At 55.6% G+C, this 70,023-nt stretch overlaps 1 protein-coding gene across 3 annotated transcripts; it reads right to left on the bottom strand.

Annotated features, from left to right (window-relative positions):
* Positions 1-15,864: 15,864 nt before the first annotated feature.
* CEP170B (centrosomal protein 170B) lies at positions 15,865-47,527 on the bottom strand. 3 transcript variants are annotated; one of them, XM_025392712.1, is made up of 19 exons: positions 47,329-47,513; positions 44,234-44,365; positions 36,421-36,510; positions 34,250-34,328; positions 33,734-33,792; positions 31,810-31,948; positions 29,386-29,490; positions 28,710-29,183; positions 27,669-28,387; positions 27,159-27,332; positions 26,572-26,662; positions 24,712-26,415; positions 22,936-23,074; positions 19,499-19,658; positions 18,964-19,107; positions 18,779-18,867; positions 18,236-18,329; positions 18,026-18,077; positions 15,865-17,903 (listed from the first exon to the last, which is right to left on the bottom strand). In XM_025392712.1, exons 2-19 carry the CDS (start codon positions 44,336-44,338, stop codon positions 17,656-17,658), a joined length of 4,665 nt encoding a protein of 1,554 aa, XP_025248497.1. In that variant the 5' UTR covers positions 44,339-44,365; positions 47,329-47,513; the 3' UTR covers positions 15,865-17,655. The 3 variants fall into 3 exon arrangements, with proteins under 3 accessions (XP_025248497.1, XP_025248496.1, XP_025248499.1); XM_025392711.1 differs by having other exon boundaries at positions 22,936-23,179; positions 47,329-47,502; XM_025392714.1 differs by lacking the exon at positions 44,234-44,365 and having other exon boundaries at positions 22,936-23,179; positions 47,329-47,527.
* Positions 47,528-70,023: the final 22,496 nt, after the last annotated feature.

The raw sequence follows: 70,023 nt of genomic DNA, 5'->3' as shown, positions 1-70,023 counted from the left end.
TTTTCACATTGAGGTGTTGTATACACCTGAACCGACTGTTTTGAAAGACTGGAAGCAGGGATCTATTTCACTTCTCTTCCTTGTGGGTATTTAGGACTATTCCCTCTTCCTCCAACGGATGTGTCGGGACAGCTCTGACGAACTCAAGTCGCCACATGTGCCGGTCTTTGTCCCGGTTCTCTTTCCCATTCCATCCATCCGTTTATCTCTGTGCTGTGCTGCTCTATATTCATTCTCATGTTTTTGTTCTGAGGTGTGGGGCCTGATAAGCAAGTCTCTCCCTTCTTTAGAAGCACCATGTGCTGTTGGGGCAACTATTGAGATGACAATCTGGTTTTTCTCCTTTAATATGTGAATGGAGTAACTTAGAAATTTTCTAAAATTAAATTAACCTTGGATTCCTGGCATAATCCCAATTGAACCAAAATATCATACACAGTTTGATCCTTGGACAACACAGGTTTGACTTGCATGGGTCCACTTACATGCAAACTTTTTTCTGCCTCTGCCTTTCCTAACATAGCACGACCAAGCCCTCCTCATCCTCCTCCTCTTCAGCCTACCCATTGTGAACGCAATGAGAATGGAGAGTTTTAGGATGATTCACTTCCACTTGATGACGTGTAAATATATTTTCTCTTTCTTTCTTTCTTTTTTTTTTTTTGAGAGGGAGTCTGGCTCTGTTGCCCAGGCTGGAGTGCAGTGGCCGGATCTCAGCTCACTGCAAGCCCCGCCTCCCGGGTTCACGCCATTCTCCTGCCTCAGCCTCCCGAGTAGCTGGGACTACAGGCGCCCGCCACCTCGCCCGGCTAATTTTTTTTTGTATTTTAGTAGAGACGGGGTTTCACCGTGTTAGCCAGGATGGTCTCGATCTCCTGAACTCGTGATCCGCCCGTCTCGGCCTCCCAAAGTGCTGGGATTACAGGCTTGAGCCACCGCGCCCGGCCATATTTTCTCTTTCTTATGATTTTCTTAATAATATTTTCTTTCTTCTAGCTTACTTTATCGTAAGAATACAGCATATAATACAGATAACGTATAAAATATGTGTTAATCGAATGTTTATGTTATCTGTAAGGCTTCCGGTCAACAGTCGGCTATTAGTCATCCAGTTTGGTGGGAGTCAAAAGTTACACATGGATGTTTGACGGTGTGTTGGGGCTGCAGTGGCCAACGGTACTTTTTCCACATTCTGAGATTGGATAGGGCAATATTTTGTGCAGGATTTTTCATCTGTGCCCAAGAGTGTGCCTTTTCTTCCTCGGTACACACTAGTCCTGTCTTTGTGTTAGATTATGAGAGAGTCCTACAGGGAACTGGGTCACGTGCCCACTTTTCCCTACATTTTGAAGTTTGTAAAAATGGGATAAAATAGGCTTTTTAATTTTGGCAGAACATGTAAAACTGTCTTAGATTTTTGACATCTTTGTGGGAAGATTTTAACTTCCTAATTTCTTTTAGGATTATAGGACTCTTCGGGCTTTCTGTTTCTCTATGAATCAAACTTGGCGAATAATAGTTTTCTAGAAATGGTCCATTTTGTGTGATTTTCCAAGTTGCCTTGCTAGGAGGTTGCTCATGTCGCCCTCGGCTGCATTGTAGAGCAGCCCTCCTCTCATTTCTCAGTAGGGTTTTGTGCCTGTTGCCGGTCTTTCCCTTCAGAGATCTTGTGACCATTTTATTAATTTTTTCAATAAATCAAATTTATATATGTTAGTTCTGTTTTTAGTTCTAATTTAGTGTTAGGTATTTTTGGTTCTAATTTTGTTTTGTTTTTCATTTATTTATGTTTTACCTTTATCTTCATCCTTCTACTATCTTAGTATATTCCTATTGTCAGTTTTAGACTTCCTTCAGTTGGATGCTTAACATTTTTGTTTGTTTGTTTGTTTGTTTGTTTGTTTGTTTTTGAGATGGAGTCTCGCTCTGTGGCCCAGGCTGGAGTGTAGTGGCACGATCTTGGCTCACTGCAGCCTTTGCCTCCTGGGTCAAGCAATTCTCCTGCCTCAGCCTCCCGAGTAGTTGGGATTACAGGCGCGCGCCACCATGCCCGGCTAATTGTTGTGCTTTAGTAGAGACGGGATTTCACCGTGTTGGCCAGGCTGGTGTCGAACTCCTGACTTCAGGTGATCCGCCCACCTCGGCCTCCCAAAGTGCTGGGATTACAGGCATGAGACACCATGCCCGGCTGGATGCTTAACTTTTTAATGTTCAGTTGCTCTTCTTTACTAATGTAAGTGTGTAAGGAATAAATTATCATTTAGTTCTAAATATTTTATGCTTTCTTTCATTCATGAATGATTTAGAAATCTGATGTAAGGTTTCAAATGTATTTTAACACTCTTCCTCAGTGAGTGATTGAGAGTTGAATTATGTTTGGCTTAGAGAGCGAAGTCATATGACACTGGGTTTTGAAGTGCGTTGAGCCCGGTCTTACATCTAAGCGTGTGCTCATTGCTGTAAGTGCTCTACACACACCTGAGCAAAATGTGTCCTCTCCAACGGTCACGCCTAGCTATGGCTTTAAATCCAGCTCGCAAATCATGCTGTTGGAATCTTATTCACCTTTTATTAATGTTTTGTCTGCTTGACCTGGCAGTCACTGAGAGAGTTGTGTTGAAATTTTCTTTTTTGATAGAATTATCAATTTCTACTTGCAGTCTTGTTCATTTTTTCCCCATACTTATGGCTGTTTCAGGTACATACATGTTTTGAATCTTTATATCCTCTGAACAATACTATTCATCATTATATACTGGCCTTCTTTTCAATAATTATGGTTTTTGTCTTAAAATATATATTTTTGAAAATCAATTTAGCACCGGGCATGGTGGCTCACGCCTGTAATCCCAGCACTTTGGGAGGCCAAGGCAGGTGGATCACCTGAGGTTGGGAGCTCGAGGCCAGCCTGACCAACACGGAGAAACCCCCATCTCTACTAAAAATACAAAATTAGCCAAGTGTGGTGCTGCATCCTTGTAATCCCAGCTACTCGGGAGGCTGAGGCAGGAGAATTTCTTGAACCTGGGAGGCAGAGGTTGCGGAGAGCCGAGATTGCACCATTGCACTCCAGCCTGGGCAACAAGAGCAAAACTCCGTTTCAAAAAAAAAAAAAGACAAAAAAAGAAAAAGAGAGAATATTAGTTTAGCCACACCAGCTTTCTTTTTATTGATACTTGCCTGACCATAGCACTTGTAATATTATTATTTTAAACTCCATAAATTAAATGTTTATAATGATGATATATTTATCTAACTACAATAATTATACATTTGTCTAACTAGATATTATTTATCTAGTGAGAGTGTGTTTAGAATTATCCACTCTTAATGATTTCCTTTTTAAAAAATTTTTATTTATTTATTTATTTATTTATTTATTTTTTTTTTTAATTTTTTTTATTTTTTTTTGAGACGGAGTCTTGCTCTGTCACCCAGGCTGGAGTGCAGTGGCCGGATCTCGGCTCACTGCAAGCTCCGCCTCCCGGGTTCACGCCATTCTCCTGCCTCAGCCTCCCGAGTAGCTGGGACTACAGGCACCCGCCACCTCGCCCGGCTAGTTTTTTGTAATTTTTAGTAGAGACGGGGTTTCACCGTGTTAGCCAGGATGGTCTCGATCTTCTGACCTCGTGATCTGCCCGTCTCGGCCTCTCAAAGTGCTGGGATTACAGGCTTGAGCCACCGCGCCCGGCCTTATTTTTATTTTTTTGAGACGGAGTCTCACTCTGTAGCCCAAGCTGGAGTGCAGTGGTGCAGTTTGGCTCATTGTAGTCGCTGCCTCCTGGGCTCAAGCAATTCTCATGCCTCAGCCTCCTGAGTAGCTGGGACTACAGGCACACACCACCATGCCTAGCTAATTTTTTGTATTTTAGTAGGGGTGGGGCTTCACCATGTTGCCCAGGGTGGTCTTGAACTCCTGAGCTGAGGTGATCCACCTCCTTGGCCTCCCAAAGTGCTAGGATTACAGGCATAAGTCACCATGCCCAGACACTTTTAGCAATTTCTTTATTCACTATTCCTTCTTTTATTTCAGCCTCTCCCTCTGTGATCATTGTCCTTCTTCCTGAAATAGATCCTTTAAAAGCTACTTGAATAGTAGTTTAGCTGGGTATAAAATTTGGGGTTCTCAATTGTTTTCCTTGAGTTGAGGTGTGTTGGTAAACTCTTAGTTGTTATGTAACATAAAAATATTTCTAATTTTCCTTTATTATTGAAAGATCATTTTTCTGGGTATAGAATTACAGATGGACAGTTCTTTTCTCTGGAAACTTTGAGGTCTTTAGTGTCCCATTGTTGTTAAGAAAACCACCACCATTCTTTTTTGTTTTGGAGACAGAGTCTCACTCTGTCACCCAGGCTGGAGTGCAAATGGCGTGATCTTGGGTCATTGCAACTTCCACCTCCCAGGTTCAAGTGATTCTTCCATCTCAGCCTCCCAAATAGCTGGGATTACAGGTGCACACTACCACACCCAGCTAATTTTTGTATTTTTACTAGAGACGGGGTTTTGCCATGTTGGCTAGGCTGGTCTCAAACTCCTGACCTCAGGTGATCCACCCACCTCTGCCTCCCAAAGTGCTGGGATTACAGGTGTGAGCCACCATGCCTGGCCAACACCATTCTTTTATAGAGAATCTTTCTTTACTATTGTGGCTGTTGTAAACAGATTTTATTATCTACAGTATTCCTCAGTGTTACTGTGACGTAACTATGTAGTTTTACTTTCATTTATTCTGTTTGGCATACCTTATGTTTTTGTATCTTCTGTGGATACATGTTGTATTCATTTCTGGGGTTGCTGTAGTGAAGTATCACAAACTGAGTAGTTTATACAGCAGAAATGTATTGTCTCACAGTTCCAGAGGCTGGAAGTCCAAACTCAAGGTGTCAGCAAGGTTAATCCCTTCTGAGGCTATGAGGGAGGATCCTGTGCCTCTCTCATTAATTCTGGTAGCCCCAGGTGTTCTTTAGCTTATAGATGAAATTCTCCCTGTGTCTTCATGCCTTCCGTCTGTACATGTCTGTCTCTGCATCCAAATTTCCCCTTTCCATAAGGTGTCAGTCACACTGGATTAGGGTTGTCAATAAAAAGAGTCAAATTCTGTAAAATATTTGAAGGGATTTATTCTGAGCCAAATATGAGTGACTAATGGCCTGTGACACAGCCCCAGCAGATCCTGAGACATGTTTCCAAGGTGGTTGGGCTACAGCTTGGTTTTATACATTTTAGGGAGGCATAAGACATCAATCAATACATGTAAGATGTACATTGTTGATCTGGAAAGGTGGGACAACTTGAAGTGGGGGCTTCCAGGTCAGAGATGGATTCAAGGATTTTCTGGTTGCCAGTTGGTTGAGTTATCTAGGCCAGGCTCACGCCTATAATCCCAGCACTTTTGGAGGCCAAGATGGGAGGAACACCTGAGGTTAGGAGTTCGAGACCAGCTTGGCCAACATGATGAAACCCCGTTTCTACTAAAAATACAAAAATTAGCCAGGCATGGTGGCATATGCCTGTACTCACAGCTACTCCAGAGGCTGAGGTGGGAGAATTGCTGGAACCTGGGAGGTGGAGGTTGCAGTGGGCCGAGATCACACCACTTGCACTCCAGACTGGGCAACAGAGCAAGACTCCGTCTCAAAAAAAAAAAGGAAAAAAAAAAGAGTTATCTAAAGACCTGGAATCAATAGAAGGGAGTGTCTAGGCTAAGACGATGGGTTGTAGAGACCAAGGTTCTTACTATGCAGATGAAGCCTTCCAGGTAGCAGACTTCAGAGAGAATGGATTGCCGATGTTTCTTATCAGACTTCAAGAGTCTGTTCTATCAGTCTTAATTTTAATCTTTCTGTTTGAATGTTAATGCTGGTCACTGTGCCAGAATTCCAAAGGGAAGAGGGCATAATGAAGCATCTGACCCCTAATTTCCATCACGGCCTGAGCTAGTCTTTTAGGTTAACTTTGGAATGCCCTTGGCTGAGGGGAGGATCCATCAGTCAGCTGGGAGCTTAGATTTTTATTTTTGGTTTACAGGATCTACCCCAATTACTTCATCTTACCTTGATCATCTGTAAACGCCCTATTTCCAAATAAGGCCACATTCACAGGTACTGGGTATCAGGACTTCAACATCTTTTGGGAGACAACTTAACCCGTGGCATGTGTCTTTCCCAATTCTGGAAAATTCTGGCATGATCTCTTTGAATATTTCCTCTGTCTCATCCTTGCTACTCCCTCATTCAGAATCTCCAGATAGATGTATGTTATATGTTGCCATGTAATCTTCTATGTCTATTAACATGTCTTTCACATGTTCTATTCCCACCATGTTCCTGTGTATTGCATTATGGGTAATTTCTTCTCATCTTTCTTATAGTTGACTAATTCTTGTTTTAACTGTGTCTAATCTGCTGTTTAACTCTTTCATTGAGGTTTTGAAAGATCTTTATTTTCAATCACTATAGTTTTCCATATGATGCTTTTCTGACTCTGGCTGTATTCCATGCCATTTTGCTCCTTTCGCATCTTCCAGTACTATGTCCATCTGTCATTTTTTGCTGGTGTTGCTGCTTGATAACTTTTGGGCTGGGTGCGGTGGCTCACGCCTGTAATCCCAGCACTTTGGGAGGCCAAGGCGGGCAGATCACGAGGTCAGGAGATCGAGACCATCCTGGCTAACACGGTGAAACCCTGTCTCTACTAAAAATACAAAAAATTAGCTGGGTGTGGTGGTGCACACCAGTGGTCCCAGCTACTTGGGAGACTGAGGCAGGAGAATGGCATGAACCTGGGAGGTGGAGCTTGCGTTGAGCCGAGATTGCACCACTGCACTCCAGCCTGGGGCAACAGCGTGAGACTCCGTCTCAAAATTTAAAAATAAAAACTTTTGATGTGAGCTCATATTTGCCAGGCTCTGCTGCATGGGAGCATTGAGGGCCCTGGATTGGAGATGCTTGCCTTTCTGCTTCTGCAGGGGTCACTATCAACCCACAAAACTTTGAATGAATTTCTCTAATTCTTTATTTAGAGATTCTAACTTTTTTTTTTTTTTTTTTTTTTTTTTTTGAGACAGGGTCTCACTCTGTCACCCAGACTGGAGTGCAATGGCATGATCACGGCTCACTGCAGCCTCAACCTCCCAGGCTCAAGTGATCCTCCTGTCTCAGCCTCCTGTGTAGCTGGGACCATGGGTGTGCATCACCACAGCCAGGTAATTTTTATATTTTTTGGTAGAGGCAGGGTTTCATCATGTCACCCCGGCTGGTCTCAAACTCCTGGGCTCAAGCAATCTGCCTGCTTCAGCCTCCCAAAGTGCTGGGATCACAGGTGTGAGCCACTGCACCTGGCCTACTTAGAGATTCTTTAATGGTCCGCAGTAACGTGAATGCCAACCCTGAGACCACCTGAAACAAGGGGAGACTGAAGCGAGATACACCCAGGTGGGCTGAGGTCTCACTTTCATCTCTTTACCTGTAGCTTGGTAAGACACTGGTTCAGCAGTTCCAAATGAGGCTAATGAGATAACAAGTTGATATCAAGTCCTGAGATCCAGAAGCTGCCCTTGATAATGAGGCCAGGCAGCACCTGCTGTTCCAGGGTCACCTAGACGTTCACTTCTCCCTTTCCCTTTGAGAGTGCAGAACTCAGGGCTGTGGTCCTTCTCCCTACTTTAATCATGTTATCTTAGGGGAGGAATGGTAGGACCAGATGCAGACGAGGAGACAGAACAGGAAATCTTAAAGGTTTTGTTATACTTCCTGGGAACCTACCATACAGCTGACAGAAAAAAACCCATTATCTTTCTATGCTGTTAGTGGCTACCTTTATATTTGTAACATGATACTTGACTTTCAGAAGTCTAGACTTCATCTCTCCACCCTTTTGAACAGCAAAAAGGGCTTAGAATGTTTTACTCCAACTGCTTCCTTAGGGATTCTGGCTTTTATTCCTTAGTATTTTAGTTTTTCCTTTAGGTGTAAACTTTCATAGTCATTATACCTTTTTAACATTCAATGATTATTTAGATTTGCCACATATTTACCAATTTCTCTACTCATCATTTCTTCTTGCATACCCCACTTCCTTCTGAATTCCAAATTAAAGGGTTTTTTCTTCCTAAAGTTTATTATCCTTAAGTGATTCTTTCATCATGGTTCTAACAGTGGTAAATCAGGTTACCTGGTAATTTCAGGTTTTATTGTCTGAAAATAGCTATTCCTCCTTCACTTTTTTATTTTTATTTTTATTTTTATTTTTTTTTAGGAAACAAGGTCTTACTCTGTCGCCCAAGTTGTAGTGTTGGAGTGTGGTACTGCTGCTTGATAACTTTTGGGCTGGGTGTGGTGTGATCCTGGCTCAGCACAGCCTTGACCTCCAAGCTCAAGCCATCCTTCCACCTCAGCCTCCTGAGCGGCTGGGACTACAGACACAGCTAATTTTTTTATTCTTTGTAGAGACGAGGTCTCACTATGTTGCCCAGGCTGGTCTGGAACTCCTGGGCTCAAGCGATCCTCCCATCTTGGCCTCCCAAAATGCTGGGATTATAGGCATGTGTCACTGTGCCCTGCTCCCTCCTTCACTCTTGAATAATACTTAAGTTGGGTATTGGCTGTTATATTCTTACAATTTGAGGATATTGACTTCTGAACCATAATGTGACTATGGAGAAATATGCACAAACCTAACTGTTGTTCCTTTGAAAACAGTTTCTCTTATCTCTGTTTGCTTTTAAGGTTTTCTCTTTGTCTTTGGAATTCTGCAGTTTCAACATGATGTATCCAGGTTAGGTTTATTCTTATACATTCTGCTTGGGACTTGTGCAGCTTAAACTTAAGGATTTATGCTTTTGGTTATTTCTGTAAAGATCTCAGTCATTATCTCTTTGAATATCGACTGCTCCTATTTCTTTATCCTCATGCTGTGAAACTCATTAAATATATTTTCATTCTATTTTCCATGTCTCATAATCTCCTTTGACATTTTACATGTCTTCATCCCATTCCTGCATCTGCCTAATTTCTAATGATCAACCTTCCCATTTGCAAGTTGTTTCTTCAGCTCTGTTAATTAGTTGGTCAACTTTCCCTGAGGTTTCAATTTTTCACTATAGAATTTTCCTTCTGACCCACAGCCAGGGGATAGATAAGTTTCCTTGCCTGTTCACTGGAGCCACAAGTCAAGTTTATCTGGCCCCTTTCTCTGCCCTTTCAATACACATCTCTGAGCAGGATTCTCAATTTCATCTCTCCCCTCTCCCAGCATAAGGCCTCATCCCCTGACTTGGTGGCTGGAACATCTTGGGTGCTTAACCAGTAGGGCTATTTCTGGGCCCATAAACGTCCCAGAGATACTGCAGTGTCAGCTCCCGGCCCATCCTGGCTCGCAGTTCCCACCTGCAGTGTCAGCTCCCCGCCCATCCTGGCTCGCAGTGCCCACTCCATTTCTGGCATATGGGGATTTCCCTTTCTTGCCTATAATGATGTCTAATTTTGATTTTACTTTTAGCTAACAATTCTAGCTGTTTCAAGGGGTAGAGATTAAGCAGTGAGGGTGAGGGGCTGAGAAGTTGGGAGAGGATGATTGCTAAGAGGCAGGAAAGACATACATGATAGATTTTGGTAAACTCACAAGTCTCAGGAGATATACATTGGCTCTCAGGCCTGCCAGGACCACCAGGATTAGGGTGGAAATTACTCAGAGAATAGAGGATCTGAGAAGAGAGCCGGACTTCCTGTGCTGGTTTCCCTCTTGAGGCAGTGGCTAATTCTCACCTGACATGAGAGTCACGTTTGGCTCAGCTAAGAGACTGAGCATTGAGTGGTTGAAGAGTTCAGTGAAACTTCACTGTATTGTGGCTCGGGGGACGCAAAATTGAGCCCAGGACTTCCTTCAAAGGAGGAGGGTGCTGCTAAACTCTCCTGGCTTGCAGTTGAGACCCCAGAGGGGTGTGCCCTAGAAGCACGACAAAGAGGTAAATCAGAAGGCAAACAAGAAGTGGAACAAGTCTTACCATGTCTACAGCCTGTCCTAGACAGCTCAGGCCCGACTTGACTGGTGATCTGTCCCTGCTCTGTGGCAGAGGACAGGGTGGGTCCTCTCTGATGGCCACAATGTCATCCAGAGATTGTACTTTTTTTCCCCAGTCACAGTGTGTCGTTTTAAGTCAAGAGTCACCAGATACATTAAAAAATATATAGACCCAAGTGTAAAAGCAGGGGATGAAACTGTTGGAACTTTGAAATGACTCTGATGACTGTGCTCTGAGAAATAAGTGACGAGATGGAAATTTTCACTAGAGAAATGAAATCTTGAAAAAATCAAATAGAAACTCTAGAACTAAGGATAAAATAACCAAAGTAAAGAGTGTGCGCCGGACGCAGTGGCTCAAGCCTGTAATCCCAGCACTTTGGGAGGCCGAGACGGGCGGATCACAAGGTCAGGAGATCGAGACCATCCTGGCTAACCCGGTGAAACCCCGTCTCCACTAAAAAATACAAAAAACTAGCCGGGCGAGGTGGCGGGCACCTGTAGTCCCAGCTACTCGGGAGGCTGAGGCAGGAGAATGGTGTAAACCCGGGAGGCGGAGCTTGCAGTGAGCTGAGATCCGGCCACTGCACTCCAGCCTGGGCGACAGAGTGAGACGCCGTCTCAAAAAAAAAAAAAAAAAAAAAGAAAAAAAAAGAGTGTGACAGATGGGTTAACAGACTATTAGTGGACAGAACTGAAGAGAGGATTAACGAGCACGAATTGAGGTCAGCAGCCAACAGACGACTGAAGCACACAGAAAAAAATGCACGGAAAATAGCATCAGAGACACACAGGATGCAGTCAACAGGCCTACCACATCTGTCACTCGAATCCCAGAGGGGAGACTGCAAATGGCGCAGAACAATATCTGAAGAGAAAATGAATGCAACTTTTCCAAAACCAATGAAAGACATACCAACTGCATGTGCAAGAAGTACTACACATTTCACAATAAAGAAATACAAACATACTCCTAAGCACATTGTAGTAAAGCCACTGAAAACTCAGTAACTAGGAGAAAATCAGTAACAGGAGGTGGGGCACAGTGGCTCACGCCTGTAATCCCAACACTTTGGGAGGCCAAGACAGGAGGACCCTGTCTCTAGAAAAATAAAAATAAAGTAAACAAATAACAGCCAGGAAAAAACAAGATGCCACCTTCAAAGAGGCAACAGTGAGGCTCTTGACTTCTCCACGTAAGCACTGAAGGCTGGAAGACAATGGAACAACATTCTCTAAGCACCAAGAGAAAATAATACCAACTTGGGGTGCTATTTCAAGCGAAAGGGAAAGGCAAAATAAAAACATTTTCGGACACCCTCCCCAGTGAATTGAGAGAATTCCTCACAGCAAACATGCACTAATAAACAAGACAGATCACAATGGAGGCCTTTGGAAAATGGTCCTGGATGGAAACATGGAAATGCAGGAGGGAAAGAACGAGAGAGCAGCAGAGAAGAAACACGCTGGTGCGTTTCGATGCACGCCGGCTGCAGAAAATAAGATGATTTATTGTGTGGTTTAACACATGTGCAGAATTGAAATGCCTGAGAATGACAGCACAAAAAGTGGGAGAGAGGCCAATGGATTTGAAGCATCAGAAGGGCAGAGCGCGGTGGCTCACACTCGTAATCCCAGCACTTTGGGAGGCCAAGGCGGGTGGATCGTTTGAGGTCAGGAATTCAAGACTAGCCTGACCAACATGGTGAAACCCCGTCTCTACTAAAAATGAAAAAAAATTAGCTGGGCATGGTGGCACGTGCCTGTACTCCCAGCTCCTTGGGAGACTGAGGCAGGAGAATGGCGTGAACTCGGGAGGCAGAGGTTCCAGTGAGCCGAGTTCGCACCACTGCACTCCAGCCTGGGCGACAGAGCAAGACTCTGTCTCAATAAATAAATAAATAAAGCGTTAGAATATCTTTACATTGTCCAGGAAGTGATGAAAGTACACATTTACATTAGGCCCTGATAAGTGAAGGATGAATTTTATAATTGTAAATGATTTTATAATTGTAATTGTATAATTGCCAGAAAGTAGTAAAAGAACAATTCATATTAGACCATAATTAGTGGAAGATTAATTTTATAATTGTTTGAGTAATTGCTACTAGTACAATAAAAGTATGACTAACAAGCAAATTGGAGGATGTAAAATAAAAAATTTTAATTAATCCTAAAAAAGGAAAAAAAGGGAGAAAAAAGAACAAATAGCAGATGTAATATAGCAGATTTAATCCTAAGCACATTGATAAATATAATAGGTGTATACTAAAAATACTCCAATTAAAAGAAATATTGTCAGACTGAATATTTTAAAACAAGCCCCACAAGAAATTTCGTTAAAAGGATAGAAATTCTTTGAAGTGAGTTGGTTTAAATAAATAAAGGATGGAAAAGATAAATCATGATAACATTAACTAGAATAAAAGCTGGCATGACTATAATAATATGAAACAAAATGGACTTCAGATAAAAAAATAACTACAGAAGACTTCATAATGATAAAACGGCTCATCGACCAGTAAGTTAATAATTCTAAATTGCATGCACCTACTAGCATAGCTTTGAAATACATAAAGAAAAACTTAAAGGCTGGGCGCAGTGGCTCACATCTGTAATCCCAGCACTTTGGGAGGCCAAGGCAGCAGATCACTTGCGGTCAGGGGTTTGAGACCAGCCTGACCAACATGGCGAAACCCCCGTTTCTACTAAAAATACAAAAATTAGCCAGGTGTGATGGCGCGTGCCTGTAATCCCAGCTACTCGGGAGGCTGAGGCAGGAGAATCGCTTGAACCCGGGAGGAGAAGGTTGCAGTGAGCCAAGATCACACCACTGCACTCAGCGAGACTCCATCTCCAAAAAAAAAAAGAAAGGGCCGGGCGCGGTGGCTCAAGCCTGTAATCCCAGCACTTTGGGAGGCCGAGACGGGCGGATCACGAGGTCAGGAGATCGAGACCATCCTGGCTAACACGGTGAAACCCCGTCTCTACTAAAAATACAAAAACTTAGCCGGGCGTGGCGGCGGGCGCCTGTAGTCCCAGCTACTCGGGAGGCTGAGGCAGGAGAATGGCGTGAACCCGGGAGGCGGAGCTTGCAGTGAGCTGAGATCCGGCCACTGCACTCCAGCCTGGGTGACAGAGCGAGACTCCGTCTCAAAAAAAAAAAAAAAAAAGAAAGAAAAGAAAAGAAAAGAAAGAAGGAAAGAAATTCCCTTATAATTGATAGCTTAAGGAAGAACTTAAAATTACGCCACAGGCCACTCCTGCTTCTGGCCATGAGCGACAGGAGTACAGGATGGGTTCACCTTCTCACCTGGACCAGTGAGAAAACCAGACACGAGCTTTGCTGCAGGAGGGAAGGCAGGGCAGTCGGGCTCACCTCATTTCTTTCCTTTCTTGGCATCACGGTCCTGTGCTGCCTGCTGTCCAGTGTCTGAAAACTGCCATTTCACGTATTTTGTCATTTTCTCACTGTTCAAGGTGAGAAGGCAAATCCATCCTGTACCCGTTACTCACGGCCAAAAGCAGAAATGGCCTGTGGCATGATTTCAAGTTCTTCTTCAAGCTAAATCATGACAACCTTCTCAGTAAAATTTTATTTTAAGCAGAATTTTATATTTGAGAGTAAAAACAGTTTACTATATTTTTTGGTCATGATTTGACTGGCCATCATTTCTTTGAATTTTTCTGAAAAATTTATCTGAAAAAGAAACCATTAATTTTTGCATGGAAAAGGTGTGGGCTTCATTCTGTCTAACGGTTTCTTATATTTGTCACTAGCAAGATTAATTGGACACAAACCACATGTGTGCTTCACTCACTCCTGCAAATGACCCAAGACCCAAAGCAGGCCCTGAGCCACCGAGCGCCCCGTGTCCCACAGGGATCTCTCTCCTCAGTTCCAGTTCCTGACTGCATTCTCCAACTGTCACCTGAGCGGCTCACCCACTGACCCCACGTCTGGACCACTTGGGCCAGGAGCTGGGCATGTTCTTGGCCCTCTCTGCCCCTCCACCAGGGATGCAGCCTCTTCAGGTTCCAGCCTCTCCACGCGGCCCATCTGCCCTCCACCGCCTCCTCCCGCAGCCCCTGTGCCCTTACTCCCAGTCAAAGCCCTCCTCTCTCTGACCAGGCAAGAAACGAGAGAAGCTCGCACTCCTTAGGGGAGGTCCTGGAACGTTGAGCCTACCAAAACAAATCTCTGCCCACTGGCCCCCTGGGCCCAGCCCCACCCTAAGGCCAGCGCCCCCCTGCACCTTCTGCAGCCGTGAGCCCCGGGGTGTATGTTCAGGCTGACTTTCCAGTGGGCCCTGGGTCTCTGGGAAAGCCCGTTGAAGGGCCCCGCTCAGAAGGCCCTCAGGGGTCTGCTGCCCAGACTAAGGTCTCAGTGACTGGGCCAGCAGTGACCACCTCAAATGTGGCCCTGGGAGTGGCACTGAGATGGTTCAGATGGCAAGGCAAGGCGTGGAGGCCCCGAGTGGCCGCATGAGGCCTGTGGAGCCCCGTCCTCAAGTTCTTGGTGGGCCGCTCGGCTCAGCCATCCCCTTGCAAACTCAGATGCGTCCCCAAGGACAGGTGAGGGTGGCATCATAAAGGCAGTCCACCCAGGAACATCTGGCGATCTACAACCATCACAGGGAGTGGAAGGAGGAGGGGCTCGGAGCAGCTGGACAGCTGGGCTGCGGAGGTAAAAAGCCCGCCCTGCTACTCCTGCCAGGGTCTCAAGGTCAGCCTCACTGAGGACCTGAGCCGCTGCCGGGTAGCCTGGCAGCCCGACAGCACATCAGTGCCGTGGGGCCCGCCCTGTGGCTGAAGGTGGACAGCGACCTCCGACACCTCCAGTGACCCGGGTGTGATGGGTGCCAGTGACGTGACGCAATGACGGGCAGTGGGTGTCCTCCAAAGCCGTAGCAGGGAGAAGGAACTGCGGCAGGAGGTGGCGCTCACCGCACGGCGGCTGTGTGCCTGCTCACTGCCTATTTTTTTTTTTTTTTTTGAGACGGAGTCTCGCTCCGTCGCCCAGGCTGGAGTGCAGTGGCCGGATCTCAGCTCACTGCAAGCTCCGCCTCCCGGGTTCACGCCATTCTCCTGCCTCAGCCTCCCGAGTAGCTGGGACTACAGGCGCCCGCCACATCGCCCGGCTAGTTTTTTGTATTTTTTTTTTTTGTAGAGACGGGGTTTCACCGTGTTAGCCAGGATGGTCTCGATCTCCTGACCTCGTTATCCGCCCGTCTCGGCCTCCCAAAGTGCTGGGATTACAGGCTTGAGCCACCGCGCCCGGCCTCACTGCCTATTTTTATGCAGGATGAGCGAAGTTTTAAACAGCGCTCTCGGCCGGGCGCAGTGGCTGGGCTCACGCCTGTAATCCCAGCACTTTGGGAGGCCGAGGCGGGCGGATCACGGTCAGGAGATAGAGACCATCCTGGCTAACACGGTGAAACCCCATCTCTACTAAAAAATACAAAAAATTGGCCGGGCGCGTGGCGGGCGCCTGTAGTCCCAGCTACTCAGGAGGCTGAGGCAGGAGAACAGCGTGGACCCGGGAAGCGGAGCTTGTGGTGAGCCGAGATCGCGCCACTGCACTCTAGCCTGGGAGACAGTGAGATTCCGTCTCAAAACAAAACAAAAAAACAGTGCTCTTGGATGCTGTCTCACTGAAGAGTTTTCATAAATTAGCTCTTCCGTTTCTTAGGAGTAAACATTTGGAAATGCTGCTTTCTAGCCCAGGCCGCCCCCTGGTGGCAGCATCTCTGAATTGCAGCCTCCCCTGGTCTGTCCTACATGCAGGCCCCACCCATCCCAAACACCATGGATAGAGAAGCAAGGCCAAGGTGACAGGCTCCAGCGTGCTGCCATGTGATAGAAGAATGATTTATTAGAACAAATTCCATGACAAATCATATAAAATAACCATTTTCCGAAAGACAGCCACAAGACCACCTGAGAACGAATGTACAGTGAACCCTCCGAGAAGCCTGGCAAACAAGGACAATTCCCAGGCAAAGGCTGGAGGGGGAGGAACAAAGGAGCTCAGCGTGGGGAGGAGCAGGAACTTGTGAATTCAAAACATTGCACTGCCACTGCTGAGGGGTGGGAAGGAGCCGTGGATGAAGAGTGACCACTTCATGTCCAGGGGCAGGCGGGGTGGGCAACTGAGGCATGCAGGGGTGGGCAGCAGCCCGGTGGGCCGGACTAGCACCTCCTCCATATAGACAGCAGGCTCTTGGGGCGGGGACCAGGGGGAGACACCTGCCCCCCCGCCCCCCCCCACACGTAAACATCAGGTGGGCCGCAGGGCTCAGAGGCACAGAACCCGTACACCCAACCCCAGATCAGCTAAAAGTAAACAGGGGACACAAACCACCCACTTCCAGCCTCCAGCCCCCAGCGCCGCTCCCCCAGCAGCTGGCCCTGTCCACGTCCGACTCTCGTACCAATGCCAGGTGGGGTATGGAGCTCACCTACGCCAGTCTGGTCCAGGTGGGACACCCCCCACGTCCATCCCCACCAACCACGGCCAATGGGCTCTTTGGCTTAGAGGCTCTGGCAACACGGGCTGCCCCAGCAGGGGCCACGGCAGAGGGGCCAAGCTCTGCTCACCTGCCATGTTCCCAGCTGAAAGAATCCTGAGAAAACAACAGTTCCTGGGCCCGTCCCTGCCCCCATGCCCACTTGAGGCCTGATGGCATGAAACCAAAGGGGAGGGCGTGTGGTGCAGGCCAAGCTGCGAGCTTCCGGAAACCCGGCTTCCAGTCACTTTGGTTGTGCACTCACCCCCGCCTGAAGGGCTGCCACGCACCCGGCTGTGCCCAGGCCCTTGGAAGCCCAAGTACAGAGGCCCATAGCCCCTCACGGGGACATGCCCCACAGTCCTCACGGTGCAGCATGGAGGCGCCTGGACTAGCCGAGTGCATGGGAGTGGGGGGGTATCTGTACCTGTGTGCATGGCTCAGCTCTCAACCAGCCCCCGGTCCACACCCAGGAGGGCTCCACGGGACAGCCCCAAGCTCAATGGGTTTGGCAACTGTGTTGGCACCAAAGGCTGGAAGCAGTGGGGCTCCTGCCTATAAAAGGCCTGGGGCCAGGTGGAAGCCACCAGGGCAAGTGCCCTGCCATCTTAGATAGTCCCAGGACAGGTGAGCCTGCCCCAGCTCCATGTCTGGCACCAAATGACCCCACAGTCGACCTCTCTTCCTCTGCATGGCCACAGGCCAGTACAAAGGGGTATGGCAGGTTAGTGCCTGGTGGAGCCAGTCAGGCCTGGAGGGGGCACCTGCAATGGCACCAACAACTCTTTCCTTTAAAGCTAAAGACAAAAATAACAGTGATGAAGAGGAGGTGGGGTAATGCCCTTGAGGGCTTGACCTTGGCAGCAGCCTGGGCAGGAGCTAGGCCAGAGACCTGTAGGGGGTGGGGCGGGGGTGGGGGTAGCCACAGGGCTGGACAGGGTGAGTAGGGTGCTGGCTGGGAGCTGACGAGGGAGCAAGGGCGTGGGAGGCACCCGCCCACGGGGATATGGCACATGTGGGGGTCTTCAGGGAGAACCACCTGCGGCCAGGCAGGCGGGCGTGCGGCGGACGGGAGGCAGAGACGCACACGCACAGGGAAGCCAGCCTGGCCAGGTCCGGGGCCTAGATCAGGAACCTCTCGGCATCAGGGAGGAAGGTGGGGTCCGGGAGGCTGGGAGGCCCACAGCTGACCCGCTGTGGGAAACTCCTCAGCGGCAGGGCTGGCAGCAGGGCCTCAGCTGAGGCGGGCGAGGGTGGGCTCTGGGCAGCCACACGGCCCTTCCCCAGCCCCGGCTGTGCAGAGCTGGCCAAGCTCCTGTTTCCTGTGAGCAGGTCCAGGCTCCCACTGGGGTCCACGATGGCATTGATAACTGGAGGTGGGGAGGGAGGGTCAGGCTGCGGATCCAGTTCACCTCCTGCCACCCTGTGAGTCAGGGTTCCCCACAAGGCCCTGCCAGCCTCCCTCACTGTCCTGGGCTTGGGCCACACTCACCTTCCAGCTGCTTCTGCACCCGCCTCAGTTCCTTCAGGATGGAGCTGATTTCCTGGAAACATGGCAGGAAGGGAGGTGGAGTCAACTTCTGAGGGGCCGCAGCCCCGCCCCGGGGCTCTGGGTACAGGAGCTGGGACAAGGTTTAGGGCCAGCCGGGCAAAGTCAGGCTGGCTGGGGGCGGGCCCAGGGGCACCGGGCCCCGGCGCTCACCTTGTTAGACGTCTTCAGGATGGGCACCTCGTTCTCAGCGTTGATCCTGGCTTCCAGGTCCTCCCAGGCTCTCCCTGTGTTCTGAAAGAGGATCCTGTCCGAGGCAGGGGAGGCAGAAATGGGGGGACAAGGACAGGGATGACAGAGCTGAGGCACAATTCTCCAGACCTCCTCTGCTATGGTGAAGTTCATCCCACCCCACCTGGGCCTAAGGGGAAAACTGAGGCCTGATGCATGACCTGGGCTAACGGGCACCAAATTCCCATCTGTGTGTCTAACACTGGGCGGTGGGGAGGGCTGGGCCCAGGATGAGGGCTAGGAGAGATGGGGAGGAAGGGCCACCCTGGAGGCGCTGGCTCCTCTGAGTTCAGGGTCTGCCTGCTGGGAGCCGCATACACGTGCACACAGGAGGGCTGGCTGCACGGGTGCACACGAGTGTACCCATAAAACCACTGCCCTTGAGGGATTCAGCCAGGCCTGAGTCTCAGCTCATGCAGCTCTGTTGGTGTCTGGGCATCCACCTCAGCTGGGAAGCTGACTCACTTCATCTTCTCGGCAAGGTGCTCCGTGTTCTCACGGATGGCCTGCGACAGCTGGGACACCGGGTTCAGCATCAGGTTATCAAAGATCACCTACAAGAGCCCGGCATCAGCATGGCCCCTGCCCTTGAGGAGCCCTGCCCTTGCTCCCCCCGACACCCAGCTCCGTGGCGGCAGTGGGCACCATGCCTCCTCTCGGTTCCGAGGCCGTGTCTTGTTGGCCAGGGCGTCCTCACAGCTGTCGTTCATGTTCTGGTCAAAGTCCCGAGAGTTCAGTGAGCCAGGAGGCACCTTCTGGAAGTTGAGGCTGGCCTCAGGGATGCGCTGCACCAGCTGCAAAAGGGAGGGCCACCACCGTGGGCCCCGGGCAGAGGCTCCTGCCAGGCTGTGGCCAGCTGCACCTCCCTGCTCCGGCCCGGCAGGTGGACACAGCACACCCACCTTCCATCTGTGCAGGGTCCCTCCTGTGTCCCTGCCCCGCCATGAAGGCAGCTGGGCTGGGGATGACGGCACAGTCAAGCCTGACTCAAGCGCCATGAGCTCCCCAGACCTTGAGCTCTCCAGTGGCCGTTTGGGGCGCTGACCCAGGGGGACACGCTCCAGCTCACCAAGGGGGCATGCGCAGCAGGGCCTCAGCCGAGGCATGCAAAGGGCTGTGGGGACCTGGACTGACCTTCCTCGAGGGTGGCTCTGGCACAGGGGCCTCAGAAAGCCTGGGGCTCACCTCCTCCCGGGCAGAGATGGTCGAGGCGGGGGTGCTGGGCATGGTGCTGAGGGAGGCGCTGTGGGCAGGCCCCAAGGAGCCCAGTGTGTCACCGTCCCCAGCCACATCATGGATCTCCCGGGCTAGGATGGCCACGTCCTTCACCAGCGTCTGGCTCAGCCTGCAGCCGGCAGGAAAGACGGCAGGTTCTGCACAGAGGAAGTCGGGGCAGCAGGGGCCAGACAGGCCTCAAAGTCCCTCCCAACTCCCAGGCAGCTGCCGGCCAGAGGTGGGGCCTGGGGGAGGTGCTCCCCAGCCTGGCCCCAAACACTGGCCTAGCCACTGGTTACACAGGCACTGGCCATGGCCCTACAGGGAGGCCCAACTCCCCTCAGCCACAAGGAGGGATGGTGAGGGGCTGGGATGGAATCTGAAAAGAAGGGTGCACAGAGACCCCTGCTGGTTCTGGGGCAGGCCACACCTCCTCCCTCTCTGGTCCCCCAGGGCCAGCGTCACAGCTGCGGGGCCCAAATGGGATGGATGGGACTCAGCCATAGAACATGTGGGTGCCACGGGCGTCCAGCTCTGCAGGCAGAGAAACTGAGGCAAGGAAGGGAGTGGGCTAAGGTCACAGCAACTAGAGCCTGGCACTCCTCACACTGAGGGTAGGGGCTGGGCAGAGGGTGGGGCAGGCAGATCCAGAGAGGCAGGGGACCCCTTGCAGGTCAGTGAGGCCAGTGGCAGCTCAGCCTAGCCCCCTGCTCAAGCCTTGCCAGCTCAGTCCCCCTAAGATGTGCCGAGGGGGCACAGGCCTCCACCCTGCCGAGGTAACAGACACTTCCCAGCGAGGACAGGGGCCTGCGGGGGCCTGAGCAGCTCCCTGCCCGCTGCTGGAGCACACAGCCTTGTCGCCTCTCCTGCCGGCCCCTTAAGCACCTGGGCCACCAGCAAGTCCTGCCCCACTTAGGCCTTCAGCCCAGGCCTTGGGGACCCAGGGTCCCTGTCACTGTCAACCACCCATCCTCATGGGGACAGGCCCTACCCCAAGCCTCCTTGGCCCCCACACTGGCAGTCACCCAAGGAACAGACCACCCTGAGGACCCTCCCCCTCCCCTTGCCAGATGCTGGCACGACCAGAGAAACAGCCCCAGCGCCCTCTGCCCAGATGGCCTTGCGCAGTCCACTGGCTGCCCTGGCCTCACTCAGGACTGGGTCCACCCTTCCACATCAAAACAAAACATGGAAGCCATCCCTATACCTCCGGGTGACACCAACTGGCACGTGCCCCTGGCCCTCGGGCCTCTGCCCAGCACTCTCTGGCCTCCTGCCCCTGGCACATCCCATGCTCCAGCTCACCCACTGTGGAAGGCAGAGAACTCCAGAAACTCACATGGGCCCCCCATGTCCCCTTCTGCTCTCAGGCCTGGAAACCCCCTTCTCACCCAGGTGCAGTGTCTCTGTCCAGAGCCCCAACCCTATGCCCACTTCCTCAGCTGATGGCAGCCTTCTTCCCTACACTCCTATCAACACCTCAAGCATCCCAAGAGCCCTGTCCCCAGTCCCCATCCTTCCAAGCCCCCCAGGTCCTCCCCACCACCTTCATGCTGCTCACAGCCTCAGGTGCCTGCGCCTCCAACCCAGTGTGGGCCACTCTCTAAGGGCTGCCTGCTCCTGGCCACCTCCTTCCAGGTGCCTCATGGGCTTCAAGCTCAGCATCCTCCACAACAAACACTTGCCATCCCCCTGGTCCTGGGACCTCCCCTGCCTGCCCCACAGCCTTTCAGGGCCTGCCTTTGCAGTACTGACCACTGCTTGGCAAAGACCACTCTCACTCCCACCCAACTCCCTACCCCATCCTCCCCAGTGCCTGGCCTGGACAGGGCCCTGTTACTGAATGACCACATGAAGGAGTTCATTTCTAATAAAAACCATTGAGGAGGCCCTCCACCTCCTGGGAAGATCTGCATCTACCCACCCACTCATCCATTCATCCATCTACCCACTCATCCATCCATCCATCCATCCACTCACTCATCCATCCACCCATCCATCTACTCATCCATCCATCCATCCACTCACTCATCCATCCATCCACCCACTCACTCGTCCATCCTTCCACCCACTCACTCATCCATCTACCTATCCATCCACTCACTCATCCATCCATCCACCCACTCATCCATCCATCCATCCACCCACTCACTCATCCATCCATCCATCCACCTACGCACTCATCCATCCGTCAATCCACCCACTCATCCATCCATCCATCTATCCATCCACTCACCCACCTATCCACCCACCCACTCATCCATCCATCCATCCACCCACTCACTCATCCACCACCCATCCATCCATCCATCCATCCACTCACTCATCCATCCATCCACCCACTCACTCATCCATCCATCCACCCACTCACTCATCCATCCACCCACTCACTCATTCATCCATCCATCCACCTACCCACCTACCCACCCATCCACCCACCCAGCAACCTATCCATCTACCCACCCACCCACCCATCCATCCATCCACCCACCCACCCTCCTATCCATTCATCCTTCCATCTATCCACCCACCAACCTCTCCCATCCATCCACCTATTTATCAACCCACCCATCGACCCATCCATCCATGCATCCCCCAACCTCTCCTATCCATCCACCTATTCATCTACCCACCCATCTACCTACCCACCCATCCACCCACCCACCCACCAACCTCTCCCGTCCATCCACCTATTTATCAACCCACCCATCGACCCATCCATCCATCCACCCCCCAACCTCTCCTATCCATCCACCTATTCATCTACCCACCCATCTATCTACCTACCCATCCACCCACCCACCCACCAACCTCTCCCATCCATCCATCTATCCACCTATTCATCTACCCACCCATCTACCCATCCATTAACCCACCCAGCCACCCACCAACCTTTCCATCCATCCTTCCATCCATCCATCCAACCTCCACCCATCCATTCATTCATCCACTTATTCATCCATGCAGCTATCAACCTGCCCATCCATCCATCCATCCAACCACTTACCCACCCAGCCATCTACCCACACAGAAATCTATCCATCTACCCACCCACCCACCATCCTATCCATCCATCCACCCACCTACCCACCCACCTACCCACCCAGCCATCCAGCAACCTATCCATCTACCCACCCACCCGCCCATTCATCCATCCACCTGCCCATCCATCCATCTACCCACTCACCCACCCACCCTCCTATCCATCCATCCATCCATCCATCCATCCATCCATCCATCCATCCATCCATCCATCCATCCAGCTAGCCAGCCAACTGCCGTACCATCTATCCACTCAAGAAGGGAGCTCCCAGCCTGGTCCCTGCCCTCAGGGTGCTCTCACTCGAGAAAAGGCACCAGCACTCAGTGGATTGACCCAGGGGATATACTCTGAATGGGTTGCTCACCTGGCGATCTCTGCAATCTCTGCCGTCTGCACGATGAAACCATAAGGGTCAGGTTCCTCCTCATCATCGTCCGTGTCCCGGGGACCGGGGACCCGGGAACGAGCCCGACTGGAGCTGCCAGCCCTCGGGGTCTGAGTGGCTGTTGAGGTGTGGGAGCGTGTGTGTTTGGGGGAGCCGTGGCGGGAGCCGTACTCCTCCTCAGAGGTGGACGTGTAATCCGAGCCCTGCTGCCGGCGCCGCGTGTCTTGGTGAGTGAATTGGTTTCAGAAGCAAGAACAGAACAAAGCAGCACTCAGCACCCTGTGGCAGTCCCAGGGTCCCTGTGGGCGAGGGCTCAGTGCTGCAGGGCTGGGGAGCGTCAAGGCTGGTGCCCCAACCCAGTAGCCCTTCATTGAAACATCAACAGCTGCTGAGCTCCAGGGGCCACAAGGCCCCCACCAGCCCAGGGGCACATGCAGGGAAGGCAGCCTGGTGCTCCCAGGCCAGTGGCTGCGACCCGGGAGCAGTCTGCACCTGATTAGGTGGGAAACCCCCTTACAGGTGGTGGGAAAGCAGTGCCTGGCAGACGCCAAAACAGAGTAAACCTCCCCACCAGGACTTGCTCTGGCCCAGGCTGGACCAGACAGACAGGCAAGGACCAGTCAGAGCCCGAGCAAGGCCACTGCAGCCCCTCCCTGGTGCCTGCTTCAGTTTGTCAGGCCCAGTGCTTCAGGTTCCACCCCTGCTGGGCGGAGTCCTAGCCTCCTCACCAGCCCTGCTCTGAGAGCCCGGCAGCAGCTGCGCACCTGCACCATAGGTGGGGATGATGGCCAGCCGCATGCTTGGATCAAACATTACCAGTGCACCACGTGGGGTAGGGATGGCAGGCTCCACAAAGCAGGGGTGACCCTCGGCCCCAGCCCACCCCTTCCTCCAGCAAACCCTGCCTCAGCCTCCAGCCACGCGCAGGGCCTGCCCGGTGCAGCCAGCAGTTGGGGCGGGGCCATGGGAGGACCCTGGGAGTTGGGGAAGAGGCTCCACTGGGATCATGGGTGGGTAGGTGGGAGCACAGGGCAGAAGGCAGTAGCAGCAACACCTTGGCCTCAAACCAATCCACTCGCAGGACAGCTCAGCTCCCTCGGCGGGCGGGGTGGGCCCCGCTCTGCAGACGCGGATGTCTGGCCACCCCAGGTAGGAGGCCAGCTCTGGTGGCCACAGAGGACCATCCCTGCTTGCTGTGCCCATGGACATCTGGGGGGCAGGGCTCTGCTCACAGCCCTCCCTCCCTCCCTGGCCATGGGGCCTGCGGACTCAGAAAGGTGTTAGAGCAGCTACCAGCAGGGGGCACAGGTGTACCTGGCACCCTTCACTGAGCCACAGTACTGCGGCAGAGATCCACAGGAGTGCCCTCCCCAGGCCTAGGGCCCCAGGCCCATGGGCAGATGGCGTGGGGACCGCAAGGCACCAGGGGCCTGAGCCAGGAGTACAGAAGAGCGGGGAGGGCCAGCCTGGGCTTCGGGGCCCTGAGGCCCACCCTGGGGGACGGAAGGCCCCCACCACGCCAGAGATGGTTAGGGTGTTCAACCCACATCAGGGCACTGCGGGCCCTGCCCTCAGCCATGCACATGTGTGTGTGTACGTGAGTCCAGCAACACATCGACCCCAGCTTTGGGAACAAAGGCTCCTCTCATGCCAGGACCAGGGGCCCACAGCCAACACTCAGCTGGCATCCAGGATGCTGCAGACCTACTGGCAGCTCTGCCTTGGCCCTGGCCTCCCACCTGCCCTGGCACTCACTGGAGGTGTATCGAGCGCTGCCCGAGCGGGCTCTGCTGAAGGGCTGGCGGGGACCCGTGCTGGTGGCTGTGGTGGCAGCCTTCCTGGCGACAGCCCGTGCTTCGGCCATGGTGGGCTTGCGGCTGGCACAGCACAACTCCACACTGCGGCCAGAGAAGCTGGTGCGGGCAGGGGCTGCCTCGGGGTCACTAGTCCCTGTGAAGGAGCCGGCCCGCTTCCGGGGCATGGCCAGGATGTCCAAGCGCGACAGCTTCTTGGCCTGCTCAGCAGCTGGCCGGCCCACAGGCTCAGGGTTGCCCAGGGATCCCCGCTCACCATCTGCGGCCTCAGTGTCTGAAGCATCCCCCAGCCGGGCCCGCCTCAGCCGGGAGGCCCGTGTGGGGCGAGGGGTGGACAGGCTGTTGGAGCGGGTCAAGGCCTGCGGCCCCTTCTGGGAGCTGGCTGAGCTGCGGCTCTGCTCCTCCCGGGCAGCGGGGGATGGCGGTGGGGCTGCTGGTTTCCGGCGAGACCCAAGCCGTCCTGCCCCGGTGGCCTCAGGGGTTTCATGGTTGGAGGCCATCACCTCTGAGCTGGGTGGGTGGGCGAGGACAGGGCTACGCTCCTCACTGGGCCAGTCCAGGGACCCTCGGGGCCTGTGGCCACGCCTTATGGCTGAGCGCCGTACTGGCTCTCCACGGCCCATGTCCGTCGGGCCAAGTGGGTGACGCTGTCTCTCTGAGGGCTGCTCACGGGCACTGCTCAGGGTGGTGCCTCCTGGGTCCTGTGCAGCTGGCGGGGATGGCGACATCTCCTTCTGTGCCCGCAGGGGCTGCGGGGTTGTGGGGCTGGGTCCGCTCTTGCCACTGCGCAGGCTGACCGTGCTGGCAGTGTCCACGTCCGAGTCCCCAGACATGGCGTCCTCCGGCGGCCTTGGAGTGCTGCCCCCCTCACACTCGGCGTCCACAGAATTGGAGAGGAGTCGGGCCTCCAGGGCCGCCAGGGCCGTCTCTGTCTCCTTCAAGATCAGGTGGGTGTCCTGGGAGTGGAAGTCCATGCGTGCGGCCCTGGTAGCAGCCAGGTCCTGTAGAAGTGGGTGGCTGGAGATGTTGGGGGGCTTGCCAGGCGCTGGGGGACCACTGGCTGGCTCCTTAGTGAAGCTCTCTTGCCGGAGGAAGGGTGGGGCAGGGCCATCGGGTTCTGGGGACCGTCCAGGCCGTAGCTGGATGACCATTCTCCCATTGGCACTGACATAGATGCCATCCCGTGCTGGGGGGCTGGGCTGGGCTGCCTGCCCTAAGCCCTCCCCATCCCCTGGAGCCGTAAGTGGTTTCCTAGGTAACACAGCATCCCCATCCTGGTCCCCAATGAAGAAAGAGGTGGGAGTTGACTCCCCAGGGGCCCTTGGTGAGCACCGACCCCTGCTCCATGTGGGCCCCTCCTGGGGGCTCCTGCGTCTGCTGTCCCGTGGCTCCACCCCTGGCTCAGGGCCCCGGCCCCCGTCCGAACCACTGGCATCGCTGAGGCTGTCAGGGTCCAACTCCTCCTGGCCGAAGAGGTGGCCGGGCTGCTCACTGCCCAGCTCCGGTGGCCCAGGCCCACTCCTCCTGCTACTCTCCGGGCCCGCAGGGCTGTCGGCCCTCTCACTGGGCAGCTGAGGGAGCCGTCGCCGCGTGCGCACAGGCAGGGACCCCTCCGGCTCCCCGCCTCTACGTTCCAGGCCATCTTCTGTGGAGCACAAAGGCAGCTGCTTACAGGGCTGCTGGTCTGCAGGCCCTCCATGCACAGCCTCCATGCACAGGAAGAGGCAGCCTGTGTCCGTGGTCAGTGGCCTGAGCCCCCCGGCCTGGCCCCTGACTCCCCTGCAGCACTGGAGCCACTTACCTGTGAGGCCCGGGTCTGAGTAGCTGTCAGCCAGGCTGGCCCAGCGGGACACCCACTTCTGACCCCCAGGGGAGCCCGGCAGCGGGAGGCCCTGTGGAGAGGAGGGTGGGAGTGTTTCCACGTGCAAGCCCAACGGTGAGGAGCAGGGGGTGCCAGGGAACAGGAGGGGCATCCAGAGCAGCCACCACCAGCCCCACGCATGCACGCCACCCTGGGCCTGCCGCTCGAGCGAGCACATGCCCCCGCAAAGGCAGCCAGGGGTCCCAGTTGCCTCGCCTGGACTTGCTCCAACATGACCCCTGCCGGCCCGGCCCAGGCAGCCCCACAGAACTCAGTTCCAGGTTGGCAGAGCAGCCGTGGCCCTGTCCTGACCTCGGAGCCCGTTTTGCCCAGACCTCAAATCAACACTGGGTCTGACACCTGGCCCCGATCCCTCCTTGTGGAAGCCCCTGTTCACCCTCCAGGTGAGCGTGCCCCTCAGGAAAGTCCAGTCTCGCCTCATGAGGGGTCTACTGTCCCCAGGCCCGGCTTGGACGCTGCCCTCTCCCTGCCCAGCCCCTCCTTGGGGTGGCCATCTGTGCTTGTACCTGGTGCTCCGCCTGGGGAGCCGCACCCAGTGGCCGGGAGGCAAACTCCTGCAGGAGCGCCATCCGCTGGGCCACGCCCCCATCACCAGACTCATCTCTGTCCCCTCTGATGACTGGGCGAAAGGTGGCCGAAGATGCCCTGGAGAGTTCAGGGGACTCCAACACCCCAAAGACCTGCCAAGAGGAAATGGTCCCAGGCACTGAGGGCCAGAGAAGCCCACTTCCCAACCCTCCACTGACACCGGCCACCCCCAAGCCATGGGGAGAGCAGGGACCTGGTTGGCCAGAGTGGTTGGTGGCCAGGACATACAGCCTGGCTATCAGCGGGACATGCGGATGGGATATAGACCCAGCCCTGAGAAGGTGAGGGCAGGGCTGTGGGCAGCACCCCAGGCTCCCTCTTGCCCAGCTGGGCCAGAGGCAGGAGCCAGGGCTGGGTTGGAGCAGGACAACGTCCACCCACCTCCACCCTGGTCCCCATGAGGGCTCTCATTCGCCGCCGGGCCGCACCTGGTCGATCATCTTTCGGGCCTCCTCCACTTCCGTGTCCTGTGCCTCGGTCTCGATGGTGTATGTCCCTGCGTCACTGAGGCTGTCGTCCTCCTCCTGTTTCCGTGCCTTGGTCAGTTGGGGGTCGGTGGGGGCGGGCGGTGGGGTCGGGGGGCCCACAGGGCTGGTCCCACGGGGTGTCAGGGGAGCGGGCAGCACGGGAGGAACCTTCTCGGGGCTGGGCCTGGCGGCCGGGGAGCTCTCCCGCAGACACTGGGCCATGAAGTCCTGGGCCAGGCGGGAACGGCGCCCCACGCTTCCAAAGGGGCGGGCAGGGGTTCGGGAGGCAGGTGAGGGGCTGCCCAGCCGTTCCTCTGTCTTCTCCCGCTTCAGCGAGCCGGCCCTCTGTGGCCCCGAGCTGCGGCCCCCCGCCTGGACTGGGGCTGGGACACTGGGGCGGTCCCTATCGGCCGGTGTCGGGCCACGGCGCTTGTCGGCCTTGGGGTCCCCAGACGGGGTGTGCGTGAAGGATTGGGAGCGCTTCTTTCGGGGCGTGTCCTCGTCGAAGAACTCGATGACAAAGGCCTGCTGGTTATGTAGTAGCTCCTGGGGGTCCCGCTTGATCTGCCTCTGCAGCCGCACCTGCTCCCCGCTGGCCTCCAAGGGCACCCCGGTGGCTGAGGCCGCCTTGGCCAGGGGGTCCTCTGAGTCACTCTGTGTGCCATCCTCGTGCTTGTGGCCTGGGGGGGACAGGGGACCCCACCTTGTCAGGCCAAGAGAAAGGAAACAGCTGTGGATCTCAGACAGCCTCATCACCCCACGCCTGAGCTGAGTTGACAGAGCACCCTAGCCCTCAGGGCGCCCCCACACAGGGCAGAGAAGTACAACGGGAAGACACAGGACCAGACCCCTGATCAGGCAGGTGGCTCTTGGGCAATTAATTGAAAAACGGGAAGTCAACCCAGCTGAATGGGCCCCTCTGCATGGCAACGGTGCAGACCCAGCCAACGCCTGGTCCCCTGCCTGTCCCGGGACTGGCACGGCCGCCAGCTGGGCACTCACCCTTCAGGGTGCGGGTGTGGACAGGCAGGTCGCTCTTGGTGCTGTGGCGGTCATCCCCAGGGCCAACCCGGTGCAGCAGGCTCGGGTCATTCTGCACCAGCCAGTCGGCCACCTTGGTCTCAGCTGACACCATCTCGCCAGGTGTGGCCTCCTTGCCTGGGGGCCGCCGCTGGCGAAGGGAAAACTTGGTGATATGGTCCTTGATCTTCATCTTGCCGGGGCTGCAGTCATCAAACTCGATGGTGAAGGACGCGTGGCTCTGCACCACAGGGGCCGCTCCGACCCCACCTGCCTCTGCATCCTTCGTGGGCATCTCGTGTGCCGACACGTCGGGGGTCTGCGACGGCTGTGGGGTCTCCTTCGTGGGAATCTCGAAGTAGCTGGGCTCCCGCCGGAACGAGCAGCCCTGAGGCTCAGCGGGGGCGCGGAAGCCGTGGAGCTCCCCGTCTTGCTGCACTGGCCCCTTGGGACGCTCTGGTGTGGGAAGATGTCTTCAGACCCGGCCTCGGGGCAGCCACCTGCTACCACCCTCCTCAGCCAGGACCATCAACTCCACCCAAGATGGGGAGAGAGGCCCCATGTCCCCTGGAGTGGGCTCCTCAAACCCAGGCCATCCCCTTCACACACCACCCTCTGGGAGCCCTCAGGGTCTCACCAGCCTGGCCCCAGGACCAACCTGGGTAGGGCTCTCCCTGGCGCTGGGCGTCAGGCAGTGTGCTACCATCGTCCTCACCCCACCAGGAGGGCTGCCCGTACAGGGGCGTGCGGTAAGAGGCTGCCTCTGTGGAGGGAGCAAGAGTTCAGACCCTGTGTTGCTGGGGCCCCTAGTGTGAAAAGCAGAGAACTGGCACCCCAGGATAGGCTGGACTCTGGGGCAGGCCCCAGCATCGCCTCCCAGCTTGGCCTTGTGGCAGCCCAGGGCCCTACCTCTGTGGGGAATGTTGACTACCTAGAGTTCCGAGGTGGCTCACTGGCCCCTCCCTGCCTGGCCCCACCCTCCCCCACAAGTGCTTAAAGGCTCCCTGCCTGCCTGGCCCCTCCTCCCTGCCTGGCCCCTCCTGCCTGCCTGGCCCCTCCTCCCTACCTGGCCCCTCCTTCCTCCCCTCCGTGTGCTCAAAGGCTCATCCCCTGGGGCATGGTGGGCGCCCCCTCCAACACCATCCTGCAACCATGCCCTAGCCTTCGACCCCAGAGCCCATTGAACAGAGAGGACAGGAGGCCAGGGGGAGCCCACACCTGGGTCCAGCCACCTCCAAGGCTTGGTAAATAGTTCAGGCCACAAATGGGTGGCCCTGGGAGTGGGCAGCCACTGCAGTCTACATGGTCCCTGTGGCGTTTTAGTTTGTTTGCCTTAACAACCAGAGTGAAATTGTATATTTCAGATGGAATCTGACTTCTGACTCCCTCTGCAAAGCTGGCAGCCCAGCCCTTCCCGATGGCAGCAGTGAACAGAAGCAGCGTCCAGTGCCCTCAGGTCAGGGCGCTGGCCCTCATGCCCACAGTCTCCTTCCTGGGCCCTCCACTCAAGCTCTTTCTATACTTGCTGGAGCCCAGGGGGCCTCTGCATCATGGCCACCAGCTGCTTACACTGCTGGGTGGACAGAGAGTTGGAGGCCGGTCACCTGTCAGGAACCATGTGCACACTGCGCTGGGGATGCAGGGCCCCTGAGAGGTGTCACACATGCCTTATCCCTCCCTGGGAACTCACCCTTGACCCAGGGTCATGCCCAGGGGCTGCTGAGGCAGGGGCATCTGCTACCAGGCATCTCCCCTCTGCTGCCGGCCCTGAACCCCTCCTTGGTCCCCAAAATGTGCTGCCCTCACTCTAACGGAGCCAAGGAGCCAGGCTGCCCAGCTGGCTGCACCTGTCACAACCTCCAGGACGGCTCCGCACCACTGTCACCAGCTGCGTGTGTTTCACAGCCTGGACACCGACAGGTGCCCGGGGGAGCTTGGATGGCTTTCTGGAAAGCTTCCCAGTCCCCAGCGGTCTTCCATTCTGGGCGGGCCTGCATCCCAACCAGACGCCGGCAGCTGCGGCTGTACAACACAGATGTGTGGGCTGACGGCGGAACACGGCAGACATGGGGCCAAAGCTGGGGGCAGCAGGGTGACCCTTCCTGGACCAAGGTGGGAGCAGGAGAAAGGGCGCCCGGATACACCCCTGTCTAACCAGAACTCAAGTCATACACTGGGGCCTCAGGCTTGGATCCCCCACCCCGACCCCTCCGCACACGACCAGGCACTTTCTCACTCTCAGCTCCTTCCCCTCCCCTTGTGCCCACCGGACCGATGCAGACCCTGACCCTCGTGCAGCTGCCTTCCTCCCAGACTTCTGCCCACCCGCTGCACCGACTGCCGAAGGCACATATCAGGTCTCGTCAGAAACCACCAACCCCTGAGCCCTGCTGGCTCGGTCCGCAGAATCGAGTCCAAATGCCTGATATTAGGGAACATAGCCGCACCCCCCCATCCCCTGCCTGTCACCACGAGGGACACAGGGTGCCCAGCTGGTGGTCCACCAACCCCACAAGAACTGTGGGCCCAAGGGGTGCAGGCATGCACAGGTAGGTGTGCACAGGGGTGAGCAGTGTGGGTATGCATGGATAGCTGTGTGTGTGGGGTGAGAGGTGAGGGATGTGGATGTGCACTGGTAGATGTGTATACAGGGGTGGGGGTGTGAGTGCACAGGGGTGAGCAGTATGGGCGTGCATGGATAGACCTGTGTACAGCAGTGAGGGGTATGGGCATGTATGGGTAGGTATGCACAGGGGTGAGTGGTGTGGGTGTGCATGAGTAGGGTGTGTATAACAAAGAGGGGTGCAGGCGTGCATGGGTAGGTGTGTACAGGAGTGAGCGGTGCAGGCATGCACAGATAGGTGTGTGCAATGGGTAAGGAATGTGGGTGTGCAAGGGTAGGTGTGCACAATGGGTGAGGGGTGTGTGTGTACAGGGGTATGTGTGTGCAATGGATGAGGGTATGGGTGTGCACGGCATATGCATGCACAGGGGTGAGGAGGGCAGGGAGGCAGGTGCAGGGCAGAGGGCCTGGCAGTAGCCCTGTGTGCGCGTAAAACTGCTCCACACTGCCTGGGCCTACCTGTTCCTGGTCTCCGGTCCCCCTTCTCCGGCCTGGGGTTCGGGGCCTCGCAGTACGGTGTGTGTTCCGGCAGCGCCTCGCTCCTCTTGGGTACCAAGCCCTTCACGCTTACCTGCAGCTGGCTGGTGTACTTCTCGTGCTGTGGGCAGGCCAGGCGGGGTGAGGTACTGGGCCCAGCCTCAGGAGGACCCCACAGGGGTGGACCCAGCCTCTCCTCTCCATCCACAGGGCCCAGCTATGACTTTGCATGTCACAAGCTCTCCCTAACGCTCCCTAAAAGAGCAGACAGAGCCTCAGCCTGCCCAGGTCACACAGCTCGGGTCCAGCTCAAGCCTGGGGAGGGGCAGCTTCCAGGGGAAGCAGGGGCTTGCTTGGGTGGGGCAGGGCAGAGCAGGCCGCAATCATCAGAGTGGGGGCCATCGGGTGGGCAGCAGGGCCACTTGTGCCATCAGACAGAACCTGGCTCCCTTAGGCCCTGCCCCTTGCAGGCTGGGGGACTCCATGCTGCTCAGAGATCATCCGAGGAGTGGGCTAAGCGCCCTGGCCCCACAGGGCTCCTGGGGTGCTCTGAGCCCAGCCCTGAATCTGTGCTCCATAACTCCCACACAAACAAGTGAGGGCGAGGAGACGCCCCTCCCACCTAGGACCCTCGCGCCCCCACAGGGGCCCTGGCCGTGCGTCTCCCCAGCACATGGGGGAAAGGGCACTCAAGGATGCCCACCCTTGAAGGCTGCCACCATCAGCCTCCAGCACCCTTCCTTCCTGCCTCTGGCCACCCCCCGATGGTGGTCTCATCAATATGCCGTGGGCAGCTTTTACCTCCCAAGGGGCTCCGACAGGGCGCCTGGCCAGGGTGGGCTGCGCGGGAGGAGACTGGAGAGACTGACAGGAACTCGGGGGGCCTTGGTCATGCAGCGTAAAACCCTTACAAACCCTCAGCCTAAGACCTTCAGATTTCAGCCTGGGAGACCTCAGATCCCCTCACCCTGAGAAGCAATAAATCCTCTCAGCCTGAAGTGACCCCAAATCCTGCCACCTTGAAGGACTCAAATCCGCTAACCTGGAGGGCACTTAATCCCCTGGGCATGAGACCCCAAAGCACCTCCTCAGCTTCAGAGACCTCAAATCCCTTCACCCAGAGGAACGCCAAATCCTCTAACACGTAGATCCTCAAATCCCCCGAGCCTAAGGAGCCCTAAATATCTCACTCACAGACAGACCAAATTTCCCCAGCCTCAGAGACCCTAAACACTGTATAGAGACTCTTAATCCCTTCAGCTTCAAAGACTCCAAATAACTGTAACGTCAGAGAATCTAAAGCCCCTTATGAGATCCCAAAGCTCCTTAACCTGAGAGACACTCCCGAAAAGATGCTGGGGGGCTCAGGGGCTCTATACCCTCCTGGCCCTCTGAACGGGGCCCTCTGCTCCCAGGGAGGCTCCTGGCCCCCGCCTCAGCCCCCCTGTACTCTCCTGCAGGGTGATCCCAGCAGCTTCCTGGGCTCTGGCCACCCAGCTCACCCGATGAGCCGTTTGTTCTGTGAGCCAGAGCTAAACCCGCCGGCACCCAACGCTGCAGCTCACAAAGCCCAGGAACTGCAGCAGGCTGACCATGCAGCCCGAATCCTCCCAGGCCCCTCCCAGAGCCCTGATCCTGCTGCATCCACAACAGTGGCGCCTGCATCCCAGTGCCCCCGCCATCTGTCACTGCAGCAGGCTGGGGGTAATGACTACCTTCCCACCTGCCAGACTGGGCCATCTGGCAGGGCAGGACAGGCTGGCCTGACTCATGGCACCCACAGCCTGAACAGGGCGCCCCAAAGGCCTGGGGAGTGTTTGCTGGGGAGATGGCAGTGGGAGCATGGTAGGGAGGATGGGGGGCTGAGCCCTCGTGGCTGAGTCCCCCAGGCTCGGCCAGCACTAACCTTGAGCGCCTCCTCCGGGACTCGGTGCTGCACACGCTCCAGCACATACATGTTGGAATGTGGACACATGTTAAGGCGGACACGCAGCAGAAGAGCCAGGAGCCCAGCGCGGAAGTCCACGCCCAGCAACAGGTGTGCCAGCTCAAGGGCCCATCGAGGCAGGCAGAGGAGGGGCCTCTTTCTTCCCGGGGAGGCACAGCCATGCCCACCCATTTGCTCAGACAGTCCCAAGGTCGGGCCAGGACTCGGGGCCCCAGACCCCACATGACCTCAGGCTGGGTGGGTGAGCAAGCAGCAGGTGCTGGTGGCCAGGGTGGCCACGGGGGGCCGGGCTGCAGGGACTAGTATTCCCTGGGGTGCCCCGTCAGCAGAGGGAGCCCAGCCCTAGGGTCATCCTCCATGCTCTGTAACCCAGCGGCCCGAGCGGTGACAGCCCTGCTTCTGGAGTAACAGAGCGACCGCGGCCCTGGGGACTGAGGAGAAGCCCAGGAGGAGGGGCACTCAGGGGCAGGATATCGTAGCCGAAGCGGATGACGTCATTGAGCTTCAGCGTGACGTACTTCTGGTCCGGGATGCGCATGTCATTCACAAATGTCTGCAGGAAAACAGGTGGCAGGGTGGTGGGGCGGAGTGGGTGGGTGGCTGTGGGCAGGGCCGTGGGGGCACCAACGCTCTGGAGCCCACGGTGAGTGATGGCCTGTGCAGAAGCCCGTCCTGAAATCCCCTCCCCAACTCTAGGATGGCTGCTGGAGACACCTCAGGCCACTAACTGCCCTGTTGGCAGCCCTGAGGGCCAGGCCCCAGGATTCCTGCCTGAGAGTGCAGCCTGGAAGCTAGAAGCCTGGATCTCCCTCAAGGGGTTCGGGCTCACCTCCTCCTGAACCCTGTCCTGTGCACAGGGCAGCAGCCCCACCTCAGCCCGCCCAACACATGGGCTCCACGGTGCCAGAGGGAGCTGCTGCTGTCTTGAAGAAAGGAAGCACTGAGGCCTGGGGCCGGGCTCAGCCCCTCCCTGGCAACATGAGACCTCCCGAGGGGACGGGGTCCAGAAGGGGCATAAAGGAGGGAGCTACTGCCCCTGTCCCCTCTGAAAGGGGCTGAGGTGGCTGGGGGCGGGTGACTTGGATGTCATCTCTGCTGAGGAGTGACCCCCTGGAGGGGTTTCCAGCCTGGACACCTCCCCGCTGCTCCCCTAGCCTCAGACCCCCTGGGCCTCAATGCCTCCTGCTGGACACCTTCCAGGCCCTCTGAGCCCCACCTGCCCCGGGCCTTCCCTGGAGGGCTCACCACTAGGCCCCTCTCCACCATAAATTCCACAGCCACCAGCCAGGGCACCCAGGCACTGGGGCCCACCCACCACTGCAGGGACCGTGATGGAACCCTCCAGAACAGAAGTCTTTGAGCATCTTTGTGAAGTGGACTCCAAGAGATGCTTCCTCCCACACAGCCTCGCCCTGGCCCTAGCTCCCACCTTGGCCCTATAATGCCCTTGGGAACAGAAGAGGCAGGCCTGCCCTGTGGTGCCCCTTAGCCAAGGGTCTGACGCCCCCCTCCAGGCTGCCTACTGGCAGGGGTGTCGATGCGCCAGTCCCACAAGCAGGTGGGAGGCAGGTCTGTGGGCATCACAGGCCTCAGAGGTAGCCAGCCATGCAGGGTCCAGGAGCACGGACCGGGCTGGTGCCATGCAACCCGGGCCAACAGCCCCGGGGACCCTCTCAAAGCCCATGCAGGTGACGCAGCCCACACAGGCAGAAGAGTGGCCACTGCTGGGCAGTCATTCAGGGACAGCCACTTCATCAGACAGGCATGCTGCGGGAGGAGGGAGCTCAGGACAGACCGCAGCAGCCTGAGACCCCCTGGCCGGAGCTCCTTGAGGGGCTGCTGAGGGGCTGCTAGGGCCCCCCAGCTCAGGACTGCAGAGCGCAGTAAAAAAAAAACCTCCCAGGACACATTGGAGTCCGCCAAGCTCAGCAACAGACAGAGACATCCAGACAGTGACCTTGGGGACAGATACACGCCCCACAGAGAGGGGCCTCCATCCTTCCTGCCTACTTCTACCCCATATCCCATTCCTTTCACCTGACCCCCACCCTGCTCTTGCAGCCAGGGGTTCCCTCCTGGTTACCTTCCTGCCCCTGCCACCCCCAACTTACAGAAGAAAGGATCACATGGCCCCACCCATACCCAGACTGGGTACCCAAGCATAGCTCCTTCCATCTCAGGGGCCCCATTTCCCAGCCCAATGCTTCCCTCCCCATCTGCAGAGCCCACTCTCCCTGTGAGAGCAGCCTGACCCTTGTGGGGCCTGAGTCCCCGCCAGGGGGAAACTTCTGGGGAGGCCTGGGGGCCTCTGCAGGTGGGGGTGGGGCCCGATCTGGGAGAGGGGCCAGATTTTGGAGAGGGGCCAGGGCTGGAGGAGGGGCCAGGCCTGAGAGGGAGGAGCCAGGGCTGGGGGAGGGGCCAGGGCTGAGAGGGAGGGGCCAGGGCTAGGGGAGGGGCCAGAGCAGGGAGAGAGGGGACAGGGCTGAGAGGGAGGGGCCAGGGCTGGGGGAGGAGCCAGAGATGAGAGGGAGGGGTCAGGACTGAGAGGGAGGGGCCATGACTGGGGGAGGAGCCAGAGCTGAGAGGGAGGGGCCAGGGCTGAAGGGTAGGGCTGTTAAAAGGCCAGGCCAGGGCCTCTCACTCACCCCATTGAGGCTTCCCAGGTCCTTCACCCAGTGCTCGTCCCTGTCCTGGTCGTAGTTGATGACGGCATGCTGCTTGTCCACACTGCGGGACTGGGGAGACACACAGTCAGCCCTCAGGTGCTCCAGGCAAGGAGGTGACACCCAAGAGGCAGAGGCACCCCTGTCCCATCCCCTGCCCCAACCCCTGCCCCCAGCACAACACCAGCAGTGGCCCCCAGGCCTCCAACCACAGAGGTGTGCCCACCCTGTCTCCAGAGCATGATTCACCAAGATGCCAGGGCCATGTCCCCACCCTCTGCTGCCACCCCAGGCCTCCCCCAACGACCGCCCTCCCCAGTGCTGCTCCCCGTTGGGCCATGGGAGTGGTGGGAGCCCTCTGGTCATCTGGCACACACTGTTCCCTCCCAAGGTCAGGTGGCGGCAGCCAGGCTGGCAGTGAGGGGGGTTGTCTCAGGGAGCCCTCCCCCACTCCTGGCCCAGCCCCACAGGGACACACACAACTCTCAGCCAGTGTCCACACCCTTGGTGCTCCCACCGCTCAGGCTGGTCACTCTCAGTCTGCCATGTTCAGGCCCCCTGGCAGCTGGCCATCACTGCCCCACCACTGGGCACTGTCCTGAAACACTGGTGTGGGGCCTCCCCCAGCAAGGGCTAGAAGCCCTCAGGGCAGGGCCTCCTTCCTCACTCAGAGAGGAGATCGCACAGCAGGGGCTAGCTGGGGGCACGGGCTCTGATGGCCCAGCTTGACTGTGGCCTCCGCAGAGGCGCCAGGGCAGGGAAGCTGCAGCAGGGTGGGGCTGGTGGTGGCCAGCAGCCCTGAGAGCCAGCCTCACGCTAGTGCCACTGCCACCCAGGAGTGGGCACTCAGAAGCCCTGGGTGCCTGGCTCAAGCCACGGTGGTGGCGCTGCAGTGGAGGACCGGGTGCGGAGGGGTTGGGGGAGACTACAGTGGTGGACCGGGTGTGGATGGGTTGGGGGGGACTGCAGTGGAGGACTGGTGGAGGACTGCAGTGGAGGACCAGAGGAGGACTACAGTGGATGACCAGGGACGGTGACTGCAGTGGAGGACCGGGTGCGGAGGGGTTGGGGGGGACTGCAGTGGAGGACCGGGTGCGGAGGGGTTGGGGGATACTGCAGTGGAGGACCGGGTGCAGAGGGGTTGGGGGGGACTGCAGTGGAGGACTGGCGGAGGACTGCAGTGGAGGACTGCAGGAGGACTACAGTGGAGGACCAGGGGAAGACTGCAGTGGAGGACCAAGGACGGTGACTGCAGTGGAGGACCGGGGATGGGGTTGGGGGGGATGGCAGTGGAGGACCAGGGGGAGGACTGCAGTGGAGGACTAGGGACATACTGCAGTGGAGGAGGACTGAGCGGGGGACTGCAGTAGAGGGTGGCGAGTGGGGTAGACAGGGCCCACACCTCCTGTCAGGACCCTGGGTCCCCCCAGGAAGTGGGCAGGGATGCCAGGGGGGTTTAAAGGGGAGAGTAGGGTCCTGGGTGCAGCCATCCCTGAGCTGCCTGCCTGGACATGGCCCATGCTTTCCCGGGAACCAGGTGAGCAGCTCCACCTGCCCCACATGCCCTCCCTGGGAAGGCGGATCCTGGTGGGGCTCCTGGTGCCAGCTCACCTGCCAGCCAAAGCCACAGGTCTCTGGTAGAGTGGGTCTGACCTTGACAGCCACCACCCACCTCCAGGTCCACCCTGTTCAAATTCCTCCTCCGAAGGTGGCACCCACAGCGGCATGGCTCCTGGCCACCCCAGCAGCAGTCTCTGCCAGAGGGGATGGGGGAGGATCCTGGCCGGGGGGGTGATGCCAGACATCACCTCCTCCATTGGGCTTCCCACCTGTCACCGAAGGCCTCCAGACACAGGCGATCCCCGGCACTCACCTCCTCCAAGAAGCCCGTCCTGAGACCCCTCCCCAACTCGAGGATGGCTGCTGGGGACACCTCAGGCCACTAACTGCCCCGTCGGCAGCCCTGAGGGCCAGGCCCCAGGATTCCTGCCTGAGAGTGCAGCCTGGAAGCTAGAAGCCTGGATCTCCCTCAGGGGGTTCGGGCTCACCTCCTCCTGAACCCTGTCCTGTGCACAGGGCAGCAGCCCCACCTCAGCCCGCCCAACACATGGGCTCCACGGTGCCAGAGGGAGCTGCTGCTGTCTTGGAGAAAGGAAGCACTGAGGCCTGGGGCCGGGCTCAGCCCCTCCCTGCCAGCTTGAGACCTCCCCAAGGGGACGGGGTCCAGAAGGGGCATAAAGGAGGGAGCTACTGCCCCTGTCCCCTCTGGAAGGGGCTGAGGTGGCTGGGGGCGGGTGACTTGGATGTCATCTCTGCTGAGGAGTGACCCCCTGGAGGGGTTTCCAGCCTGGACACCTCCCCGCTGCTCCCCTAGCCTCAGACCCCCTGGGCCTCGATGCCTTCTGCTGGACACCTTCCAGGCCCTCTGAGCCCCACCTGCCCCGGGCCTTCCCTGGGGGGCTCACCACTAAGCCCCTCTCCACCACAGGCTCCAGCAACGCAGGTCTTCCTCTTGGCAGCCCTCAGTCAGCCTCCTTCTCCACAGTCCCCTTTTCCTGCAGGCCCCAAGGCCTCTCCAAACCTTCCTTACCCCACCCAGGCCACAGTCAGGCTTCAGGCAGATGACTCTGCCAGCTCTGGGCATATCACATCCTTGCCCGGGCCTCACCTTCAGTCCAGGTCCCCTCCCCTCCCTGCATCAACCTTCCCCACCCCACCCAGCCTCACACCAGCTTCTGGCTCCTTTGACGCAGCACAGGGTCCTGTTAACACCCACAGCCCAGCTGCCCCGCCCGCTCCCAGGGCTGAGCCTCCCCCCACAGCCAGGGCTTTCTCACCAGACCCGCTCCTGCCAAGCCCCTCCCCAGACCGCAGGAAGCGCGGGAGACACATGGGGAACCCCCTTCCAGAAACTCCCCTCTTCAGCCAGAAGCAGCCCCTCACTTGGCCAAGCCTGCAGCCAGCCATGAGAAGCGACCCCCGGCCCAGGGCTCAAGACTTAAAACAACAGAAACTGGGGCCTGTGGAAGGAACTCGGTGCAGAAACAGCCAGGCAAACACAGATGTGTGACGTGGCCGGAAGACGCCCCAAACACATGGATTTGGGGGAAAGTGTCTAATAATGTGTACTCACTTTAAAATAAAGATGTTTCCAAAGCTCACGTCTGACGCCCTCTGTGGCAACAGCCTGGCCAAGCTGTGCTGAGTGGCAGTGGCAGCAGCCAGGGCTCTGGGCACACCCTCTTGCCAGCTCACCCGTGTTTCCCATTGGCAGCCACAGGCACCCACAGCAAACTGGCTGGATGTGCTGGGCACAGAGGGCCAGGGCCTGCTTAGGCTGTGGTCTCTGGGTCAGCATGCAAGAGTGCAAATCCCGGCTGTCACACACGCTCACAGAGGACACCTCCCCACAGACATGCAGCACACACACACACACACACACACAGATGTGTGTACCTACAGACACGCACACGTACACTTACACATGCACACACACACTGCACACCCTGTACCACAGCCTGGGCCACCACAGGAGCGATAGCCACAGCAGGAAGTCCTGCCTGGGTCCACGTTCTTGCATCATTTAACGCCTGTTCGCTGGGAACCAGCTCTGTGCCAGGCTTGCACTGGGCACAAGGACGCTGTGAGGAGCAAAGGCAGGGCCCTGGAAAGCGTAGTCCATGGGACAGCACGTGGATGGCAGCTCTGCCCGGAACACGACTCCCCCACCAGTCTGCCCACTGCAGTTCAAGCTACCGTCCCTCTTGCCTAGTGAAAGCCCAGGCCTCGGGGCCGCCACTCTGTTTGTCTCCCCTCCACGTCCCATCCCCCTAGCCCCAGCACAACATAGGCAGGTGTCTGCTGACCGCTCAGTTCCCAGCACCACCTTCTTTACACAGGACTGGACCCTGGACACCTTGCTGGCCCCCCTGCAGTGGACACCAAGGAGGGGCAGGGTCTCTGCTTGGCACCCTGCCCAGTGGAAAGATGTGGTGCTGAAAGCAAGGACTGCGGAGGGGGAGCTGGGACAGGATGTGGAGGTTCCAGGGCAGGAAGGTGGGTGTGAGCCAGGTCCGGAGAACCAGGGCAGGTGTGGGGAGAGGTTGGGTCTGGTGGAGGCCTGCATTCCTGTCTGTGCTTGAGGTGGTGGTGGCACTGGATAGAGGGAAGGGGACCCTGGCAGAGACCCAGGTGGAAGGGACAGAGGGTGACAGGTTTGGTTCAGCCACCGAGCTTGGGATGCCTCTGAGAGGCCCCAGTGCAGCAGGAGCCATATCCAGTAGGAGGCTGGAAGCTGAGGACAGGGCAGGCTCCAGGCAGTGGGTGGTCGTCTGAGCAGAAGTGGACAGAGCCTCGCAGAAGAAGCAGCATTCAGAAAGGGCCGCTGAGGCCCCTGAGCATGAGCTGAGAGGGCGGGGGTCCTGACGCAGGTGCCAAGGAAGTTGCTGCAGGGAGGGGCGGCAGGTGCAAACATCCTGAGGTGGGGGGCAACAGAGGGGCCAAGGGGCCGGACATGGGGCTATAGGGTGGGGGTGAGAAGCCTCTAGCGCAGCTGCACAGGGAGTGAGGGGTAACAGGGCCGGCAGGGGGCAGAGGTGGGCAGGTTGGAGGCCGCTGCAGGGACACCGGGAGGCAGACAGCCTTCCCACACTCGCCACACCTGCAAGGCCTCCCTAAGCCTCAGTTTCCCCATGGAGATATCTTACAATGGCCACACCACCCATAACAGCAAGGGCCACCCACCTCATGCCCCACCCAGGCCAGGGGCGGCCACGGAGGAGAGCTGGGAAGCCCCCAACGCTCCCGACCTGCTCAGGGCTCCACTGAGAGGTGCAGAAACTTGGAATCGGACCCCAAACTCACCCTGAGCACCCTGCCCCAGCACCTTTCCTCCACCCCAGGGAGAAGCAGGCAGAGCAGGCGTGGTGCAGGGGGTGGGCAGGAAGAGCACCCACACCAGTCCCCCTGCCTGCAGGCTGGCTCTGGCTTCTTCCAGAGGCTCCAAAGTGCCGCCGCCTCTGAAAAGCCCTCCTGGCCACCCTAGGTAGAGCAGCGCAGCTATCACTGATGCCACCCCTGCAGGTGGACCATGGCAGCAACCCGCCAAATACAGCAGTGGCCCCTATGAGGCAGTGGGGTATGTGGGGCATGGCCTACAGCCTGCCGCCTGTCTTTGGATGGCCTGAGAACTAAGAATTACCTTTACACTTTTAAATGATTGAAAATCGGCCGGGCGCGGTGGCACTCTCGCCTGTAATCCCAGCACTTTGAGAGGCCGAGACAGGCAGATCACAAGGTCAGGAGATCAAGACCATCCTGGCTAACCCGGTGAAACCCCGTCTCTACTAAAAAATACAAAAAACTAGCCAGGCGAGGTGGCGGGCGCCTGTAGTCCCAGCTACTCGGGAGGCTGAGGCAGGAGAATGGCGTGAACCTGGGAGGCAGAGTTTGCCGTGAGCTGAGATCCGGCCACTCCAACCTGGGCAACAGAGCAAGACTCCGTCTCAAAAAAATAAAAAAAGAAAGAAAATCATCAAAAGGCTATTTCATGACACATGAAAATTATGGGAAATTGACACTTCAACATCCGTAAATGAAGTGTAGGTGCTGCCACACCCACCTTGGCCACCCACGCTCACTCCCTGGCTGCCCCTCACCACGGCCACAGGGCTGGGCTGCAGTGGATACTTCGTGGCCCGCAAAACCTAAAATCTTTTTTTTTTTTTTTTTTTTTTTGAGACGGAGTCTCGCTCTGTCGCCCAGGCTGGAGTGCAGTGGCCAGATCTCAGCTCACTGCAAGCTCCACCTCCTGGGTTCACGCCATTCTCCTGTCTCAGCCTCCTGAGTAGCTGGGACTACAGGCGCCCGCCGCCTCGCCCGGCTAGCTTTTTGTATTTTTAGTAGAGACGGGGTTTCACCATGTTAGCCAGGATGGTCTCAATCTCCTGACCTCGTGATCCGCCCGTCTCGGCCTCCCAAAGTGCTAGGATTACAGGCTTGAGCCACCGCGCCCGGCCAAAACCTAAAATCTTTACCAGGCCCTTTGTAGAAAACATTTGCCAACTCCTGCCCCCAGCCACGGACTCTCTCCAGCTATCAGAGGCATGAAGAAAAGAGAAAAAGGGGAGAGAATGTTCCAGATTAAGAAACTTCAGAGCCGGAACAACCAACCATAAGGTGAGAGACCTGCTGGGTCCAGATTCAAGAGGATCAGAGGATGCCTGGGGAGAAGCTGGGATGTCTGGACTGAGTCCATTCCAGCTGCTGTAACAAAATTCCTGAGTAATGTGGAAATGACAGAAATGTATCGCTCACAGTTCTGGAGGCTGGAAGCCTGAGATGTAGGTGCCGGCCAATTTGGTGTCTGCAGAGGGCCCTGTCTCTGCTTCAAGGATGGTATCTTGAATGCTGCATCCTCACTGAGCAGAAGGGGTGAGCCAGCTTCCTCCGGCCTCTTTTTAAGGTCCCTGATCCCATTCCCAAGGGCAAAGCCTCATGCCCTGGACACCTCCCCAAGGCCCCATCTCTTGAAGCTACCACGCTGGAAATGAAGCTTCAACCTCTGAACTGCAGGGGACACAAACATTCCCACCACAGCAGGACACATGGAGCAATATCGGGTGGGACTGCCTTGGGTAGAGGCAAACACTGTCTGCCCCAGCGAATGTGCACATGGCCAGGACCCCTCACCACAGCCTGGGGACTGCCCACCTCGTCAGAGCCTGGCACAGCCAATGTGCACATGGCCAGGACCCCTCACCACAGCCTGGGGACTGCCCACCTCGTCAGAGCCTGGCACAGCCTGAGCCTGTGTGGCAGCAGCACATTGCATCCAGGAGGCAATGTCCGAGTGGGCAGGGCAGCTCCCTGCACCTGCAGGCCCCTCGGCTAGACTGGACAGTGCCATCCACCTGGCTCACGGGCCCACGTGCCACGCTGGGGGGTGAGCCAGGATAGGGAGTCCAACTTGTTCACAGAGGAAGGACATCAGGCCAGGATGGGCCTATGGGTTAGCTCACCACCCCTGCTCTTTGTTCTCAAACAGCCAGATCGTAAGCCCCATGAAGCCAAACTCAGACCTCAAACCAGGGTCAGAGAAACTTCTGATAGTCAGTGCTGGTGCTCGGCAGGCTCTCATGCCCTGAGAAGAGCTCCCTCATGCCTGGGGACCACCAAAAGGCACGAGCCTTCACCAGGGTGCAGCTGGGACCAAGATGTTGGGACCCCCACTCAGGCAGCGCTCACAGCGTAGGTGGGGTCCCCAGACAACAAGAGTATGGACAGACCGGCTTTCCAGGACGTTCCAAAGCCAGGCCTCAGCTCCCTCTCTGCACAAGGACGCCAACTCACGCTTCCAGGGACCCCAACAACTTTGAGAAGCTGACAAAAGCCTAAGCCCCCTCCTGCCAGAGATAGGGATACGTACGGGGCAGGGACCCGAGCCTGTGAGCACACACACACCCCTGCACGCGCCCACGGGAGCCCCAGAGCCCTCGGTGCATCTGGGACCCAAGTTAAGAGGCCAGGCCTGGGAGGCTGAGGCCGGAGAATGGCGTGAACCCGGGAGGCGGAGCTTGCAGTGAGCTGAGATCCGGCCACTGTAGTCCAGCCTGGGTGACAGAGCGAGACTCCGTCTCAAAAAAAAAAAAAAAAAAAAAAAGAGGCCAGGCCTGGGCTGCATGGCAGCCTCCTCACCAGGGTGGCCTGCAGCAAGTGGGGTGGGCACCTTCCTGGCCCCCAGAGGGACTGGACTGCCCACCCCCTACCCTCCTGGCCCCAAGCGCCCCCTGCGAACCTGTAGCATGAGCTCACATTCCTCACGCCCCACGAAGATGAGCTCGCGAGGGAGCCGGTGGCGGGCGCCGCTGCTGCTCACCAGGAACCAGGACGTGGCACTCATCTTGGTGCTGGCTGGGCCCGTCTGGCCCTGGGGAAAAAGGGATTGTTAGAGTGGGGCTCCCTGGCCTGGGCCTTAGCCCCCTGGACACATCCAAGGCCCAGCCCAGATCCTGTCCCTCTAAGGGAAGCTGGCAGCTTCCGGAGAAGCTGGACTCCAGCCTCACCAGGCCACCCGCCCTCCCTGGGAATGGTCCCGAGTCCCACTGCCAGGCCTTTGCCCTCCTGACCGGCCTTCCCCATCACGTCCATCCCGGCAAAGGCTGCCTGGTCCTCCCTTATCCTCCAGGCCCCTGCACACCTAATCTCTTCTATCTTCCACGTGTCAGGGGTTGAAGTTCATGGGGACACTGGCGGCACTGCCTGTAAGTGACCCCACATCCATGTGACCCACCAGGAGCAGCTCGTGGGTAGGACCCAGCATGGACACCAGGGTCCCCACGATGCCAGGTCCACAGCACCAGACCCACCCCAGGACACACACTGAACAGAGGACCCACTCCCCTCAGCAGGACGTTCTGAGACTGAGCCCCAAGCAGGGCCTGGGGTGAGGGGCAGCAGGGACAGAGCTGGAGACAGGGGCCCTGAGTCATCAATATGTCTACCACCGAGAGGAGGCCAAATGTCCCTTGGTGGCCATGGTGCAAGGACAGCATCAAGCAGCCCCTTCAGTGCCCAAGAGGGAAGAGAGGCTTTGGTGCCCATAGTCCCAGCAACATCAACAAAAAGGAGGTGGTCTGAGGGGCCGGTGTGGTCAGGGGCTGGTGTAGGCAGGCAGGGAGCTCTGCGGCAGCCTAGTGGGTAACAGGGGACAGCCTGAGTAATGGCCAGGGCTGATGACCCTGGGCAGCCCTATACCCAGCCAACGTGCACCCTGCACACCCGGAGCATGCGAGCACACATGCCCTGGGCACTCCACCCCACTGCCCAGCACATCCTGAGTGCTGCTATGGGCTAGGCGGCCTGGGCTGAGCCAGCTGTGACCAAGACCCAGAGTCTCAGAGTCCTGGGGCTCCCTTCAGCAGGGGCCAGGCACAAAGAACAGAAATGGCTTATGAGAAAGTGCAAAGAGGGATACAGGGAACACAAAGGCACGACACAGAGGGGGGCTCACTGGGAGGCAGCCTCCGGGGCTCCGCAGGACAGGGATGGAAGTAAGTGCATGAACACTTGCGGGACTGCATTCCAGGTAGAGGGAACAGCCGGTGCCACCAGGGCAGAGGGACAGGGCAGAGGGATGGAGGGCCTCACACGCCCCTGGGAGTCCTGTGGCTAGTCCTGCAAGCGGATGAAGTCCCTAAAGGGCCCAGCACTGACTCCATCACTGCAGGGTCCAGCACAAAAAGAAAATGTGGTGCCCTTGTTCAAAACCTGAGAAGGAGAGCTGAGCAAGATGCCAAGTGTGGGGTCCAAGCAAGGGCTCCATGGGGGTCTCCAGGTCACACACCTGAGAGGCCGGCCCCAGAGCTCCTGAGTGGGCATGGGACTCTGACTCAGGAGGCCAGTCAAGAAGTGAGGACAATAACCCAGGACAGGGATGACAGCAGCTGGGGCCCAGTGGAGCAGAGGAGAAGCAAAGGCTGCCGGGCTGAGTGCGTCCTGAGGGCAGGGCCACACCACGTGAGGGTGCCAGGCAGAGGAGTGAGTGGCTCCCTGTCCCTACTTTGCTTAGTGCCCACACCCAAGGTCTTCAGCTTTGAGGCTCTTCACCAGATCTCAGCTCCCTTCAGTGAGCAGCAGGGAACACCAACACCCGGCTCCAGCTAGTGTGAATGCCCAAGTGACCACGTGCCCCATAGTAAACCCTCACCTTGGGCAGGGAGGTGGGAAGATGTAGAAAAATCCTCACCAGGAGAAGGCAGCTCCAGGCAGCCAGGACCCTCTCACCCTGGGGGCCCTGCCCTTCCTAAGCCAGGCACCCAGGCTCGGGCCAGACAGGCAGGCACTGGAGGCCAAGGGGGTGGGACTTCCATGCCCCTGCAGCCCCAGACAGCGAAGCCCCCAGGAGGCCTCTACAGCCCCACCCTCCCCAGGGCTGCTGGGGGACCACAGGGTGCTCTATTCAGCAGGGCCCACCCCACCACTGCAGCTCCGGCCCCCAGCCAGCCCTCCTAGGCCTCACACTCTGCCATCACCTGCCGCGGCCCGCCCTGAGGAGTCCACAGTCCCTGTTTAAGGCAAAGTGAAGCCGAGCCCCAGAGCCTGGTGATGCCGCTGTACCAGAGCCTGGTGATGCCGCTGTACCAGAGCCAGGCCACCCACTGCCCCGGCCGCCCACCCTGAAAAGGCCTGGGAGCCCGCGACGCTCCAAAACGGCCTTCGGCTGCCTCGGGGCTGGGCTGGCCATCGTTGCTAGGAGGAAGAATAATAAACGCCCCAAACTTGCCCCCTCAGCCGCCCCGGCCAGAAGGGCCACAGTCAGAGGTGAGGCGGGGAAAGGTGGCTGGGCCCAGGGGCAGGGAAGGGCAGCGAGCCGGGCGGGGCAGTCCGGCGGTGGAAGGAGCGCACAGGCCGGGAGAGGCAGGGACAGCGGAGAGACGGCGGCGAAGGGAAATGAGGAGAGAGGGGAGGAGGAGGAAGACGGAGGGAGGGACCGCGGGAGGAGAGACCAGGCCAGGAGGGAGGCGGCCGGGCCCGGCGGGGGAGGGAGCGGCGCCTTCTGAATCAGCGCTCTCCGGGGGCGGCCATGGCCGAGCCGGTGCCGGGGCGGGGACCCGGGCGCCCAGGCTTGCCGGCTCCTCCGCAGGCCGCGTAGACACGTACCCGGCCGGGTCGCGTAGACGCGCGTGGGGCGGCTCCTCCCGGCCTGGCGCAGACCAGGGCCGCCTCCGCGGCGGCGGGGACCCGCCTGACCAGGTGCGCCGGGCGGCCCCCCACCCCCGCGCCTTTGTCCGGCCTCGGCCGGGATCCCGCGCCCCGTGAGGCCCCACAGGCGTGCAGGTGCGGGTGATGGGAGGCCCGGGTCGCGGCCAGCGCTGGGCCGGCGCGTCCTACCTGCGGTTCGGGCTGGGTCTCCGGCTCGCCTCAGTCCCCGGCTTAGTCCCCGGCTTGGTCCCCGGCTCGGTCCCCGGCTCGGCCCGGCTCGGTCCCGGCCCGCCCGGCCGAGCGCTGGGCGGGGCCGCCGCCTAGGACATGCCCGGCGAGGCCCGCACGCTCGCGGCAGCCCTGGCCGAGCCCACGGCAGAGCGGCCGCCAGCGGCCTCGCGCGCGGGTCCCTGACGTCTGCGGGAGGCCCAGCCCCGCCCCCGGAACGCCCCGCCCCGGGCACGCCCCCCCCCCCCCCCCCCCCCCCCCGCCGCGCCGCGCCCCGCCCCGCCCCGACTGAAACCAGGTTAGGGCGGGTCCGCAGTCGCCAGGTGAGCGCGTCCCGGCAGCCCCGCGCGTGGCCCGGTCGGCAGAGGCTCGGCGGGCCCCCACCCCGCCCCTGGCCCAGGCCCACCTTCCCCCACCGCCCAGGCCCGGCTGGCCTCCCCGGCTCGTCTCGCACCCGGCGCAGACCCCATTCCCTCCGGTCTCGGCCCCGCCCCCCGCTTCGCCTGCGGGTCAGGCCCCAGCTCGACTGGCGGAACCGGGTGCCCACAGCAGCCCGTGCGCCCTGGCCCAGGGCCAGTGGGTTAACGCTTAACTACGCTCCGGGAGCTGTAGGCTCCAGCCGCGCCCCGAGTCCCCAACCTTTGGCCCCGGTAGCCCCAAAGAGGAGCGGACGGTGAAGGAGTCAGGGTGAGTCCCAGAGGCCGCACCGGGATTTTCCCTCCCGAGCCTGGCCAGACTGGGCGTGTGTCCGACAGCTCCACCTCCGACCCCGGGCGCTCTGGGCTGAGCTGGGGGCGAGGGTGGTGGACATCAACGCCGTCTTACCTGGACACCCACAGTGGGCCTGACCGAGGGGTGGGGCTGGGGCTGGGAACTCCGGAGGCGCCTGGGGTTCCTGGGGTAAGTTCCCGCGGACTGCTTGCTCCTTGTCGGGCGCCACAATAGGCGTATCCGGTGTCCCAGGAGCCAAATGGGGGGAAGGGATCAACGTGGGGGCGGGGCAGCGTGCCCGCAGGGCATTCCTGCCTTCCAGGTGTTGGGGAACGCTGTGAGCGAAGGCGTGGAGATGAGGGGGAATGTGGAAGGCGTGCGCCCGGCCGGGGAACCCCGGGCTTTGTCCTGTGGGCAGCTGGAGCGGCTGGGCATTCCCGGCTGCGACAGCCCCCACCCGGCCCCGCACCTGGGCCTGCTCGCAATCCAGCGGCGCCTCTCCGCATCTGCCTTCACGGATCTCAGCCCCAGCAGAGCCCTTGTGCCGGACCCTGGGGCGGGATTGTGAGTTGAGAGGGGGTTAGACGCGCCCTTGAGTATGGCAGGAGCCCCAGCCCAAGCACCTGGTGGAAACTCACTTGCCTGGGGAGAGGGCAGGGCAATGAGCACTCCGAGCTGGTTCCCAGGAAAGACCTTCCGGCGGGAGCTTGGATTGCTAGGTTGAGGAAGAGGCCGGGGGAGGGACCTACAGCCAGGTGATCGGGTGCCTGGATTTCTTCCCAAGGATAATGTGAGTTGATGCTGGCTGAGATCTGCTCCGATGAGGGTTTGAAAGAGAGAGCTCCCGGTGTCAAAGTAAGCGGATGGCAAAACATGCCTGGAGGCAGCACCCAGGCATCTGACCAGAGGTCCTGGGCTGGGGAAGGTGGAAGCAGAGGAAGGAGAGAGAAGGAAATTTGGGAGGAAGAGTGGGCACGACCCCAGCCCTGCCCATCTTTTCCTGCCCTACCCAGGGCTTCTCCACCCTCTTGGCTTGGTCTGCTCGTTGTTCACACGTTGGTAAATGACCCTTCACAAAAGTCATTTTCTCTATTTGTGCTTTTCTTCTGCCAGGACCCTTGACTTTCTCGATGGGAAGAGGGGGAAGGCAAGGCTGGTGCCCAGTGCTCTGCCTGGACTGGCCAGTGCATGTGGCTGTCACTAGGCTGGGAAGCTAGGCCAGGAGAGCAGCTGCAGCTGTGGAGGTCGGCAGTTGAGAGGTTGAGAGACCTGAGCACACTCGGGCCAGTCCTCCCATGGCATTTGGGAGCCCAGGACAGAGCTAGGGGGCAAGTATGGGCAATGCTTGGAGCCACAGAGTGGGGGTAGGGAATTGGAGGGGTAGAGAGGACAACTCAGACTAAGCCAGGAACCCACAGAGGAGACAAGGAAAGGAAAACCAAGAAGGAGTGAGGCCCCAATGCCTCCAAATTGATCCATACATTGCATGATCCCCAGTAAAAGTAGCTACATGATGATTCCAAAGCCCTTAGGAAACTAAAGGTGCCAGGAGAATGAATAGACAGGTCTCCATAGAAGACACACACTGGCCAACAAGCACATGGGAAGATGTCCAGCATCCTCCAGGAAATGCAAAGCAAAACCACAGTGAGATCCCACCTCCTACCTGCTGGGACTGGGCGGATGCAGTCCTGGCAAACCAACACGAGTCTTGGTGAGAATGGGGGGTGTCAGAGCCCTGCTGCACTGAGATACACGTACACACACACACAACACACAAAATGGAATAGTATTCAGTCTTAAAAAGGAAAGAAATTCCAGTACTGGCTGCAACATGGATGGACTTTGAGGATGTTATGCTGAGTGAAATAAGCCAGTCACAGAAGAACACGTACCATACAATCCCACTTATGTGAGGTCCCTAGAGTAGTCACTTTCATAGAGATAGCAGCTGACAGGAGGAGCATGGGGAGTGACTGTTTAGTGAATATAGACTTGAAATTTGGGAAGAGGTATAAGTTCTGTAGATGGATGGTGGTGATGGGTGGTGGTGATGGACATTGGAGATGGGCAGTGGACATGGATGGTGATGATGGATGGTGTAGATGGACAGTGGTGATAGATGTTGGATGTGGACAGTGGACATGGACAGTGGAGATAGAGGGTGGTGATGGATGGTGGACATGGACAGTGGAGATAGAGGGTGGTGATGGATGGTGGACTTGGACAGTGGACATGGACAGTGGAGATAAACAGTGGAGACAGAGGGTGGTGATGGACGGTGGACATGGACAATGGAGATAGAGAGTGGAGATGGGGGTGATGATGGATGGTAGACATGGACAGTGGAGATGGGCAGTAGAGATAGAGGGTGGTGATGGATGGTAGACATGGACAGTGGACATGGACAGTGGAGATAGAGGGTGGTGATGGATGGTGGAGACGGAGGGTAGAGATGGAGGGTGGTGATGGATGGTGGAGATGGACGGCAGAGATGGATGGTGGTGACGGACAGTGGAGATGGAGGGTGAAAATAGTGGGTGGTGATGGAGATGGAGGGTGGATGGAGGGTGGAGGGTGGAGATTGTGGGTGGTGATGGAGGGTGGAGATAAATGGTGATGATGGAGGGTGGTGATGGTGGGTGGAAATGGTGGGTGGTGATGAAGGGTGGTGATGGATGGTGGAGATGGACGGCGGAGATGAATGGTGGTGATGGACAGTGGAGATGGAAGGTGGAAATGGTGGGTGGTGATGGAGGGTAGAGATAAATGGTAGTAATGGACAGTGGAGATGTACGGTGGAAATGGAGAGTGGTGATGGATGGTGGAGATGGAGAGCAGAGATGAATGGTAGTGATGGATAGTGGAGATGGAGGGTGGAAATGGTGGATGGTGATGGAGGATGGAGATGAAGGGTGGAAGGAGGGTGGAAATGGAGAGTGGTGATAGAGGGTGGTAATGGATGGTGGAGATTGACAGTGAAGATGAATGGTTGTGATGGACGGTGGAGGTGGAGGGTGGAAACGGTGGGTGGTGATGGAGGGTGGAGTTAAATGATGGTAATGTAGAGTGGAGATGGACAGTGGAAATGGAAGGTGGTGATGGTTGTATAACAATGTGAATGCACTTGATGTCACTCAACTGTTCACTTAAAAATGGCTAACATAGTAGTTTTTATGTTACATATATTTTACTACAATAAAAAAAAACGAAAAACCTATAAAATTCTGAAAAATAAAAAAGGGGGCTTTAGCCCTGCCAGAGAGTAGAATCCATCATAGAACATCTTGCTATGGGCAGTTGACTTGACACACACATTAGAGAAGGTCGGTGTGATTGTTTAGCATATGATTAATGGGGCATTTAAAATCCACAAAAGGCCAGACGCAGTGGCTCATGCCTATAATCCCAGCACTTTGGGAGGCCGAAGCAGGTGGATCACCTGAGATCAGCAGTTCAAGACCAGCCTAACCAACATGGTGAAACCCTGTCTCTACTAAAAATACAAAAAATAGCCAGGCATGGTGGTGGGTGGCTGTAATCCCAGCTACTGGGGAGGCCAAGGTGGGAGAATCACTTGAACCTGGAAGGTGGAGGTTGCAGTGAGCCGAGATCGTGCCACTGTACTCCAGCCTGAGCAACAAAGTGAGACTCTGTCTCAATCAATCATCAATCCATGAGGAAAAGGACATCATTTTATTATTTTATTTTATTTTATTTATTTTTTTTGAGACAGAGTCTCGCTCTGTCGCCAAGGCTGGAGTGCAGTGGCCAGATCTTGGCTCACTGCAAGCTCTGCCTCCCAGGTTCCCGCCATTCTCCTGCCTCAGCCTCCCGAGTAGCTGGGACTACAGGCGCCCGCCACCTCGCCCGGCTAGTTTTTTTTTTTTTTGTATTTTTTAGTAGAGACGGGGTTTCACCGTGTTAGCCAGGATGGTCTTGATCTCCTGACCTCGTGATCCGCCCGTCTCGGCCTCCCAAAGTGCTGGGATTACAGGCTTGAGCCACCGTGCCCGGCCAGGACATCATTTTAAAAAGGGTGGTGTGGCCAGGCACGGTGGCTCACATCTATAACCAGCACTTTGGAGGCCGAGGCAGGTGGATCACCTGAGGTCAGGAGTTCGAGACTGGCCTGGCCAGCATGGTGAAACTCTGTCTCTACTAAAAAAAAAAAAGAAGTCCAAAATTAGCCGGGCATGGTGGCAGGTGCCTGTAATCCCAGCTACTTGGGAGGCTGAGGCAGGAGAATTGCTTGAACCAGGGAGGCAGAGATTGCAGTGAGCTGAGATCGTGCCATTGTACTCCAGCCTGGGCAATGAGCGAAACTCCATCTCAGAATAATAATAATAATAATAATAATATTAAAGGGTGGTGGAACAACTGGGCAGCATTGGTGTCTGGAAAAACATGATATTGGATCCTGATCCCACTCTTCACACAGAAATAAATTCCTTATGGAGCAGAAATATAAATGCAAAAACCCAAAACCACAGAAATCATTTGAAAAAAACACAGGAGACTATTTAATAATCTCAGGATCCCGAAGGCTTTTCTGAGCAGGACAAAAAAGCAGATGCCACAGAGAACATTGTTGAAAAGTTTAATTAAATTACAAATGGCAACATTTTGCCTAGACCACATATTTAAAATCGAAGGATGTGCAACAAGCTGGGGGAGAACCCGTGATAACTCAGGGTTTAACAAAGGGCCGATTCTCCCAACAAAGGGCTGCTATCAATCAACGAGGAAAGGTCCAGGCCGCCGGACACACTGCACAAAGGAAGCCCCAATGGCTGCTGACTGTGAGATGCTGAACCTCCATTGTAATCAGGGATGAGCAAATTGGCCCTACCCGAAGATGGTATTTTCACCTGTCAGACGTTTTCATGAGAGACTGGGAGGGGAGGAGCAGGGAGACAGGCACTTCCCACAACTCCCAGCAGGTGTGTGAATTTGGGGTGTGGGGGGTTGGAATTTTGTTTCCACTGTAGCCTGGTACTGCTAGAAGGTTTTAAATGAGGACACCAGCTATACTAATTACAAAATTCACAGTACTCTGTAGGGGAGAGAGGGTCAGGAGGGGCATGGGGCCCCCTGTGCAATGTGGTGGCGCCAAGGGAGTGCCCAGCAGGCCCCTTGGGCTTAAGGACAAGGATGCCAAGGTTTTGGGGCCTGGCAGGCCGGAGTGAGTGCCTGGAGCTACAGGCAGAAGGTGTAGGTGCCCCCTTCTGTGAACAAGGGTGAGGCCCAGGGGGTGAGAGGAGGGAGGGAAAAAGTCGGGTGCGGTGCGGGTCAGAGGCCTCCTTCCCCCGCACAGCTGACCCCCAGACCCAGAGCCCTGCTTTGCAGCCACAGCACTCAGTAGACTCCACCTGGGGCTGAGATTTTGACCACTCTCAGGGACATGGGTTCAGGTTCCCACCTGTCTGTTGAACCCATGCTCTGCAGGATTTGGCCCAGGGCTCTGGTGAAGATGGCAGGAGTTTGCCTGCATCAGCGCCTGCCCCCACCTTCCACAGCGAGCAAAGACTGTGGGACCCCTGATGTCCCTTTGCATTTGCATTTCTGTGCTTAGCTGCCAGTCTCAGGCAGCGAAAGCTTCAAGCCACCCGCAGAGTCCTGGAACTGGAGCATTTGCTCTAATAGGAAAAGGAGGCTTCCTGCTGGCGATACACCACGACAGGCCACAAAAGACGTGCAGGTCCCCACAGTCAGGCCCTGACACCCACTCTTCCTGCCCTCTTCTGTCTGGGCCTTTCACAATTCTGCAAGTGACCAGGAGCCACAGGTTAGCCGAGATCATCTGTGGCTAGGAACAGGGGCTTCCTGGAGGTGAGGACAAGCTCTGCTTCCTCTGGGAGCAGGCACTGGAGCAGACCGGCTCCCCCATTTTACAAGTGTCCTCTGCGTGGCCGCCCAGGTCTGTGCAGGCCTGTCCAGCCCACGAGACGACAGAAGTCATCTGTAGCCTGGGCCCCTGTCAGCCCCAGGGAGAGGCCCTGGTGGGACTGGTCTTTCTCTGCCGGTCGCCAGCCTGTGCACCTGGGGCAGAAACAGGACTCAAAGAGGGAAAGCGGCCCGGGCAGGCCCTCCCCTCAGGCCTCCCCTCTCCCTGGCTGCTCTCCCAGGCTTCCCTGCTTTCCCTTCTGAGACCCGGACTACTGGACCCAGCCTTACTGCCAAGATAATTATCCACAACAGCAGGAGTGCCCAGGCCCATAAAGATAATTGCCTGCCCGGCACTGTGTCCACATCCAATTATTCATCCCAGCTGAGACCCAAGTGCAGCTGAGGGGTGTGGGACACCCCTCGGCTCTAGAATGGTGCCAACAGCCCCTCCAGGGCCTGGCTGGGAGCAGCTCAGTGCTTCCTAGCTCTGGGGCTGTGTTCCCTACATCCCACTTGGAGCTTCCCTGCTGAAGAAAACAGTGTCTGCCTGCACCCTTCTTAGAAATCACCCTGACACAGGGTTACAAAGAGCAGAGAGCACAGTAGCCTTCCCAGACACACACCAGCCCCCCACCCACTGCATTCAAGCCACCACTGCCCGCTGCATTCACCTCTCTACTCGCCCCTCCATTCATCCCTCCCCTCCCCCTCCATTCATCCCTCCACTCCCCTCTCCATTCATCCTTCCACTGGCCCTCCATTCATCCCTCCACTCCCTCTTCCATTCATCCCTCCATTCCCGCTTCCATTCATCCCTGCACTCCCCACTACGTTCATCCCTCCACTACCCACTACATTCATCCCTCCACTCCCCCTACATTCATCCCTCCCCCCCCCCCTCCATTCATCCCTCCCCTCCCCCTACATTCATCCCTCCACTCCCCCCTACATTCATCCCTCCCCCATCCCCTACATTCATCTCTCCCCTGCCCACTCCATTCATCTCTCCCCTGTCCACTCCATTCATCCCTTCACTGCCCCCTCCATTCGTCCCTCCACTGCTCCTGGCTGCCGCCTGTGGAGCAGTGCTCTGTGTCCCATGGCACAGAGTAGGACAATGATGAGGAGGCAGAAGAACAATCGAGTGGAATTTCCGAGTGTATTGTCATAACCCTGGGCTGAGAGTGGATCCCATCTCTGCCCAGGTCCTGGATCTTTGCCATCCAGCACCCACACCCCCTAAGCTCTGCAGGACCCACGGTGGACAAGATGAGGAGAACTGAGGTTGTCATCTCCTTCCTACTTCAGTGGGAATCCTTTCTCTGTGGTTCTTCAGGGAAAATGGAATTTTCTTGTGCGCCTTCTACAGATCAGCTCTCCAGCGTGACAGGCACTGTGGGCCGCCTGCCTCGAAGCCTTTCCTCCTTGTTCCAACAGAACCAGGGACTTTCAGCCATCTGTGGTGCTCTCTTGATCTCGGGGAAGGGGCCAGGTCCAGGACTGAGCAAGGGCACATGACCAATTTGGAGCCAAGGAGATATGAGAGGAAGTGTGCTGTTGCAGGGGAGAGTGTGGGAAAGGGTGCTTCTAGGAATGCCATCCTTCTGTTAAAGAGTTGGTGTGGGGTACGACACTCTCTGCCTCCGCTCACTGCCTCTGCTGGGTGAGGACGTGATTCTTGGGACTGCAGAGCCATCTTGAGACTAAGAGAAGACCAAGAGCAGAGCAGATAAGCTGACCAAGATCCCTGCCACAGCTGAACTGGGTCCAGCACCATAGACTTCTTAATCTTATGAAGCAGATCAAGCTAACAAACTTAAACGATGTTGTTTAAGCTACTTTGGGTTGGATGTTCTGTTAATTACAGCTGAATCACCCATGTAGCATAGGATGTTTTTATTTATTTATTATTTATTTATTTTAGAGACAAGCTCTTGCTCTGTCACCCCCGCTGAAGTGCAGTGGTGCAATCACAGCTCACCACAGCCTCAAAATCCTGGCTGCAAGTGATCCTCCCACCTCAGCCTCCCAAGTGGCTACAGGTGCACTCTGCCACACCGGCTAATTTTAAAAAACTTTTGTAAATATGGGGCCTTACTATGTTGCCCAGGCTGTTATTGAATTCCTGGCCTCAAACGATCCTCCTGCTTCAGTCTCCCAAAGTGCTGGGATTACAGATGTAAACCACTGTACATGTGCTTAGATATGCTTTCTCCAAGTTCTGTTCTTCGGAATATTGGTAATAAATATTTCTATGAGCCAGGAGCGGTGGCTCATGCCTGTAATCCCAGCATTTTGGGAGGCAAAGTTGGGTGGATCATCTGAGGTCAGGAGTTCAAGACCAGCCTGGCCAACATGGAGAAAGCCTGTCTCTACTAAAGGTACAAAATTAGCTGGGTGTGGTGGCGAATGCCTGTAATCCCAGCTACTCGGGATGCTGAGACAGGAGAATTGCTTGAACCCGGGAGGCGGAGGTTGCGGTGAGCTGAGATCGCGCCATTGCACTCCAGCCTGGGCAACAAGATCAAAACTCCATCTCAAAAAAAAAAAAACAACTTTTTTTTTTCAATGAAAAAAAGTCTATTTTGTGAGATGTGTGTGTGTGTGTGTGTGTATATATAATTTAAAAAAAATTAAAATGTGTTGCTCCACGCCCCCCCCCACCTCCACCCCTACAGTCAAAGCCACTGACCATGGAGTCAGGAGCCACCCAATGAGGTGTCTTTTCTCTAAGGATGGTGAAGTTAGAGAAGACTCCTTTAAACCTCCTTCACCACATGCCAGAAACCCAGAGAACACTCATGGGGGCCCTGAGCTCTCAAGAACCTTTGTGCAATGCTCATTCCAGCAGCCATGCACATCGCATGGCCAGGGCAAGCCTAGGAAGGAAGGGCAGAGGACGACACATTCGAAGTAAGCAGGACTTTCTGTGTGTCCACCCTGTGGAGCTCTTCTTTGGAACATCACTGTGGACACAGGAGTTAGAGGTTAACGAAGGCACTGAGAGGGGATGGGGCACTGGCATCGGAGGGGTGAGGAGCACCCAGCCATCCTCATTCGCTTTACTGCTTTTGGTGGTTTTTGTGTTTGATGTGTTAATTCGTGCACATGCTGCATGCCAGCCGCCACTGATGGCCACTCACCTTAACGACGGCGCTGACCACAGCTGCTTTGTCAGCATAAATGAAGCTGTTGAAGCGCCTCTCCCAGGGGCCTCTGGTGGCACTGCCCATCTCTTCCCTCGGACTCTCCTGGGTGAGGCCTGCTACAGGGTTTCTGAGAGTTCCCTCAGGAAGCAGCAGAAGGGAGCTAATGCCTGAGGTCAGGTGCCTGAGACCTGGTGGCATTTGGACACACCGGTAACCTTTCCTGTGGTCACGCAAATTCTCCTGAAGCTTAGGCAGGGTCTGAAGAAACACAAGATGGCACAAGGCTGTCCCCAGAGCCGTGGGTCCCACATCGTTAAATGTGGAAAACACTCGCTGAGGGTCATGGAGGAAAACAGTGGCTGGAGACCGGGTCTTCCCATTGAATGCCGAGACAGTGACATCTACAGGTGTTGAGTGGCTAAAAAAATGTATTCCTTGCAATGCCCCACAGACGCGGTAATGTACGCACACACGCATAGTGGCCTGCCAGGGCTGGTAAGATAACAGAACATCCATTCTATATTCGGGGAGACAGAATCTGATCTTTTTTTTAATTTTTTCGGGGGAGGGGTACTGGGTCTTGCTCTGTCACCCAGGTTGGAGTGCAGTGGCGTGATCTTGGCTCACTGTAACCTCCGCCTCCCAGGTTCAAGTGATTCTCTTGCCTCAGCCTCCTGAGTACCTGGGACTACAGGCGCCCACTACCACACCCAGCTAATTTTTTGCATTTTTAGTAGAGACAGGGTTTCACTGTGTTGCCCAGACTGGTCTCAAACTCCTGAGCTCAGGCAATCCACCCACCTCAGCCTCCCAAAGTGCTAGGATTACAGGCACGAACCACCACACCTGGCCAGGATCTGATCTTTTGATGGATAGTTGCAGAAGTCTTCTGCTATATTCCTAATCGAAGTCTTCTTAGAATATTGAAATATCACCTTTTCAGTAAGCGAAATGCCTTTTCATTTTATCCAAAACAACACAGAACTGCTCGTTTCATGTCTCAGATTTTATATTCCTTTCATATCACTACGTTTCCCCCTGTGTTTTTTTACTCATGCACATGCAGTCTTTGTACATTTTTTTTTTTTTTTTTTTTTGAGATGGAGTTTCATTCTTGCTGTCCAGGCGGGAGTGCAATGGCATGGTCTTGGCTAACTGCAACCTCCGCCTCCCAGGTTCAAGTGATTCTCCTGCCTCAGCCTCCTGAGTAGCTGAGATTACAGGTGTGTGCCACCACGCCGGCTAATTTTGTATATTTAGTAGAGACGAGATTTTCAAGTTGGCCAGGCTGGTCTCCAACTCCTGACCTCAGGTGATCCACCTGCCTCTGCCTCCCAAATTGCTAGGATTACAGGCATAAGCCACCGCACCTGGCCTGTGCCTGGCTAATTTTAAAGTTTTTTTGTAGAGATGAGGTCTTGTTATGTTACCCAGGCTAGTCTTGAACTCCTGACCTCAATCGATCCTTCTGCCTTAGCCCACAACTGCTGAAATCACAGGTGTGAGTCACCACGCCTGGCCCTAATTTTAATAATTTCTTATATCAATCAAATCATCCAGTGGATCATTCTTCCTGTCTACCAGGCAAGTCTATAAGTACACATTATCATTTATTAGGCCATTTAATTTTTCTTTTTTTTAAAACAGTTTCGCTCCTGTTGCCCAGGCTGGAGTTCAATGGCGGGTTCTTGGCTCACCGTAACCTCCACCTCCCGGGTCCAAGCGATACTCCTGCCTCAGCCTCCCGAATAGCTGGGATTACGGGCATGTGCCACCACCCCCAGCTAATTTTGTATTTTTAGTAGAGACGGGGTTTCTCCATGTTGGTCAGGCTGGTCTCAAACTCCTGACCTCAGGTGATGTGCCCGCCTCAGCCTCCCAAAGTGCTGGGATTACAGGCGTGAGCCACCGCACCCAGCCCATTTAATTCTTTATAGTAATCAGGAACCTCTATGCACTCAAAAATAAAGCCTCCCACAAAGCAAAAACTCCTACTTGTGGCTGTGGTGAATAGCAACAAGTATTCACCACATCATACACCAAAAGCAACTCTAAAAACTAGGTTTAAAACAACAGGCCGGGCCGGGCGCGGTGGCTCAAGCCTGTAATCCCAGCACTTTGGGAGGCCGAGGCGGGTGGATCACGAGGTCAGGAGATCGAGACCATCCTGGCTAACATGGTGAAACCCCGTCTCTACTAAAAATACAAAAAAAAAAAAACTAGCCGGGCGTGGTGGCGGGCGCCTGTAGTCCCAGCTACTCGGAGGCTGAGGCAGGAGAATGGCGTGAACCTGGGAGGCGGAGCTTGCAGTGAGCTGAGATCGCGCCACTGCACTCTAGCCTGGGTGACACAGCGCGAGACTCCGTCTCAAAAAAAAAATAAAAATAAAAATAAAAAAAAATAAAACAATAGGCCGGGCGCGGTGGCTCACGCCTGTAATCCCAGCACTTTGGGAGGCCGAGATAGGCAGATCATGAGGACGGGAGTTCAAGACCAGCATGACCAACATGGTGAAACCCCGTCTCTACTAAAAATACAAAAAATTAGCCAGGCGTGGTGGCAGGTGCCTGTAGTCCCAGCTACTTGGGAGGCTGACACAGGAGAATGGTGTGAACCCAGGAGGCGGCGTTTGCAGTGAGCCAAGATGGCGCCCCTGCACTCCAGCCTGGGCGACAGAGCGAGACTCCATCTCAAAACAACGGCAACAACATCAACAGCTGTTTGAAGGCATTGGCGAGCAACCAAGTCGGCCAGGACTTGAAGGACTGAGAACCTGAGACGAGGGACTCACATTGAGATGAGCCTGGCATGTGCTTAGAGACCAAGCGGAAAGTGGCAGCTCAGAGCTTCTGGGATTCTTACAGGCCTGGGGAGGCAAATATTGGCATTGGAAGCTACCGTTCAATCTTCTGTGCTGCTTTTCCCCTCAAGATATTTGCCAGTCTCTAAGCTGTTTTGGGTAGGACGTTACAAAGTCAAGCAGAAAATGGCAGCTGAAAGCCCATGAAATTAAAGCTTTAGCTGTCTGATGGTGTTAGGGAGAAAGGAATTGGAGTCCAGGCACCAAGGAGAAGGGACCCTGTAAAACACTCAGCCTTTCAGGTAAGATCCCTGGAATGTGACACTTCAGCAAACTAGGAACCAAATAAACCATCCCAACCCTATTCAATTTCTCATGCACAGGCCAGGCACAGTGGCTCATGCCCGTAATCTCAACACTCAGGGAGGCTGAGGTGGGAGGATTGCTTGAGTCTAGGAGCTTGAGACAGTGAGACCTCAAGACCTCATCTCATTTTTAATCTTTTTTTTTTTTTTTGAGACAGGATCTCACTCTGTCACCCAGGCTGGAGTGCAGTGGCGCAATCTCGGCTCACTGCAACCTCTGCCTTCTCGGTGCAAGCGATTCTCGTGCCTCAGCTTCCCGAGTAGCTGGGATTACAGGTGCACGCCACCACGCCTGGCTCATTTTTTTGTATTTTTAGTAGAGACAGGGTTTCACCATGTTGGCCAGGCTGGTCTCGAACTCCTGACTTCAAATGATCCAACTACCTTGGCCTCCCAAAGTGCTGGGATTACAGGCGTGAGTCACCATGCCTGGCCATGAGACCTCATCTCTACAGAAAATAATAAAATTAGTGAGATGTGGTGGTGTGCACCTGTAGTCCCAGCTACTCTGGAGGCTGAGTCGGAGGATCCCTTGAACCAGGCAGTTCAAGACTGCAGTGAACTATGTATGACTGTGCCACTGCACTCCAGCCTGGGCCACACAGTGAGACTGTGTAAAAAACTAGAGGCTCTAACCACATGTGGCTACTGCACTAGCAGCTGGTGCCTAAAAATTGAATTTTTATTTTTATTTAATGTTATTAACTTAATTAAAGCTTTAGCTGTCTGACGGTGTTAGGGAGAAAGGAATTGGAGTCCAGGCATCAAGGAGAAGGGATCCCGTAAACCACTCAGCCTTTCAGGTAAGGTCCCTGGAATGTGACATTCCAGCAAACTAGAAACCGCCTGTAACTAATGACTACCAGAGTGAACAGCACAGCTCTAGCTTCCACAGTGTCACCGTAACCCTGCAAAAGCAGCAGGGATCTGCTACCCAACATTCGGTTGCGATCCCAAAACTGACGACATCGCACACACCAAGAAGGTGTGAAGAGGGTTATGACTCACACAATGGAGGTGGTGCAGGAGAGCAGGGCAGGCCTTGCAAGCAGGTACAAAATGGCTTGTGAGAGCCAGGAAAGGAGACAGGCCTGGGTGGCTTTGGAGGCTGGGGCTGGGGGGTGGGGCCAGGTGAGAATTCACACAGGGCAGCAGCTCACGTGGTTTGACTCTCCCGCCTGCACCAAAGGGGGAGAACCCAGGCTGTCTTATCAGTTTGTCCAGGTATGGGCTCAATGGGAAGAGGGAGGAGTGAAACTTAAAAGTTGTCTGTAGCCAGGTCAGGCACGGTGGCTCACGCCTGTAATCCTAGCACTTTGGGAGGCTGAGGCGGGCGAATCACGAGGTCAGGAGATCAAGACCATCCTGGCTAACACGGTGAAACCCCGTCTCTAATAAAAATGCAAAAAAATTAGCCGGGCATGGTGGCAGGCGCCTCTACTCCCAGCTGCTCAGGAGGCTGAGGCAGGAGAATGGCGTGAACCCAGGAGGCGGAGCTTGCAGTGAGGCGAGATGGCGCCACTGCACTCCAGCCTGGGCAACAAGACAGAGCGAGACTCCGTCTCAAAAAAAAAAAAAAAAGCTGTCAGTAGCCAGACGTTAAGAAATTGAGTCCAACTCCTCAATACAAACTACCAGCTTACAGGGAATACAGAGGCACGGACACATGTTAAACAGCAGCAGGGGGCACAGTTGGCAAAATCCACACTGGTGAGCTACAGGGGAACAACCTGGTTTCCTTTGCTAGAGGGGAAAAAAGAGTGAATAAGAAAAATGTAGATTAAAGAAGACCTGACTTACCAACCAGTCATAAAGTGTCAAAATTTTTTGGGTTCTGATTCAAACAAACATTTATAAAACAATTGGAAAAGTGAACATTGACTTGATATTTAATAATATTGCCAGGCGTGGTGGCTCGTGCCTGTAATCCCAGCACTTTGGGAGGCCGAGGCAGGCAGATCACGAGGTCAAGAGATTGAGACCATCCTGGCCAACATGGTGAAACCCCGTCTCTACTAAAAATACAAAAAATTAGCTGGGCATAGTGGTACGCACTGTAGTCCCAGCTACTCAGGTGGCTGAGGCAGGAGAATTGCTTGAACCCGGGAGATGGAGGTTGCAGTGATGGTAAAACCATTTCACAATTATAAAAGGGTCAATTGAATAGGAAGATCTAACAATCATAAATCTGTATACACCTAATAACACAGCCCTGAAACATAGAAAACAAAATCTGATAGAACTAAAAAAGTAGCAGCAAATCCACAACTACTGTGGGAAATTTTAAAACATCTCTCTCAGTAACTGATAGAATAAATGGACAAACTACCAATAGAGATACAATCTATTTAAACCACAAGTTTTAACAAACTTGATCTAATTTACTTATATAGAACACTTCATCCAACAACTGCTGAATACACATTCTTTTAAAGCATGTGTAGAAATTTTACCAAAATTGACCATATGCTGAGACATTAAGCAAGTTTCAACACATTTTAAAGGACTGAAATAATAAAATATGTCCTCTGATTACAGTGAAATTAAGCTTTAAAAAACTAACAAATAATTAGAAAATTCCTGAGTATCTGAAAATTAAGCAAAAATACTTCTAAATAAACCACAGGTCTGGAATTAACCACAGTAGAAATTAGAAAATATTTTAAACTGATAACAAAGATATGTTATAAACTGTGGGATGGATGGGGATAAGCATGGTGGCTCATGCCTGTAATCCTGGCACTTTGGGATGCCGAAGTAGAGGATCACTTGAAGCCAGGAGTTCAAGACCAGCCTGGGCAATATAGGGAGACCCCCACCTCTACAAAAATAAATAAATTAGCTGGGAGTCAGGGCGGGCACCTGTAATCCTAGTTGCTGAAGAGGCTGAGGCACAAGTATCACTTGAGGTTACAGTGAGCTATGATTATGCCACTGGACTCCAGCCTAGGTGACAGAGCAAGACTGTCTGTAAAAAAATAAAAACTGGCCGGGCGCGGTGGCTCAAGCCTGTAATCCCAGCACTTTGGGAGGCTGAGACGGGCGGATCACGAGGTCAGGAGATCGAGACCATCCTGGCTAACACGATGAAACCCCGTCTCTACTGAAAAATACAAAAAACTAGCCGGGCGAGGTGGTGGGCGCCTGTAGTCCCAGCTACTCGGGAGGCTGAGGCAGGAGAATGGCGTGAACCCGGGAGGCGGAGCTTGCAGTGAGCTGAGATCCAGCCACTGCACTCCAGCCTGGGCGACAGAGCGAGACTCCGTCTCAATAAAAAAAAAAAAAACTAAAGCAAAGTGGGATACAAGGATACCATTAAAGCCATGTTTAGAGGGAAGTTTATAGCCTTGAATAGTTATATTAGATAAAAAGAAGAGCCAAAAGTCAGTCATCTAACAAGGGCTTTTGGACTACTAAAAATGTTCTGTGTCTTGATCTGGGCGCTGGTTACATGTGAGTGTTAGGCTATGAAAATTAATTGAACTGTACATTTGTGGTGGTTCTGCTTTTCTGAATGCACATTTCCATGGTCAGTCTTGGGTTGTTCTCCTTCTTCTCCTTCTCCTTCTTCCTTCTTCCTTCTTCCTTCTTCTTCCTTCTTCTTCTTTCTTCTTTCTTCTTCCTCCTTCTTCTTCTTGTCTCACTCTGTCACCCAGGCTGGAGTGTAGTGGAGTGAGATCTCAGCTCACTGCAACCTCCGTCTCCTGGGTTCAAGAGATTCTCGTGGCTCAGCCTCCTGAGTAGCTGCAATTACAGGAACCCACCACCACACCTGGCTAATTTTTTGTATTTTTGTTAGAGATGGGGTTTTGCCATGTTGGTCAGGCTGGTCTTGAACTCCTGACCTCAAGTGATCCTCCCACCTCGGCCTCCCAAAGTGCTAAGATTACAGGCGTGAGCCCCCGCTTCTGGCCCTGGTTTTTCTTTTTCTTTTTTTCTTAAGAGACAGAACCTCGCTCTGTTTCTCAGGCTGGAGTAGAGCCCTGATTTTCATGTTTGGTTTTCAACTGTTGTGTTCTCAAATGGTCTGGGAAACTTCTGCATAGACCTAGACCCTGAAATGTCCTCCTTCCCCAATCTGTCCCTCTAGGGAGCTTATGATGGTTAATTTTAGGGGTCAACTGAGCTGGGTTGAGGGATGCCTAGATGGCTGGTGAAGCATTGTATCTGGGTGTGTCTGGGAGGACTTGTGAGTCAGTGGCCTGAGAGAGGAAGACCCATCCTCAGTGTGGACAGAATACCATTCCATTGGCCAGAGGCCCAGCTGGAACAAATGGGCAGAAGAAGGGGGATTCACTCTCTCTCTGCTCTTCCTCTCTACCTTTCGGAGAGGAGTGCTTTTTCTCCTCCTGCTTTTGTATATTGGACTCCAGGCTCTTCTGTTTTTGAATTCTGGGACTTGTGCTAGCGGCCTTTTGGGAGCTCTTGGACCTGAGCTGGCTTCCCTGAACCCAGCTGGCTTCACTGGTTCTGAGGCTCTGGAAGTTGGACTGATCCATGCTCTGGTTCTCCGGCTTGCAGACCACCTGTCATAGGACCTCACCTCTGTAAGCCTGTGAGCCAGCTCCCCTAATAAACCCCCTTCCTTATATCCTGTCTTTCTGGAGAACCCTGAATAACAAAGAACTCAATTACATTTTTGGGCCAAAAAGGGCAAATCTCCCATTTGGCTGTTATTAGTCATCTGTTGACTGCGTTGGGCTTCGGAGCACAAATGTGCTACAGCAGACTTGGCTGGTGGCCAGATTCCTGGGGCCCTTCCCTCAGCTGTCCTGCCTGTCACCCACCAGCAGCAACATCTCATCACCTAGAGGCTAAATCCTGGGAAGGAAAGGCCACTGTGGTTCTGCTCAGGACTGGAGGTGGGGATTTGGCACCTTGGAGAGTTCTCAACCACAGGCTGGAAGTTGGTGTATAAATACCCCAGTTCCCTTCCTCCTAGCTCTGCATGTTTTACATTTTTCCCAACATTTCCCTGGAGGTTATACTCCAGTTGTCTACCATAGCTACCTCTCCATCCCCATCTTAGTCATCCACCACCTTCTGGCATTGCTATGACAAAAAAACCACAGACTGCACAACTTATAAACAACAGAAATTTATTCTCATTGTTCTGGAGACTGGCCCAAGATCAAGGCTCCAGCAGTATCTGGAGAGGGCTGCTTCCTGGTCCATAGATGGGGCTTCTCACAGTGTCCTCAAATGGTGGGAGGGATGAGGGATCTCTCTTGGGCCATTTTTATAAAGGTACTATTGCCATTCCTGAGGGCTCTGCTCCCATGACCAAATCACCTCCCAAAGGCCCTACCCCCTAATACCACTATCACAAGTGAACTTGGGGAGGGACACACACATTTAGACTGTTAACTTCTCAGTGTGGGCTCCAATCCTTGTCTGAGTCTGCTTCTGGAGAAATCTCACAGACCCAGAGTGTCCCCAACACCAGGGGGTCCTCACTGTGGGAGGGGTGGGGTGGGGGACGGGCACAGGGTGTGGACCTACCACTGCTCAGCTCTTTGGCAGGGTGACATACAAGAGGCTGGACAGGCCTGGCTTGTGGGAGAGGAGGCAGCTCCAGGGACATGGGGAGAGGGTCGTGGGGTGGAGGATGGGCCCTGCTTTCTCCAGAATGCTCTACTGCTTCTACTTATCTGAGATCCCTTGAGAACATTCCAAAGGATGGCCACTTATCCCCCAAGTCCTGGGGTCCTAGGTAAGCAGGTGGCAGCAGGGACCAGGCTCCTTTACCCCTTTCCCCCAGTCTGTGTCCTGGCTCCTGCCTCCCCCCAAAACACAGCCTGGCCCGCGTGCCCCTCAGGGTCAAGTCATACAGCTCAGCCCAGCTTGGGAGAACCACCTGCACCAGACCCTCAACTCCCGCCATCGCCTTTGACTCTAACTAAGCTCCAGGCCACCACTCTTGACTCTGAGCTTTTGCACATGCTGTTCCTCTCCCTTCCCTTCATGGGTTGCGTGCCATGTGCCCTTTTATCTCAGCCTAAATGCCTTCTGACCCCAACTCTGCTCTTCCTCCATAACCCCTCAGTGTGCATTTGTCACACCGTATGGTCCGGGTTAGTGAGGCCCTCAGCCTGTGTAGGGCTGGGTGAGGGGGAATCTGCGGGGGAGGGGTCAGCCAGCCAGCAGTAGGCACCCAGGGCCCTCTGAGTACCAGTGAAAGTCCCTCTTTGCGCGCTCTGCTCTGAGCTGATTTCCAAACTTGGAAAAAGAGAGACCTTAAGTTAAGAGACCTGAATGCCCGACACATCCGTTGCCAGCAAGAGGCGCTCAGGAGTGAATGAGTTTGGCATAAGGAGTCTCACTGGGCGCGGTGGCTCACGCCTGTAATCCTAGCACGTTAGGAGGCCGAGGCGGGTGGATCACGAGGGCAGGAGATCGAGACCATCCTGGCTAACACGGTGAAACCCCGTCTCTACTAAAAATAATAATAAAAAAAAAAAATTAGCCGGGCGTGGTGGCGGGCGCCTGTAGTCCCAGCTACTCGGAAGGCTGAGTCAGGAGAATGGGGTGAACCCGGGAGGCGGAGCTTGCAGTGAGCCGAGATCACGCCACTGCACTCCAGCCTGGGCGACAGTGCGTGACTCCGTCTCAAAAAAAAAAAAAAAAAAGAGTCTCCCTGAAGACAGCCATCTCCAGGGCCCGGGCCTCCAGCAGGTCTGGCGGTTGGGTGGGAGGCTGTGCAGGCAGAAATCCTGCCTCTCGGTCTCCGAGTGGGCGAATGCGCGCCACCGTGGCTGCACCAGGCTTGTTGGTGATTTGGGGAGAGTTACATGGCCCCTCTGAGCCTGAGTTTCCTCACTTGCATGGCCTGAGGACCCCAGGGAGAGGAAGCAGGCCCGGCTGGGCCAAGCCAGTTCCTGTCCGGGGGCTGCCGGGGCTGGAAACAGCAGGAGCAGAGAGCAGCTTCCGTGGCACAGGAGGCGCGGAAAAGTGGCACAAGGAGGTGGGGACGGATAAGAAGATTTTGAAATGCGTGCCTGGTTTCCCCTATAAGAGCCGAGTTGCAGAATCTTATTTTGAGATACAGCCCCCTCCCACCCCTGGGGGACTAGGAAGCCCAGCGGACCAGCGTCGCATTCTTCTCTCCTGAGTTCCAGAATCCACCTCCGAGAGCGCGTTCTCCAGGCTTTCAGCAGCCAGGCAGGCGCTGGGCGAGAAGGGTTTCTGGAATTCGAGCGATGCGCCTTTGCTCAGGAAGGAGCCAGCCCGGGGACCCAGAACTTACTCCCGGGACCCGGTGGGCGCAGGGCACCGGTGGGGACAGGAATTGTCCCCCACCCAGGAGGCACTGAGACCCTGCGGGAGGCGCGCGCGGCCCCAGGGGAGGGGAGGCAGCCGCCACTCGTGCCCGCGGGGAGTTGGGAGGCGGTCGTTTTTAAAAGGAGGCCAGGGGAGCTTTGTGCTGAACCGGGAGGGCCAGATTTACTCCCTCGGGCCTTCCGGAGTGGCTGCCCGGGAACGCGTGCCTGCTCCGGCTGGGCCCAGACGCGCCTGTGCAGAGAACAGGTGTCCTGGGGGACAGAACGCACTGAGCGCGGATTCTGGGAATATGTGCGCGTCCCGGCTCCTGGTAACAGCAGCCGACAGCACCCGCCAGGGAAAGCAGGAAGGGACCGGTCCGCTGGGCGGCAGGGCAGGCGAGCCCGGGGGACGGAGGCCAGGAGGGAGGGGACAGCGGGAGCGACAGGGCTTTCGTTTGGCTTCACTCGCTTTTTAGGATGAGGAAGCCGCAGGGGAGGGCCAGCGGCCAGGAGGAGGCCGCCAGGGCACTGCGGCGACCTGTGTACCTGCCCCTGCAGGGCCCCGGGCCTCCAGCACCGCCTGCACTTACAGGTGAGTGTGGGGGGCTTGGCGTGCTGGGCGGGCATCCCGGGGTGACAGCACGTGTGCCCAAGGTGGCCCGCTTGACTCTTTCTCGAAGATTCTTCCTCTCGCCCCCCAGGCCTAGAACTTGGGGGCTCACACCCACAGACCATCAGTCAAAGAGCCTGGGCCGCCCCCAAAGGGCCTCCTGGTACCTCATCTCCCAGGACCCCAACCCCCAAGGTTGCAGGGACAGAGGGTTCAAACCTCTGCTTGGAGCGAGCACCTGGTGTTTCCAGCAGGGCCCGGCCCAGGCGATGAGCAAAAGCAGTGAGGAGGAGGAGGAGCAGCAGGGCTCTGCTTACCTGCAGACAACAGACAGGTCTGACCCAATGCACTTATTCCACAACATAGGGAAAGGCGGGAGCCCCCAGCCCCCAATAATAGATGGTACAGAAAAGGAGAAGGTGGTCACTCACTTGTGCACATAATAAAGGTGAAATAGTTGGCACAAACATTGGAAAAGAAGGATTTCAGGGCTTCCCCTTCTTTTTTTACTTTTACTTTTACTTTTTTTTTTTTTTAATAGAGATGGGGGCCTCACTATGTTGCCCAGACAGGTCTCAAACTCCTAGGCTCAAGTGATCCTTCTCTATCCGCAGCCCAAACTTCTGGGATTATATGTGTGAGCCATGGCACCCGGCCAAGCTCTCCTTCTTGATGATGATATGATTGAATACCTGAACGATCTAAGAGACTCAAGTAGAAACTACTAGCCTTAATAAAATAATCTGGTAAACTGGCAAGAGAAGTATGTTCAATGATCAATCTTTCTTTCCATTCCAATAATGAGCTTCTGGCAAAGGCAATGGGAAATCTATTCCATCCAGAAGAGTGACAAAGAAATATTAAAAGCTTAAGAAAATCACTAAGGAAGGCACAGAACCTATAGGAAGAAAACATGGAATGATATGAAACAATATCCGGACAAAAGAAAAGCAATACCAGGTAGAACCCCAGATCTTTTCAATGACTAAAACTATCTTAAAGTGTATATGGAAGAATAAATGCTGAAGAACAGTCAAGAAAAGAACAAAAAAGCAAAGTGTGGCCAGGCGTGGTGGCTCCCGCCTGTAATCCTAGCATTCTGGAAAGCTGAGGTGGGCAGATCACTTGAGTCTAGGAGTTTGAGACTAGTTGTAGCCTGGGCAACATGGCAAAACTCTGTCTCTACAAAAAATACCAAAATGAGTCATGTGCGATGGCACACACCCTTAGTCCCAGCTATTTGGGGGTCTGAGATGGGAGGATTGCTAGAGCCTGGGTGATTGAGGCTGCAGTGAGCCATGATCGTGCCACTGCACTCCAACCTGGGTGACAGAGCAAGACCCTGTCAGAAAGAAAGAGAGAGAGAGAAGGAAGGAAAGGAGAGAGGGAGGGAGGGAGGGAGGGAGGGAAATAGAAAAATGAGCAAAGGGTATAAATAAGCAACTCATAGAAGAGCAAAATGAAATGGTTGACAAACATTTGAGGAGGTTCTAATTCACTAGTCATCCGAGAAGTGTCAGCTAAAGCACTGCTGACACAGGGATCTACCCCCAGGTGCCAGACATAGAAGACAGCCTAGCACCTAGTGCTCCCAGAGGTGTGAGGGCCCAGGGACCCTCATTTGCTGATGGCAGAAATGAGAATCATTACAACAATCACCTTGGGAAGCAGTCTCTCAACTGCAAACACAATTAAGAAGACAGATGGACATTGACCCAGCAATCCCTGAGGCATTTTTTTGTAGTGGCAAAAGAAAAAAAAATCATAAGTAAAGAAAATGCCAATATGAGTTAATGGTACCTTCATCATTAGTGCACTCAACAAATATGTACTAGACCATGTGCCTGACACTGTTTTAAGATCCCAGACT

This window comes from Theropithecus gelada, chromosome 7b, assembly GCF_003255815.1.
Source record: "Theropithecus gelada isolate Dixy chromosome 7b, Tgel_1.0, whole genome shotgun sequence".
In the NCBI taxonomy this organism is placed as follows: Eukaryota; Metazoa; Chordata; class Mammalia; order Primates; family Cercopithecidae; genus Theropithecus; species Theropithecus gelada.
Note: the sequence above shows the minus strand (reverse complement) of the source record. Positions and strands in the feature narration are given on the sequence as shown.

Bases quoted from the DNA above. Each gene is read 5' to 3' on its own strand.
- CEP170B (XM_025392711.1), bottom strand. From the start codon at position 44,338: ATGAGTGCCACGTCCTGGTTCCTGGTGAGCAGCAGCGGCGCCCGCCAC. The intron at 23,180-24,711 runs GTGAGTGCCAGG...TCACTCACCAAG, and splicing joins CAGCGCTCGATACACCTCCA to ACACGCGGCGCCGGCAGCAG. The intron at 18,868-18,963 runs GCATGGTGCCCA...GGGCTCTTGTAG, and splicing joins GGCCTCGGAACCGAGAGGAG to GTGATCTTTGATAACCTGAT.